The sequence below is a fragment of the Malus sylvestris genome, chromosome 11 (genome assembly GCF_916048215.2).
Source record: "Malus sylvestris chromosome 11, drMalSylv7.2, whole genome shotgun sequence".
Lineage (NCBI taxonomy): Eukaryota > Viridiplantae > Streptophyta > Magnoliopsida > Rosales > Rosaceae > Malus > Malus sylvestris.
The window spans coordinates 36102725-36171374 of NC_062270.1; the positions used below are offsets into that span (position 1 = coordinate 36102725).

A 68650-nucleotide genomic window follows, 5' to 3' on the forward strand; every position below is an offset into this window, starting at 1 on the left:
TTATATGGGTCTTGGCTTTTTTGACCTTGACGGGGTGGCTTCTGGCTGCCCTTACCATGCCTATGTTGGCATTTTGGGCGTTGTTTTGTGCTATAATGTGCTTCAGGCACAGCAGTCACCCTTATAGGTCGAGCTTGATGATTTTTCATCAATAGCTGATTTTTCTTTTCAACGAGAAGTAAAACAGAGATCAAATTTGAAAACTTAGTGAAATTCTGAGCCCTATATAGTTGCTGCATGATAATATTTTTAGTAGAGAAGCTCAACTAGGTCTTCTTCGGGAAATCCTTTTCGGTCAAAGTCTCGTTACAGAACTTAATAAGTGATCGAATTTAACAAACTTTAGAATTATATTCATTCACAGACTTAAAGTCTTGGAAGCGCAAATGTTGCCAGTCATGTCTTTCTTCAGGCAAGAAAATGTCTTTTTGGTGATCAAAACAATCAGCCAAAGTGACCCAAAGTGCTCATGGATCCTCCTCAGCAAGGTACTCGGTTTGCGGTGCATCATGAATATGTCTTCGGATGAAGATCATGGCATTAGCTTTTATAGCTTTACCAACTAGGTTGTCAATCTTATCTTCAATGGTAGGACGCAAATTCTTTGCAGTCCGGTGGAGTTTCATATCTTGGACCCACTTGAGGTAGTTCCTTCCAGAGACCTCTAAAGCGGTGAAGTCAAGTTTGCTCAAATTCGACATGTTCATATAGAAGTAGAACATTCAGATTCTAATAGACATGTATTGGTTTAAATTTACATGAAAAGGCTTCGGGTTTTCATGGGTGATTTTTTAAGGAAGACTTCAAGTTTTCAAACAAGGCATGTTTCTAGAAACTTCAGGTTTCGAAATAATTATGAACTTCAGGTTCATATGTTCCTGCAAACAAACACACATATATATACAAAAATATGCAACAACAAAAAATGCAAATAGATCTTCATGGTCTATTATAATAATTGAATTAATTATTTGGACTTCGGGCCAAAGATTAAAGTGTGGGTGAAAAATTATAAAACTCGTAGGGCTATAGTATCCCTGCACCTGTGGGCATGTGGAACACGGATGCACCAGCATGGGTCTGGCATCCAGTGCATCGTGGGTGCAAGGACAATATAGCCCTACGGGCTGGTGTCGCACTGGGTCGAGTAGTGAACTTGGATCGCATCAGGCGAGCCCAGTCTGAACAAATTTCCATTACAAGCTGAGAAAGCCAACCCAATTGGGCTTGGGTTTCAGCCAAAAGAACACCCCAGCATCGCTGGGTGTGGTCAGGGGTGGAAAAAAATACCAAAAATCCCAAACCGTACCGAAAAAATTTCAAAACCGAATCGAAAAATCCCAAACCGAAAATCTCAAAAATTTTGGTACTGATCCCGAACTATTTGGTACGAGAATCGGTCTCACAATTTGACTTTTTCGGTAATCCCAAACTGAACCGAAGTTAAAATATATATAGTTTTAGATATTATAGGTCGTTGGATTGGTTGAGAATTAATCTCAACCATTCATTCAAAATGAAACCTTCTCTTAGCGACCTCACCTTCACTTTCAGACTACTAAGTTTGAAACTCTCCGCCCAAACCCACTTTCACTCATTAACTCTCTCTCTCTCTCTCTCGGCCTCCACTCTTTCTCTCTCTCCCCCTTACCTTAACACTACATCCAATCTTCCATTCTCTTTTTGCATTTGACAACTTCCTCTACATTTGATAATCAATACAACCACCTCTGCTTCCTTCTACTTCTCTCTTGATTAAGGTAATTTTCTTGTCTTCATTTGAATTCTAGGGTTTTGGATTTAGGGGTTTTCAATTTCGTGTTACATTTCGTTTGAAATATGGGGTTTTTAATCATATGGTTCTTTTATAATTCGTTTATTTCCTCCTTGAAGCTAACAGACCCGAGCTCATTCGCCTTCTTCTCAAACTCTCTTTGTGAAATCGGGACTTGCAGCCAAGCACAAAGAGGTGATACAACAATCAGAGGTTTCAAAACGACAATCCACGAAAAAGATTTGGGAAATACCGAAATCCCAAAATTCGAGAATACCGAATTTTCGGTTCGGTTTTGGTTTTTAGAATCTCGTCCCGAAAATTTTTTGTTTGGGATTTGAGATACCATTTTTGGTTTGGGATCTCATACCGAACCAACCCTAGGTGTGGTCATCAAGGACGCTTCAGGTGATCGTGTTATGGTCAAAAGAACTTGGTGCGAGTCAAGGGTTTGATACGGAATTCGATGGTGTGATGGGGAAAAAAAAGGAAATCTTGATGTCCATAAACCAAAAACCCTAGGATTCGAATTTAGGGTTTTCAAATCCATGGAGATTCATACAAATCTAGGCCAAAATCAAAATCGGCGACGACTGCAAGTCGTCGGGGATGGCAGGGCATGGCCCCGTGAAAGGTGTTGGAGTTTGGCAAGTGGACAACGTCGAAATGATATTGTGGGTCTGGGTTCCAAAGGCATGGAGCTTCTGGCTCCAGTGTAGGCTTAGGTCATTGGTTTGAAGAACCCTAAAAAAATTTCGATTTTTTTCAATTAATTCAATGCATATTTAATTAAATAATTTAATGAATGAACATATATAGGATTCAATTCATGACAATATCAATTCACATAATTCAACAATGATGGATATAATGCATACGCCATTTATGTAGAATCTAAAATTCGAAAAATTTAAAGTTGGGTCATGCATTATGGTGAATGTTCATGCTATCAAGACTGCAAAAAATATCGAGATAAAAACCATTGTTTTGAAAAAAAAACATGATTGAGTGATGATATTGGTGAACTAGTTTGATGCAGAAAACGTCCACGTCAGATTCCTAACCCCAGCGGTAGGAGCGTACTGATAACATGTTGTGGCCTATATTCAACAAACAAGGAGAGGGGGCCGGCGGCACAGAGAAAATATAGAGAGATATGTGTTTGTAGGGTTGTGTAGAGGATGTGTTATTCTCCTTACGCAGTGCCTTTATTAGGGAAAGAAGAAATCATTCTCCTCCAAGGAATACAAGTCCTAATAGGGTAGAATAACTAGAATCAAATCTAATATGGGATTTACATAATCACACTTAAATAAGAAGTTTATAATTGCCTTTCTGTAAAATGTGGCTAAGACTAAAATCCAGAATATTAGTCTCACACTCAAGGACCAAGTTTTAACCTTAAATATAAAGCTAGGTACAAGACGTAGCCCTTCTGCTTAATTTAGTCCAATCTTCTTCAACTTATAAAACCTATGTACATATGAAAACTTTTTCACCATTGTGAGATTGTGAGGCTGTTTAATATATATAACCTCATGCAGCAAACTTCTTCCAGATCTCCTGAACAAATTGTTCGTTTCCATTCAGGAGTATGGAATCCAACACAAACTAATTATAGTACTATTAAGAAAGAGATATTATCTATTGTATTATGCATTAGCAAGTTTCAAGATGATTTATTAAATCAAAAAATTTTAGTCCGAGCCGATTGCAAATCTGCAAAACATGTTTTACAAAAAGATGTTCAAAACATTACATCAAAACAAATTTTTACACGGTGGCAAGCCATATTAAGTATTTTTTTTATTTTGATATTGAGTATATTAAGGGTAGCCACAATTGCATTTCAGATTTTTTAAATAGAGAATTTCTGCAGGGGAAGAATGACAAGAAACAGCAGTAGCCAGAGAAGGCTTCCGGCCACTTTTCCACCTCTACCACCAGTAAAAAAGGAATCTATTCCGATTCCTCATCAGCCTTAGCCATCACCAACAGATTTACTCCCTTAGGATCCACTGTAGGACATATCCGACCAAATTACCAAAAGACTTTAGCCAACCCATATGATCCTTATTCTTCAATGCCATCACCATCAACACCCAGAACACCTAGCTTTGCTAAATCATCCCCCTATGTCAAGAAAAATCCAATGGAATACCTTTTTAGCATCCCTAACCACATTGACAAAAAACAAACCCCAGAAAAATTAGCCAAAACATTCTTACCTCCGAATTTCCATCATATACCAATTGAATCTTTCAAAACCCTCTAATACTATCAAGCAATTATCAGTGAGACCGAAAGCATTGCTATTAAACTCATTTACAGTACCACCCATGAAAACAAAATACTCTACCATTCCTTCCATATTGGAAAATTCCTTATCGAACAAGAATGGGGACTCCCCCTCTATCACACCAAATCACTTCATACCCAACATGTTCTCATTCCCAACAACCATTACAATTATTATGATTACATTCAAGCATGGACCAACATATTCTTACACCAAACATCTGACTTTAGTCACTCTTGGTTCATTATATTTGACAAAAGTTTCAGGTTAAACTTCCCAGCATGGTTTCCCAATTGGTGGTCAGCACACGACCAAACAGCCAACTTACTACCTGAAGATCTCATGCAAATTTTATCATCTGGTTTCCAAAAAAGGTTTTATCGAAGCCGGTTCGACGACAGAATCACCCTTCTACCGTTGTTCATGGCAAAATACAAGGTCCCTTGGATCATGAAATGGAACTACAAAGTTGAAACAGTACAAGTTTACCGTTCCCGGTGGGTTAAATGGTGGGACAAATTCGACTATGGAAAAATTATCAGTTTGGTCTCATCAGAATTTCCTATTATTCCTGTTCTAATGGTATCTCCAACACCAACAAAGGCATTGCCAGACATTCCAGAAAATACACAATCATTATCAGACATTAGTCCTTCATCCTCCATCAAAGGAAAAACTAAATCCTCCAAAACAACAAGTTCGAAGAAAAAAGAGAAATCCTCACAACTCATGGAATTAGCAGATAAGCTTATAACAGAAGTAGCCTTGCTGCACAAGGAAGAAGAAGATACAAAATCGCAAGACCCATTTGATATTTGAATTTTGAAAATGCACTAATTTGTAATCATTTCAGGGTTTTACCTATGTAAAATCGTACAGTAAAAGCCATGTGATTTATCACAGAAAGCCGCATCAGCAGTAGCATCAATCATTCCAAGAGGATACTACTTATAAATAGTAAAATCACTTTTTACTATTCATCCATCATATCAGTTAGCAGCAACGTGAATCCACAGTGAAAGCATCATCATTCGCTAGCCTTTACAGCCTTTAGCACATGCAAGCTACAGAAAGCAGCAGGATTCGCGGCCTTAATCATCTTACTTCTCTCTACAAAAGAATAATTCAATTCCAGAAGAAGAGGACTTTTAGTCGCGAATAGCTGACACTTCTGCGAATTCTCTCAAGAATAGAAAACATTATTCAGCTTCACCACACATCTAGCTAAAATTATCACACACTTGTATTTATTTTCAATCAAGGATGCCTGCGAGCACCACTGTTTTCTTTATCAATTTTCAGTAAAAGAAATTGTAAGTTGGTTTCCATGAAATAAAATTATTTTCAAATCCATACTTGCATCATTAATTTTAATTCATTATTTTCATTATGAAGAATATTTTCATAACCACTGATTTTGAATGGCACAAAATTCTTACTCAGAGTCAATTTATTGAGTATCTCAAATACAAGGTAAATACCGATCAAGCTTTCGTTCAATTGCTTCTAGTAATATACAGCCTTTCGTATGATATATGCATTCCCAATGATCATAATGAGTGTAGTCTTGATTGTTGTCCTCATAATTTATACCATCATCAGTAGATATACGCTCCGCCCCCATTTAGTATTAGAGTCAAGTGAGTGGTAATTGCATTAGCATCTTCTTAATCTACAAGTCAGGTTCATATTCAAACTTTCAATTTACAGTCTATCTTATCTGTCGGTTCTCATAGTCGTTTGTTCAATTCCCCAACCAAACAGTAAGGCGTGTTCCAAACAATAAGTCCCAGGAGAGGCATGAGCGGGAAAGGAGTTTAGCTAACGCACGAGGAAGGTGAATCAGTATAAGTTTTCTGTATTTTGCCTGTTTGTATTATGAATTTCATGAGTAGATTATTTAGATCTAATTCAATAGCCAGCACTAGTTCTAGATCCAGTTTAGGTGCTATTCCAGATATTGTTAATGAAGAACAAAAACTTGATTTCCAAACTAATGAAAGTGTTGACTTTGGAGATTGGAATATCCCCAAGGCTTCAAGTAAAAATATTTACAAAAAGAAATGGACAGTAGCCTCATTTAGAAGTTAACATCATGTTATGACACTTGAAAAAGCTTATGCTTTTAGTAAAGAACATGAAACTTGTCAATTGTTTTCACCTGAACAAATCAAATTGCATAGGAAAAATGGTCAAAATTATATTCATATTGGTTTAGTCCAAATAGCAGTAAAACCTTTAACACGTAGAGGCCTTAACACCTCTATTTTGTTATGTCTCCGAGATGTTAGATTCACTAATTTTAGTGATAGTATACTTGGAATGATTGAATCCAGTCTTTACAATAGACCTATCCATTTTGATTGTTTTCCAGACCTTACCATAAGCCTTTTAGATCCTCATACGCTGAAAGCACTCATATTAAACATCAAAACTTCAGGATATCAAGTCTTGGAAGGAACACAACATTTGGTTTTAATTTATAGAGTTTATTACAAAGTCACCGGCACAAATATGAATTTCCAAGTTTTAACCAAAAGTCCTAGAGATCATACACTCCTAATCCAAACTAACCAAGAAAATGCAAACATTAAAGTCCCTAGAACCATTAGGTGGTCAGATATCAGTCTACCCTCATATTGGTGTTTGATTAATGAAAGTCAGCCAGTAGCCATCCAAAACAGTCTAGTTAATATAGATAACATAGAACAATATTTTGATGGGATTGTCAAAATTAATTTTGATCGTCCAGCCAGAAGATCTTGTGAGTCTGTTCACTCACATAAATCTTTTACTCCTAGCAGAAATTCTTTTTCTGGATCCATACCAGCCCATAGGATGGGTCAAGATCAAGAGTTGATCAATTCATTAGCCAATAAAAAATTAAAAGCAATAGACACTAGCTCATCTGTTACTCAACAAGAATTAATCAATGATTTGATTAATATCAAATTAAAATCAGTAAAAACAACCTCTCAGGTTACACACCCAAGATACCAACCTCAAACCCAAGATCAAGGAGAACAAACTTCTCCTACTGAATCTGATTTTGACGCAGGTCAGGTTCACCATCAACTTTGAGTTTTAAACAAACCCTTCAAACCAAATAGAAAACGGCTCAATGCTGATATTGAAGCTGAATAAAACATTCCAAGAAGGAATATTTTCATAAATAAATATACTCAAGAAGAAAAATTAGAAATTTATAAAAAATGGAAAATTTTTATGGAAACATACAGATTTGAAGTATTTTTCTTCGATTATGTTGAAAAATACTATGAGTCTGAAAACAAACTAAAAGTAATAACTAAAGAAAATTGGCATAAAGAAGACAAGACTATTGTCTCTTCTAGTCATCCTCCACAAGAAACCATTCTTATCACCACTGCAAATACACAAGTTCCAACTACTCCTTTCAAGCTTCCTAAGGAAGAGGCAGGAGTCAAACCAGTCATTGAACAAAATAATTTCACTAATCAAAGTCTTCATTCCATCGGTAAACAACTTGATAAAATTGAAACTAAAATTGACAAACTCTCTCAGACAAAGTCATTAATTAGGGAAAAACCCCTGGTTAATTTCCCAGAGTCTTCTTCAACGGCAATAGCTTTAAAAACCATTTCCATAAGTCAAAAAATTGACCAAATGTTATTAGGATTAAAAAAGGAAAAAACAATTGAAACCATTTCGCAGTTCATGTTATATATATATATATATATATACAAGGAGGTGTTATTAGCACTCTAAAAATCTCATTCTACACTCCTCACAAGTGTATTTTTCTCTCCTAATATAGAAAGTTTAGAGTGTAGAATAAGATTTTTGGAGTGCTAATAACAATTCCACATATATATATCTCCACTTTAGGACAAGAATAAGGTATAAAAAGTTCTCATATAAAGACTTAAGTTTGGCAATACTCACAAGCACAAACGAAAACTAAAACCAAATAGATCCTTGAAATGTAAGTCGTGAATGAGTTCAAAGATCATAGAACCAATTAAGCCAAATCCTTAAAATATAGGGAATTAATCTTGGAGAACACACCTTGGGCCTCGTCTTTCAGTTACGTTTCACAGAACATTAAACCCATAATTGGTGAGAAACTCAAAGGGAATTTGAAAGGTTACTAGATTTAAAAAACAAATCCCCATACCAGTTTCTGATAAAAGCCGAAGGATCAGGAAGGATAAAGGAAATAACAAAAGCATCACTAACACTAGCTCATTATTCAGATATTATTTAGTATATTCATCACTAAGCAATATTATTGGCAGTGGTGAATGGTGACGGTATTCCTATTATAGTATTCTCATAATCCAAACTGTTTATTCTTCAGGTTCTCACTTATAGATCATTCTTGTAAAAATTCATTAAAATCAAAAATCATTTAACTATTAAACTTTTATTATTATTATTATGAACATTTCATTAGTTATCAACAACACAAAGTTTGTTCTTATTTTACTAGGATGCACTTAGATAATTAGACGGTTTGACTTAAGTAAACTTTTGTAGGAAAGATATTTTAGTATGACCTAAAACATCAGCGGTTCAAATAACGAGATAATGTATATATTATGGTTGAGTTGAGCATTTAGAATAGTTAAACCAAGTTGGGTAATGATAATTATTAGATGCTATATTATATGGTTTGAGGGTCAACCTGCTCATCTTAAATGCCGATTGTTATATGCCCCTCCCCCAAAAGAAGTCAAAAATGGAATTGTTGATCAAACTAGCTAGGAGACCCAGATAGGACTGAGTTCAATTTCAGTCATCGAGTTTTTGTTTCTGTAGCATTTGGAAAACTTACCAATGCATAGAAGAGTTAAATTTGGAGTCATTACAAAAATAAATACACACGCAAGCCGTATTGTCAAGAAATTGAACTGATGAAGTCCATGAAATTCTAGAACTTGTTCACAAGTTAAATGAACTCACCTTGACCAAAGCTTAAGCTAATGTTATTGCAATATTCCAAGGATTTCATGCTTCATTAATGGTACATTTTCATCATTCAGTTTGTGGCTTCCTAAATTGGTTACTACATGTTAATTAAACTAAACCCCAAGCTAACTAGGGTTACTCCTTAGTTACCAGGGTTTAAACCATAGTACTAATTACGCTAATAAAGTCGATAATCATTGCTTTGATGATGTAAGCACAATAATAAAAATTTAGAAAAAAAATAAAGTATTATTAACACTAGCTAATAGTACCATTAAAGCAAGAAAATAATGAAGAGAGGAAGAAAAAAGAGGAGCTAAAGCACTTTCATTGGTCCCATACCATGTCTCCTCACTAGCTAGCCCCTTTGATGTGATCTCTTGTTCAATAGTATTATTATTTTCTTTTTCTTCTCTCCCACTGTAAATTTGTTTTCTTCTCCTCCCAAATTCCTTTCTAGCTTCTCTCATACTCAAAGAAATACTAAAAAAACAAAACAAGGTTATCACTCGTCACGATGTTTACCAACAAAGGAAAAGATGTAGTGGAAGGATCGTCGTCTGCTTCTGCTACTGATCATCGGCAACAGAAGCAAGCTTCGCAGCCGGCTCCACTGAGCCGGTATGAATCGCAGAAGAGGCGAGATTGGAACACTTTTGGGCAGTACTTGAGAAACCAGAGGCCTCCAGTTGCTCTCTCACAGAGCAACTCCAACCATGTTCTTGATTTCCTCAGGTACTTGGACCAATTTGGAAAGACTAAGGTGCACTTACAAGGGTGTGTGTTTTTTGGGCAGCCTGAGCCTCCTGGCCCTTGCACCTGTCCGCTAAGACAAGCTTGGGGCAGCCTCGATGCACTGATCGGACGGCTGAGAGCTGCTTATGAAGAAAATGGTGGGTTGCCAGAAACAAACCCATTTGCAAGTGGAGCTATAAGAGTCTATCTGCGTGAAGTGAGGGACTCTCAAGCCAAAGCTCGGGGGATTCCGTACAAGAAGAAGAAAAAAAAGAGAAAACTAATGAAGGCAAATCTTGACAATAATCCCAACATCTCCCTGCAACAGTCTTGAATCTTGTTCGATCGCTCGCCTTTCTCCACAAAATGGTAAATCATATATGTTGCTATTTAATAGTAAAATCTATAGATGAATTACTTTTGATCTGACCATATATAACAACATAAAATTCAACTTCATGAATAATATTAAGGATAATTAAATATAACCAGCTAAAATTCTGGGTTTTTGTCAATTAATTTGAAGTTTTCAGTCCCTGATTGTTTGGATTGTAAAATTTCAGCCAATGTATAAGGTAAAGAGAAAATAAGTATGCTAAAGGACATATATATGCATCTTCAAATGGTAGCAATCTTAATTCAGTATTCGTTACAAAACCCTACGGCATGAATATTTTAAACCCTAATTTGCAGGGTAGCTAGCTAGTTGCTTTTATGTTAAGAGAAAAGACATAATAACAGTACCTTAGCAACTTTACCTTCCACATTTGAAACCCCACATATTGTTGAATACATTCCATATTTGTTTTTTTAATTTAAACATATCTTAATACACTCTGTTTACTTTCTTATAATATCCTCACATCCTACATTCTCATCATATAACTTTCATTTCTACGTACACCCCACACTTTTCAAATTTTAAGGGCAAATACATAGGGTCATCAAAAAGTACCTTCGGTGTAAAGCTGAAGCTGGTGTGGTTTCGAAATATTTTTAATTTTTTTATTGGAGTGGTGCCAACAATTGTTTGATTATTTGCATGTGTTTATCCCTTCATGTTTCTCTATCCCTTCCATGGAAAGAGGTGGAAGGCTGTGGGTATTCCGTATCAGTAAATGAGGAAGATGATTTTTGAAACATTGGATGATGAAGATAAAAATCCAAAAAAAATAAAAATATGGCAGCTATAGAAGTGTAGAGCTTTATATAGAGTAGAAGCAGTGGCATTGGGTAATGGGGATTAAATAAATATTAGGGTTGATGATGATGATTCCTCTTCTTTTCCTTTGATTGAATCATTGGAATGAATTTAGTTATTGAATCATTGAATTAGAGGAAGAGATTAGGTTGTTACTTTGCTTTTAAAATCAAGGGGTTTTTGTGATCTAATGTAGATGAGGTTTATTAGGTGTGTGATTCTCATCATCAATCATATTTGTTTTAACATGTTTGTAGGTTTTTTTGGTAAAAACATGTTTGTAGTTTCATTAATTCTACAATGGAGGATGAGAGTGGTTTCGAGAGTTGAAGAAGATAAATAAACTTAGGATATACATGTGAAAAGTAATTTGGATTTTTTTTTTTAATAAAAAAACCTTATAAGATCGAAATTGTCATTACATATTAGGTATGTAAGTTATTTAATATTAAATTTTAATGATGGTGTATTCAACATATTGTGGAGTGCTAATAAAAAAACATTTTTTTTTCTTTTAAAAACATTTGAAACAAACCTTAGTATCTCTCTCTCGTGCAAAATTATGAATTTTTTTGTGGGTTTCAGAAAACATATAATATTGCATAATATGTTTTTGCTTTTTTGTATTCATGGTCCTTTTGGGATTCTGCACGATCTTGTGCCCGCCATGAATGAACATAAACTGTATATATCACTGTTGACATTCATATTTTTATGTGTACATATAAATTAAATATGGAATCCCCATTATATATGAATATATATATATATATAATATGTGTTTTTGTCATAATCTTGATGCAATTTTAGGATGAGAGATCCCGATGGGGGCAGTGCGGAGGATAGACCAAATGCTTGCTTATCCATCTGCTGGCTGTTAATGACACATTAGCCATTAATTACTAAGATCTCATGTACCATTAGCACTAAATCTTTTCAAGCTGCACAAGATTTGTCTTGACCTGATTTAATAATTTATATTGCTTTTTCTTCCCTTCTTTATATTAACTATGATGGAATGTCCTTTTCTTGGTTAATTATTCAATAAACAATGAATTGACCTTTGCACTTAAATCAATTTGTCTTTTGTCGAAATCGGATCAAAGCTAGTGGTAACCTCTTAAGTTTTAACCTAAATGGCTTGATTAGTTTTCGGGAAAAAAAAACATATATAGTAGTCAGGGTTACAACTACTAGGTAGAACGGTAGATATGATTAAACATATTAATTCACAACATTCTTTTTGTCCAACACAAAATCAAAATTAATGTATTATATCATTTTATAAAGCATATCTAAATAATTATCAATACGCTAAGGAGATTTTCTCAAAAGTGGGACTTTTCATGTACTATTTGTAATCTCATGTTTATGTCACAATATTTTATAATGTTAACACGGAAATTAATGTTAAAATGTGAATTAGCAGAAAGTCCATAAAGAGTCATCCCTTGGGTACAATAGCTATTCAAATCAAAGAGAAAAAAATGGTGAGAAGATCAGGAATTTTTGCTTTCTTAGACTAGTATTCACTTTAAAGAGTCTCCTTAGCATTTCTCATAAATTTATCATAATGTAATGTCCTAATAAGAAGACATTTAGTTCCATCATACGAAAACAGGTTTAATTTCCCCACAAATATTTTGTTAAAATGCACTAATTCTTTGAATACTAATTTCAGAGGTGCCAACAAATGGACTTCCAGCCCAAATGCACCATGAAATAGCTTTGGATCTCCCCCTCTGGATACTGCAACATTCAACTTCCATGCCATCAAGTCCTTTTGTCTATTTTCTTTCGCACTTACTAATTATTTTATGAGAATTTGAAACATGAAGGCGGTGGTGCATGAAGCTGAATTGAGTTCAATTAGTAAGTTCCCTTTACACCTTCTTGGATTAATGAGTACAATTGTCTCAAAGATATATGCATGGTTAAGTACATTACCATGTAAAGTATGGGCTCTCTATTACTGCAAGAGTAGTATTATATCGTTCCTAATTTTGAATTATGTGCTACTTATGATCATCCACTGTCCACATTCGAATGCTAAATGAAAATTGAGCTTCTTGTTGGTTGAAAACATTGATTTCTTCTTCAAACTCTTATCAGATTGTGTGTCTCAATCATATTTTCTTTTTGTTTACCATTAAGCCAGCGTCCTTTGTTTTTCTCTAGACATGTAGGGTTTCTCTATGTCAATTATATATACGTCCTTGCTTAATGAAAATTGAGGTATAGATTCATCAAGAAGACGGAGTTCTCTTCTAACTCATACCCTTTCGATCGGTGGATTCAGATAGGTGAAGAGTGCTTCTCGCTCTCTACTATTCCCCTTTAGTGCATTCCAACTTGTTTATCTAGCTGTGTATCTGTGTGGCCTCCTCACATGATCTAGGGATAGCCATCGGGTACCCAAAATAGCAAATGGGTATCTTGATACTTGTATTGAGTACTTCACCACGAGCCAAAGGAAGGTGTACGGGTGAGTCTGGTTCCACAATTAGTATTGACAACTGCCAAATCGGATACCTAGTAGATTGATGATGACTGGTTCCATTAGAGCATTGGTCATTGATGGCTGGTTCTCATCCTTGTGTGCATAATCCGTAAGATTTCTCCATAATTAAGGTGAGTGAGTAAGATTAATCTATCACATACGGATATATATGCCGGCATATAAGTGAATCGATTGATTATTATTGGACTTAATAATGTTTAAACTAGTATTAAGCATTATGGAGGGAAAACTAAATAACTCAATTTCGAAATACGAGGAAGTTACAACCTCTTGGAAGGAGATAGAAACTGCTACCATGATAGGATGAGCAGTTTAGAATCTTATAAAGACATGTCTTGGCCTCTCTTCTCGGTTTAAAGTTGTTCGTTATGGGCTCGTTCTATTGAGAGCAGAACTTTGTCGAAACTAAGAGGAGAAGACCAAAGATCGAACTCAACCATCATGACTTTTTTCTACAAGTACGAAGTGATATCAATCTGGATAATTTATGATTAGATGTTCTAACTAATCGAGCGTGGTCTTATGAAGTTATTGATTTCGATAGTTATGCATATTATGCTTACATGATCATATTGAAGCAACATCAGTTCATGAAGACCTCGGAGATGTTGATAGTGAGATGAATGACTTAAAGATGGAGGAATGCATCAATTCCTGCAACATGATTTATCTCAAATGCTTTGAAATTTTAAAGCATATGGTTTTCTGCATCATTGATAATTATAAAGTACTGAAGGACACAAGAATCTATGGTCAAAATTCAGTTATTTATAAGTACGCATCAAGATATAATTAGTTGCTAGAATAATGCTATTTGGATTTGACAATATTATTGACCACCTCTCTAATAAATACCCGCCCTGCTTATGTATATGGAACCCACTAATATTATTAAGGTCGTCAGCCAGGTGATTAGTAAATGAAGTCCAAATATCAGCACCTTTGATGAGTGATGAAATTGTACGGATTCTCCAACATTCACGAGTGAGGGGATTACTTAATATATCCCACCTTAGTGAGTAAATGTTATTAGGCCACCACTATTCTTCGAGTAAGAAGTTCGTAACTCCCACAAGCTTAAATTCACAACTTTCTTTGAGATGGTTGTTTTACAAACGAAGGAATGAACTCCAAGAGACCACTTAAGGAAAATGGTAGTTGTTTGATTTTCTTTTTCTTTTTCTTTTTTTTTTTTTGACTAAATACTTAAAACCTCCAACCTGTACCGTTTGGTACGTGGGACGGGACGGAACGGAGTGAGACGAGGCATTCCGTTCCACGTTTGGTGCGTCTAAAACAGGTGGAACGCGCTGTTCCACAGGACTAGTTTTGGGTGATTTTCGTTTCGCCTCATCCCCTTGGAACGACTTGTTTCACATTCGTGAAACACAAAATTATAACATCTTCGTCTCCTTCCTCCTTATTTCCATCCGAGGGCATCTTTGCTCCTCCGTTCCGTCCCGTCCCGTCCCATTATGTTCCATCTCGTCCCATCTGCATACCAAACGATACCAAACCTTTTTAAATATTCCAAACAAGTACCAAACCTATTAAAAACGTCACATTTGTTAAGCCTCAATTAAAAATCTGGTAAATTAATTAGGCTTTACTTTGTCTTCAAAATTAATAGAAGGCCATGAAAGCATATCTTCCACCAACTAATAGTCATCACCACCCTCATCAGGCCATCACCTCCAAACCCAACGCAAAACCACCAACTCCATCCAACAAGTCAAGCCTCTAACATCGAGAAGAGGTCATGAAAGTTGGTGAAATTGGATAAACTGTCATGATGCGGCCACCGTCATCTTTACCACCTACAAAGGAGAACTAGAAACTTTACGAGCCGAGAATCTGAGAATGAGGGAATCACATGAGCAGAAACAAGCTCCTTGAGATCCTATATGAATTCTTAACCATCTTATTTGTTAGAAGATTGCTCTCCTGATGTAATTTTAATTTGGGTCCATTTTCGATTCAATTTAATACCCATTTTGACACACCCCGATCCCAGTATCCTCCAAACACCAGGATGGGCATGTGTTGGCCGACACCCAAGGGTGATGAAAGTCATTCTAACCTACTTTATGCTAAGAACCTTTAAAACATGCATGCAATTTATGCTGGAAAGAATGAACGTAAATAAAACATGTAACTTTAATTATTAAAAATATATGAGAATGCACGAACATGTTCAGAGCATACAACTAATCAAGATACAGCGGAAGGAATATTATAAAAGGCATGATTACAAAGAAATGGGCCCTACACCGAGAGGACTCGAAGATATCAATCCCGTAATGCCTCGACGCTAGGATCATATGTCTCGTTTCTAAGTCCTTAAGGTATCGTTTAGTATGCAGACGGGACGGGACGGGGACGGGACAGGACAGGAAGGGATGGAACGGAGAAGGAGCAAAGATGCCCTTGGATGGAAACAAGGAGGAAGAAGAAGGAGACGGAGAGGTTATAATTTTGTGTTCCACGGATGTGGAACGAGTTGTTCTAGGTGGTGAGGCGGAACGAAAATTCACCCAAAATTCGTCTCGTGAAACAGCGCGTTCCACCCTTTTTAGGCGCACCAAACGTGGGACGGAACGCTTCGTCCCACTCCATTCCGTCCCGTCTCGTCCCACGTACCAAACAGTACCTAAGGGGGCGCAAAACAAAGCATGAGTGGACCAAAGTTTAATATACATAATTTAAAAAAAAAAAAAAACCCAATCTTTTCCGAAAATATTAACCCCCTGTTTCGAAAACACCATATAATACTACATAATAGGTTTTTCTGAAAACTCTAGCATGCAATGAAAATGTTCTTAAATAATATAACCATGTATTTAAATAGTAGTATCGTAATTGCCCAAAGGCAAATCCATAGAATGCTCGTTAATCATAAAACAATGTTCTTAGATAGGGGTATCATAGTTGCCCGAAGGCAAATCCATCACCTGATGGTGAAGTTGTACGACATTGGGTTACGCCAGTGAAGAAATAAGTAGGTCCCATAACCCGAAGGTGAAGTTGTACGACACTGGGTTATGCCAGTGAAAAAGTACATAACACACCGACACTAGCCGTGACTAGTGAAGCTGTCCAACATTGGTTTTGCTAGTGAAACTAGGAGTATGTCATAAATATCTAATACGCGTAACATATCACACTGAATCCATCACCCGAAGGTGAAGCTGTACGACACTGGATTACGCCAGTGAAGAAATAGGTAGGCCTCATCACATTAAGGTGAAACTATATGACATTGGGTTATGCCAATGAAGAAAACATAGTACATATCACACCGACACGAGCCTGATACCGGGATCGAGGCATGTCACATTTGGTCATTGGATTCCATATTATATAGTCCATGTTTGAAATTTAGGTTTTGAGGCAACTAATATTAATGTTAACCATGACATATCTACTTGGTAGGTTTTGAATATAATATATGTTTGAAAATTTAATTGGGGCTTAATGGATGTGGCATCAATAGATTGGCTACTTGTTTAGAATGTTTAAAAAGGTTGAGACTGATTTGGAATGACACTAAATAGTTGTGGGGTTTTAGGTACTTAATCCTTTTTTTCATTAGGATTTTTTCCTAAATAATGACATGGCACATTGATGTGTCGATAATTTGAACAAATCCTAGCTCAAATTATGATCACATATATAATTAATAGTTCAAATATGATTCACAATCTAATAACACAATACGTCAAATTATACTAAAAGATATTTTTTTAAGTATCATCTAAATATTATGCTCCTCGCAAATATTCCTTTTGATTGGTGGTGATAAAATTTGATATGCATAAATAGGCCTTAGATATGGCATCTAATTAACCTGCTAATGGGATTTAGAACTAGCTAGGGAAACTCTAACAAATAGATCACCCAAACCTAAGTATTACATACCATGCATATTTGGACTTTGGATATGCAGTGTCTTGTCTTTCCAATGCGGGTTTACGTGGGAGTGTCTTTGCATGCAGTCACGGACTCAATAGTATGTAAACAGGCAGACTACAGGGTTGATTGCAGAACCTGTCAGCTCATCTCACATCACCACTTAGGTTGTAACCTAAAGTGAGAGTGGAAAATCTTTGCAGATCGCAACCTCACCATAATGTGCGTCGATCCAACGGGGAAATGGAAAGAGATCCCCTCCGGATCTTTTCCACAAAGACTACCGAAATGATTCAGACCTTTAAAATTTGATCTAACGATTAAAGTTATTATAACTTTTAAAAGGATTTCTGTTTTTAATCGTTGGATCAAATTTTAAAAGTCCAAATTACTTGATCTGATAATCTTGGTGGAAGAAATCCGAAGAGGATTTATTTCTTGGAGAAATAATTTGGACCACAAAACCATCACACAACACATAGCTAGCTAGGGTTTTTGTAAATTAAAAAATAGTTTTGTACGTATAAAACAATATTATTGACTTGGTGATCCCTATATCAAGTTCAAAAGATCAACTCAATTATTTGTAAATCCACTGTCATTCATCCTAATGCACGAATAAGATAATCAGGGCTCCCCAAGTGGGAACATAATTAATCGAGAATGTTTCCATTCACACACCACTCACCTATCCAAAGTTCACTCATCAACTTTTTTAACACTTTAAGCCCTAACTTTGTCCTTTGCATTGACCTTTGTTGTTCGTAATTAAATTTTAGATATTAAAAAATGGAAAATTTTGAAATAGATCTAATTTTATAGGCCTACTTTTGAAATAGGTTCAATTTTTTGTGACTTTTGACTTTGAAATAAGTCTAATTTTTAGTTACTTTAGATCCATATCAAAATACCCCTAAAAAAAATTAATATATATACTCTTTTTACATACACCCAGTAAATTCCATTTTTTTTTCATATTTGGAGAATTTATGTACATTGTCATCACGGTATTATGTTACAATCATACAAAGACATGAGTAAGGGTTTTGTTCTTATTACGTTGTATCATTGGGACAAAATGCCATGTTGGCGTTTTACTCCTGTCATATAAGTTGTTTTTCCAAGTTTTTCAATTAATGCATAAAAATGATCTGGTTGGTTTATTAATATTAGGGTGTTACTATAAAAAATTCTTATTTAATATAACAAACTGCTAACAGAAAATAGTAATAACAGACTTCGAATGAGATGATTACGACGAACGCATGTAGACCACTCATATTCAACAAGGAGAACATTTACAGCATACTGATTTTGTATTATGAAAGAGAATGGACAACAATTACTTGTTCAAAACGCTAGAACTGATCGATCAACGATCTGTCAATATATGCAGATGTAGATAGTAGGAGAAATGAGAGGTAAAACTAACAACTTCCTACAAGAAGAAATTCATTTGTTCATACTCGATATCTTTGTTACAAGAAGAATTGAATCTGAAACACAATCTCGCCTTTCAAAACGTCCAGAAACTTCGAGCTCCAATGAACCCTCAACTACATGCGGTAAAGAGAGACAAGCATGATGCTGCAAGAATATGCTGTGAACTCGCTATCGAAAGCCAACTTGCGAAATAAAATTTGATGAGTCTACACTACCAATTCCCTCAGTGTTTGTGTTTCAAGAAATGTGTCATAATTCAAGCTTCTTGCAACTTCGAAGAAATGTTTAACAGATTCTTCAGGTGTCCGTACAAGAACACCATGCCCTAGATTGAGGATGTGTCCCCTTGGCCCTGCAGACCTCACCACCCTGAATATATTGCGTTAATTTTATAATTATACACAATTCAGAACTGAAAGAAAGAAAGAAAACCACAAAAGATCAAAACCTTAAATTCCCTTTGACTATCCATATAGAATAAAATAGAAGCTAACAATCGTTTGAACAAATTTTTTATTTAACTGAACATCTGAGCCAGTAAATATTGGGGCAAGGACTTTATTCCAACCAGTTTCCAAGTGCTAAGCTGGTTTTTCATTTTTTATAAGTTTTAGGTGAAGCCAAGTTAATCTGGGAAAAGTTTGATACTACCCAAATATTAGTTTTTAGACAAAGAAGTCGGACAATCCAATCTGTTACAAATTCAGGCAAGTGCCTACAAGTGATTTCACTACCCATTCGTTATCTAGCATCATACAAACCAGTGGTCCCAAATCCAAGTTCGTATTGCAGGTAAGTTTTGAATAATATTAGTTGTAAGTTTAGAGATGTTCCTGTAACAAACCTTTGAATTTCTTCGGTCAAGGAAGGAAGAGGAGAAAATAGGTAAGCAGGGTCCACATTTCCCTGTACACTGATCTCACTACCCAGTCGTTTTCTACCATCAGCTATGTCTACCGTCCAGTCAAGCCCAATCACATCTACGCCAGTTCCTTTCATACGCTCAAGAAGGCCACCATTCCCATTAATGTAGAGAACAAGTGGTGTTTTAGGGCATCTTTTCCTAACTGAAGTCACGATCTGAAATTTAAGAAAAGTATCGTGTGAGCAGAAGGAAAAGGAAGCAACTTATACCTATAAAGAAAAACATGAGTAATTTCCATATGCACCTGTGTGAGAAGAATCCCATTTAGAGAAATATATTATGTAAAACCTAATAATGACTGTCCCTACACATATGTCTCCTCCCTCACCTCTTGGATATAAGGCTTCGACCAGCTATCCCACATGGCTGGTGGTAGTTGCCCACCCCATGAATCAAATATTTGTATGCAATGTGCCCCTGCTTCTACTTGGAAAACAATGTAGTCTGATATTGCTTGAGTCAAATGAGAAAGAAGAGCCCTCAATACATGTGGTGCTGTATGGCACATGCTCTTTATTTTTGTATACGTGGAAGTTGAACCCCCTTCTACTATGTATGTAGCAATCGTCCAGGGTGCCCCTACAAAACCCAAAACAGCAGCATGCCCACCAACCTGAATGAAAGAATAAGTGAGAGAAGCATGTGTACAAAGATTGAAAATTATAACCAGACATCTAATAATCATTCTCAATCTAATACAGTTGATCTTCTTTTTCAAGCATGTAATAAGTGTCTAATAACTACCTCCCGCCGCAGTATCTTTAAGGATTCCCCCACAAAGTGCAGTTTGTCCAAGTCAATCGGATGCAAGGTCTTCAATCCCTCTTCAGAAACAATGGGTGTCTGAATAACAGGACCCTTGACGTCTTCTATGTCAAAGGGAACACCAAATGCAGGTAGAGGCGTAAGTATGTCAGAGAAAATAATCACTCCATCAGGACGGAAAGCTTCCCAAGGCTGCAAAGAAATTTCCACAATGAGATCAGTTGTCTCTGACCTCTCTCTGAATGATGGATACTTCTCTGCAAGCTTTCTGTAAACAGCCATATACCTTCCTGCTTGGCGCATCATCCATGCTGGAGGCCGACTTACAGGATCTCCTCTCGCAGCCTTAACCAAGAGTGGATCTGGGAGCAGGAAGTGGGGAGTTTAAAATGAATATGAAAAATGAAAACTTTTATATAACAATGAAACCACAATTTCAAAGAAGAGTTCTTAAAATTAAACATCAAACAAGAGAAAATATTAGAAGAAAGGGCTCAACATTATTTGTTGTAAGTATTAGTAGGCACCAGCATTTACAAGAAGTGACGAACAAAGAAATGCCACCTATTAGCACACTATATGTATATACATCTTTAATGGGTTAAACTTCAATTCAAAGATCAACCTCAAGATCACCTAATCCTGTTACTACCTAAGCCAAGACAGACGGTCGACATATACTGTGCATAACAGAAATGCAAACTCAACCTTATCACATACCACTACAGCACAGTTGCTCTCTATAGTTCATGGAACATAAAGTAAAAACAGACTTCATTGATGTATTATACTTCCCAACTATGTTTTTTCCGGAAAACTATCTACAATTCATCCATTTGAGTATAGTTCGATATCAAATGTAGCAATGTATACTCAGACAACAAAAAAGCACCGAAGCCCTCAAGTGCTATAACAGCACTTCTAGGACAGCTTCGATATCCATTGACTTTTCCTTTCTCCATGTTACGGTGACACTCTTAGAGCTCTCACAACATCACAGATGCATGACCAAGAGTGTCTTCAACAACCTTTTCTCTAATCTTTTTCACCAGTTGGTCCTAAATCAACCAACTAGAGTTTTATTCTTTTTAAATTCAGCTTCATTTTCAGTATCAACACACATTTATCACTATGTTGAACACCGAACATTTTCGATGAAAAATTAGAAGCAACTAATCAGAACCTGGATACTGAGAGTTAAATTACGTTCTTTTTCTATTAGTCCCACTGGGAATTACTCATTGATTCAATATAATCAAGCTAAAATGCAAGAAATTAAAAACGAACAATAACCCATATCAAATTAATATAAAATAAATATCCCAAGAAACCAACCAAACGATTAAACTTCAAAAAAAAAAAAAAGAACAAATATTTGCAAAGTTGGGAGGGAAGGAAGCATACCAGAAGATGAAGAGGAGGAAGAAGAGCATGTTACAGAAACCTTTCTGTGGGGGCATTTTCTTTTGGAAGAAACCGAGAATCCAGTGAGAGAAGTAGAAGTAGAAGCTGCTCCCGACTGCACGAATAAGCTCGAAGATTTCCATCTCAGAGAGCTGTTCACACTGCAAATACCAAATTTCAGTTTTATAGACCCCCCAAGTGGCCCAGATGCCAAATTCAAAGTCAGAACTGAAGTTGAAGAAACAATGGAGAGAGAGAGAGAGAGAGAGAGAGAGAGAGAGAGAGAACTTGCCTGGCCGGAGCAGATAAACCCATTTCGGTTCGGATAGATGGAGAGAGAGAGAGAGAGGAGAGAGAGAGAGAGGAGAGAGTGAAAACGGTAGAGTGGATGAGTAATATTATATTGGGCTCTGATATGGAGGCCCTGTTTGACCAGAAAAAAAAAAAAAAAAACAAGACCCAAGATAAAAGTAAAACTCGAACGAAGACGAGTCCAATACTCTTTGGGAATGGAAATAATTAGAATTCTCTCCCACACATTATTTTTTACAAGTGAGCGACTGAGATTAGTCCAATGAGATTTGGTTAAATCTTAACCTTCGCTTTTTGTGTTTTGATGCACAGGAGAGCATCACTCTGGAAATAATTGGGGTTATTTTCTCAAATGTGAAAACATTTTGAATAGAGACAATTTTGAAACTATGATCCAAATGGTTAATTGAGTGTTTATATATATATGAAGCTTTTCCAAAGCTAAGGACTTACATGAAACGTATTCAATCCTAGTACATAAAAATGCATCTTTGAATCGTGATATCACAATGACGGTCCATTTCATTTAAGTCCTCTCATACATTTTTTTTTTTTTTTGAGGAAAAAGTCCTCTCATACTTTACATGAATGGTCAATTAATTTTAGTATGATTTTCAGAAATTTGCAATTACAAAACTAACCCTTATTAAGGGTCTGAAGCATTATACTATTAGTTTCTTTTTCGGTCTAATAGTCAAGTTAGCTTTTGTTTTTCGTTGTAGAAACATTAACGTCAAATCAACCATACGTGGATTAACAATTCAAAAACATCTTATAATTCTTAATTAGATAGTTGTAAATAGCCCTAGACTCGTAGAACTAATTAAGTTAGTCCACTGTTTCATGTAGCTTGGGAAGGAAATTTTGAGGCATGTGTACATGATCCTTTACATGCAAGACCTATTGCTCATTGGTGGGCTGGTTTACAATAGATTGTGACCAATTAAAATAGATTTTACAGTTGTGTCAAACTGTGAGATTGACACAACTAGACATGATGAGTTATAAATCAACAATAAAGTGGGCTATTTAACATATCTTTATGCATGAGTTAGGCCATCTCCAACCGATGGCTGGCCAGAGGGCTCGTTTTAGCCCTCTAGCCCTCCAAGATTCTCCAAGATATTAATATTTTAATGAACAGTACAAAGCCATATTTGCCTTCGTCTCCAACCGAGGGCCAGAGGGCTCGTTTTAGCCCTTTCACAAAAAACCGTCTCAACCGAGGGCCAAAGGGTCATATGGCCAAACATAATTTATTATTTAAAAACTACAACTTAAACGTTTTTAAAAATGTTGTTTAAGTTTCATGTTGTATAATTTTTATGTTGGTTAATGTTGTTTCATATTGTTTAATGTTGTTTCATGTTACTTAATTTAATTTAATGTTGTATAATGGCTTAGGAAGTTATAGGAAAAAAAATCGAACTTAAAAAAAATATAAAACAAATTTTGTGAAATAGAAGTTATAGGAAAAAAATGGAATTTAAAAAAAATATGAAATAAATTTTGTGAAATAGAAGTTATAGGAAAAAATAGAAGTTATATGAAAAATTTTGTAAATAAAAAATAATAATAAAACTGTAAAAAAAAAACAAATTTTTTCTTAAGAAATCCTATCAGTTATAACCGACAGGAATACATGCTATTATTTAGTATAAATGTTATTTCTGTCGATTATAACCGACAGTAATACATTTATATTAAATAATAACATGTATTCATGTCGGTTATAATCGACAGAAATAACAAAACATTAAAAAAAAAAAATAGCCAGCCTCAGGCTGGCTAGCTGGCTGCATGTAGCTAGCCCTCCAGCCCTCTCCGATTTCGTGGGGCCCTCTCAGATTCCAAAGCCCTCTGGCCTAGCCCTCGGTTGGAGACGGTTTTCGGGCTATTTTTAGCCATCTGGCCCTCTGAACCCTTCGGTTGGAGATGGCCTTACAAGTCTTGTTTTACATGTCTTTGCCGATCCAATTGTATCACTAAGGCTCAATCCCATCTAGCTCAGCAAACAGGCTCTTAGAGTAATGAACTCTAATGGTGAACACAAGGTCGATTTTTTTATACATTTGAATGCATAAATGATTTCCGATTCGAATAACTTTTTTTTTAAAGATAATCTTCAAATAAACATTAAGAAATTCAAAATTTTTAATTATAAAATTTATACAAAAAAAAATACATTATTCGCATAAATTGGGATATAAGCATTCCCCATGAGCGAATGCAATTATTATCCTTTAAAAAATTTAGATATCAGCATTAATAAGGCATGTACGAGGGATTAGAAAGTGACTCCTTTCAAGTAGGGATTTGAATATCCTCTCACATGCTTTTGTAATGTATAGATTGGTATTTTCTAATCTCTCCTATCAACATCTTTCGATCCATTCTTGACTAACTTGATCTCAATCCCTTTAAACTTAAAAATTTATCGTCCAAACATAGCTTAAAGATATATGTGAGTAATAATTTGGTGACGGTTACTACAAGAAGTTAATCACGTGAATTAGCCACTTAGTATTATGGTGGTATTCCTCTTCACTCGTAAGTAAGAAGTATTAGGTTTGATTTTCGTCAAAAACAAATTTAAACTACATTATTATGGACAGTCAATTGTGAGGCTTAATCCACTTCTCACTCCTTAATATAGATAATATCGTTTGTGAAAAAAAAATAAAAAAAATAAAATAACGTGAATTAACATAGGTAACTTTTGGAGGTCAGCAAGCTCTCCGCGAACATAGTTCCTTACAAAAAGCAAAAACATACGTTCTTGTGTGAATACTGAATAGTAGGAGCCAAATTTAAGCAAAAATAACACCTAAAATTGGATGAAATTGAAACCACAAGGAAATAATTATTTTTTAACAAATGATATTATTCACACTAAGGGAATATTGGTAGGCTTAGCCTCACAATGGATTAGCAATAATATAGTTCAAATTTGCCTTTGACGAAAATCGAATTTAAAATCTTACTTACAAGTGAAGAGGAATAACACTAGACCTGCCCTACTAAGTGGCACCACTAGAAATAAATTGGAATACATAAATAAAAGAAAGCCGGCACCAAAATAGGACCTAAGAAATTAGGGTTCACAATTTAATTTGTGGTTTTCAGCTTCCTTCACAATATAGAAAAGCACCCCAGCGGGCCCAGCCCTTAAGACTGATCATCTTCATTTCAACAGTACTGAGATTATCGGAGGCAAAAAGTTTTACTAATACGATTTAGACATGGGTTCAAAATTTAGTCATGGAATTACGTGCTTTTTGTTTTTGGTAACAATATTTGCCATCAAAGCCAAAGTGGATGATATCGATTTTGCTGTAAAAAAATTTGAGGCCAAGGGTGACCGCAAGACAGATGATACTGCGGTATGAACAACTTTTGTTTATGAGATTGTAAATCACGATTATTTTTTATCAAAATAGAGACTAATTGTTATTAAATGATGTTTAGCAATAGGAATACAGAAAAAAAAAATATATTTACAATGAAAATTTCGGAATAGCAATAACAATTTTCTAAACTAATATATGCTTCTGGGATTGATTGTAGGCTTTTTCAAATGCATGGCAAGAAGCATGCAGATCCGAGAAAGAGAGCGTCCTTATAATACCAAAAGGAACATATATAGTCGGTAAACTTGAATTTATGGGACCCTGCGAATAATCGGTGGAAATTGAGGTTGAAGGAACAGTGCAGTCTTCAGATACGAAGTGTAACTGGAGGTGCCCATCCAAATGCGTGGATTACTTTCCAAAATATCAAGAACTTGTCAATCTATGGAGAAGGCACTTTTGATGGCAAGGGAGTTATAAGGATTGTCCTTCAACTAAAACTGCAACTGGAAACAAATGCACCAGTAAACCTATGGTACGTACGTAAGTCCCATGCAAGCATGCATGTTCGCATTCGTACGTCATTTCAGTTTTTTTTTTTTTTTTGGTTAACTGTTGATCTTCGGCCTTTTCAATCATTGCACTTGTTTTTCGGTTAGATGTTATATGAATTTTAGACAAAAATATAAAATAAAATTGAATACTGAAGGGCACTAAATTAAATGGTCAACTTAACAAAAAGCTAAATTGTTTGATTAATTAATAGTTTCCTTGATTGAATGCAGAATTTGCTTTTCTTTCGGGTCACTAATGCAGAAATCGGAGATATAACCTCGACCAATAGCGACTACGTCCACATTGGCATTTTTGAAAGCACCAACGTGTTAATCGAAGATGTTAACATCTACGAAATGGGTTCGGATGGAATTCTAATCAAGTCATCAACAAAAGTTAACATCACCATGTAGATATCATAATATACAACAGCAACTGCATTACCATTAGCAACGATAACTCCGATATCCATGTCGAAAAAATGCATTGCGAGGCCGGACTTGGTATCGGACCCCTGGGTACCGATCAGTTTGAAAAATCCATGAAGTGCGTGACCGTTAAGAACTGCACCTTTGGGCACACTGAGGGAGGCACACTACAACAAAAATGACCACTGTGCACAATAAATTATATGTGCCATTTGAGGCCAAAAAGCACCAACAATTGTGCTCATAGATCAATAGCAACAGTGCAGCAACTATTTTTTTATATGTGCCCTCTATGGCCGTCACCATTGCTTATAGCACACAATACTGCTATTTGTGCTCAAAGAGTTCAGCACAAATAACAGCCTATTTGTGTCTTAATTCTAACAATCATGTCAGATTGTCAGGTGACAGAATCATATGTGCATAATTTTCAAATTGTGCCCAATAGGTTCTATTTAAAAAAAAAAAAAAATTAATGTATAAAATTTTGAATTTTTTTTTTAAATCAACAAATCCCACAATATACATGTATTTCAGTTATTTACAACAAATCCCACGTAATTTACAACCAAGCCCTTCTTCAGAATCCTATCCTCCCTCACTGCACTGCAGCTGTTGGACCCAAGTTCTTCGTGCAATGAAGCTCACTTAACCACATTCCCTTCTTGCTTAAACTTAGATAGTCCCACAACTTTTTCTGAATTGAAAATAAATCGTAGCTGAATAAGAATCTTAGTAAAAAGCATAGACTAAGAAATATTTATACCTTACAAATAGCATCCATTTCATCAAAGATTATCGCATGCAAACCACTTTGGTCTCCAGGGGAATTAAGGACATAATGAGATTAGAAATTATTGAAAAACCAGCCTAAGTGCACTTGACATGTATATATTTCCCTTACCGCGAACCCTTTGATCATTCTCAGCATCAGCAGATAGATTCCTAACATTTTTCTCAGTTTCACCAACATGCTCAAAACTTCACGGCCATTAACAATCTAGCACAGTTCACAAAAACCGAAATCTCATCAATCACCAATGCAGATAATAACTAACTTATCTAAGGATAAGTTGCATATCCAAAATCATTCAGACATGCTCAAATAGCTTTGTTACAATAATGTTCTAGCATCAAAATGCTGTGTTAAATCATGATTCGACATGGTTCAATGTTTACAGCTGGCAGAATTTAATCGATTCATTACCTAGCCTGTTATGAAAAATAAGAATACAAGATTGTGACAGTGAGTATCTAGTTCTTAATTTTATCTTAGTTTCATGTGTCATCAATTGGTAAGTCTTATTTGAAATTACAGCTGAAACATAGAAAATTAATCATTCAAATGAATAGAACAAATCTTAGTCCTAAGAGATTTGGAACTCTCAGAAATTTAATAATTAAAGAAAAAGGTGGATCAAACTCCAAATCTTTGGTTCTTTCTTGTTCAACATCTTTCCAATTTGATGAGCCATGAGAGTTTTTAAAGTACCAGGTGGCCCAACATACCCTTTACATGCTTGATCCCTTATCTGGAGGATCAAAGTCTTTCCAGTAAGGAGTGTGGTATAAAGTTATACCAAAAAGATATCAGCGCAACTAGAAGAATCAGTTATCTTACTTATTTGTCACATGAGGAGGGAAAACATGGGATGCAAAAGCTCTTCGAAATATATCTGCAAACTCATCACCTAAGCCACCAATTCCAAGTGTTTGAAGATTAAACTCCTTGTGCCTGACAATGTTGCTACCTGTAGCTTCATGCTGATTTACAATCTGACGAATACAGTTCAGAATATCAAATTTCAATACATTATTTGGTATTGTATACTATCTAAAATAATACTGAAAATGGCCATCATATCATGACTCTGACATATGTAGCTAAATAATTGATCAAAGGAGCAAGTGCAAAAAATAAATTAAGAAACAATTGAAGAGATATGATATCTACACCCTTAGCAAGAGCAAGGCCAATCCTTTCCAAGAGAGAGAGAGATATTACCTAACACCGACATCATTTAATCTGCCGATAGCCATACCGGTAGAAAGACCAGCAAGGCCACAAGCTAGATAGCCATACAGGTACTGATGATCACGACAATGATAAGTCCATAAATACCAAACACTATAAAGTTGTGTTAATAACTGATTAGCAGCTCCTGATCAAAGAATGTAAACAAACAACTTTAGAGGTTAGATTATGTCTTTGTTGCACTGTAATACAAAAGAAAGAAAAAATCACAACCAATTTTAATACAATCAATTCAAACATTACACACAAACTAAAAATTCTAGAACATTAGAAATATGGAAAGGAAACTAATGCAGATGCTATTTGATTAAAAAGAATTAATTAACAAAAACTTTAAAGTCATATATAAGATAATATTTTAAAATTGCAGAAGTATAGAGATAGGGTTACATCCCACGTGAAAAACCACAGGGGTATGAACTCTGTTTCTCTCAGATTTTCAACACTTAAAACATCAGAGGACATAATTAAGTATAAATTTAACTGAGATCAGCTCAAATACCTCCAAGCTTATCATACAACTCTACAGCTAGCTAACAAAAATACAGACTATCCAATTTTGAAATTCTAGTTGATCGATCACAAGGCATCAAAGGTAAAAAACAAACCCCTTAACCATCTAAACCCCTTTGCCTCCAAATACTGTGAAATCCCCAAAAAAATACGATAAATTTGAGAAATTAAACAAAAACAAAAGGAAAACTTGATTGCGAATTAGGAAAAATATAAAACAACTACCTCCTTATGGCATTGATCTGAGGAACAGTGAAGACGATGGTGCTTCCTCAGAATCTTAGATCCGATCTCAAACTTCACCGACTCGACGAGTTTGAACTCCTGCAGCTTCTTCAACTTCATCTGAAGCTTGTCTTGCTCTTGGCCCTTTGTTTGGAGCTCTTCCTTCTTGATCTTCAAGATCTCCTCCTTCTTAAGGAGCTTCTCGGTTTCTCCTTCTAAAGCCTCGTTGCCTGAAGCTTCTCTTGCATTTCTTCAGGTTCTTTCTCAAACGACAGACAGTTGGGATCTGAGCGTGAGATGCAACGAGAGGGAGAGACAGATCGATTAAGATAGAGAGAGATACGGAGGCGTTGGTGTTTCTCAAATCTGATGCACGAGTGTTTTTCCAAGAAAAAAACGAAAGAAAATCTCAGATCTGAGAGAAGTGAGAGGTAGAGAGAGATGCATAGATTTTGTTTGGTTGATAAAGAGGGAATTTGGATAGAGAGAGAGAGAGGGAGGGGTTAAAGGGAGAGAGAGGGAAGCGGCGTGTGGCATCTGGGTGGATTAAGGAGGAAAGTGGGGTGTGGATGGGTTAACTGAGAGAGAGACAGAGAAAATGGGGAATGTGTAGGCCATAAGTATTTGAAAATTAATAAAAAATAAATAATTGTGTCTTTAGAAGTAAAATGTTGGCACAAATGATAATTTGAGTCCATTATTTTTATAATGATGTCTTGAAAAAATATTTGTGCCAAATTTGTAGAAGAATGGGCACATTAATTAGTGCCTTTATACAAAGGAAACAAATACAATTTTTTTGTGTGTAAAATTGGTTAGTTACCCACAAAATGATTAATTGTGTCCTCAATTTTGTATCCATAGGCCATTTTTGTTGTAGTGGCATTCGAATCGAGAGTTATCATGGTTCTCAAAAACCTTTAGAGATTTCCAATTTGGTTTTTGAGGACATTATCATGGACTACACCCAGAACACTCCTATAATCTTGACCCAAGAGTTATGCATTCCCCCGGAAGGCAAAGGGCATTGTGAAAAGATGGTGCCCTCGAATGTTAAGATATCAAACGTGAGCTTCAAGAACGTCAAGGGCACGACCGTGCACCCTACCGTTGTCAAACTTTCGTGCGGGGAGGGGGGCATGCAATGATGTGAAGTTTAGTGACATGAGCGTAAATGTGATAGGGGGCGAAGGTCCCGCAGCTTATTTTGACTGTAAGAACGTGAAGCCAATTGTGTCCGGCACAGTTCAGCCTTCAGCTTGTAACAAAGACCAAGGCGAACAATCCGAGTGATGACATGAATTGGTAGACATACGTCTACAGCATTGTTAGGGTTTGGATGGAAAATAATGTCCAAGTCAGACGCCCCTTCATACACATAACTGAATGATGAGTGGCGATTTATGGATAAATATTTACTCAACAAAAGCATAAAATAGACATGTTTTCTACAAATAATTAGTTTTTGTTATAAATATGTCAAAGTTAGAGAGATAACCTTTTTAGTAAATGATGGAGCAAAGCGGGTGTAAAATGTCACACTGAAATTATAGTACTAGGGGATGACAAATAAAAGATGGAGGAAGAGATTTCTTTCTTTCTGTTTTCTTCTGTATGTACATTGATGGCAGTAGGAGTGCTCTATTTATAGAGCAAATCCATACGAACAAATTCTTAAAGTTTGAAATTTCCAACATTTTGTTTCCGAAGTCTTCATCATATTTGTGTGGGTATTGACAAAGAACTTATGTGGGCATTCATCAGATAGCCGATGGTTTCATCAGCTAATGTTTTCAACTGCCAATGGTTTCAACACTCCCCCTTGAATGCCCACATATCAACATCAGTTGCCTCGTTAAAACTTTGCTTGGAAAAACCTAGTGGAAAAAAACCATAGCGAAGGAAAAAAAGTACAACTTTACCTGAATTGTTGATATTATGTTAAGTATGCTTATGTTGCCTCGTTAAAGCCTTGATAGGAAAAACCCAGTGGGAAAAATCCTAATCGAAGGAAAAAGAGTACAACAGGCATGTATCATGGATGCTCCCCTTGATATATATCTCCCTGTGATTCTGCATTCTCCAAATTGAGCTGTTTGATAAGTCAACGTAATCTGATACTTTGCCCTGACTTCTGAAACGTGCACTTTGGTAGAGATTTGGTGAACAAATATGTCAAATTTTCATTAGAACGGATTTGTCTAACTTCAATAATTTTAGCCTTCTGAAGCTCATGTGCACTGAAAAACTTTAAAGATATGTGTTTAGTTTTATCGCCCTTGATGAATCCTTCCTTCATTTGGGCAACACAGGCTGCATTATCTTCATGAATGACAGTTGAAGTGTCTATCTTTAAAGTTAGACCACATGAATTCCTGATACGATGGATCATTGATTTTAACCAAGAACATTCACTACTTGCTCATGTAAAACAAGTATTTCTGAATGGTTTGAAGATATAGCAACTAATGTTTTCTTTGTTGAGCCCCATGAGATTGTTGTATCTCCATTCTTGAACACATATCCAGTTTATGAGTGGGCTTTATGCGGATCAGAGAGGAAACCAGCATCTGCATATCCAACAAGGACCTGGTCATTTGTGGAGTTCTTTGAGTAGAAGAGACCCATATCTGTTGTCCCACGAAGGTATCACAATACATCTTTGACACCCTTCCAATGACGGATTGTTGGAGCAGAGCTATACCTGGCTAACAAGTTGACTGAAAAAGCTATATCTGGTCTAGTACATTATGCTAAATACAACAAAGCACCTACTGCACTCAGATATGGTACTTCTGGACCAATGACCATTTCATCATTTTCTTTTGGATGGAATGGATCTTTCTTAATGTCCAGAGAATGAACGAACATTGGTGTGCTGAGTGGATCTTTCTTTTTCGAGGGGCTGAATCTTTTGAACCTAGTGGTTTACCACGCTTCAGGCGTGCACCAGATGAATCATTCGCTGCCATTTTATTTTGTTCAACAGGGACATCAATTCTGGCAGGTGCATTTGCAGCTGGTATATGTGATTTTGTCGCTTTCATAGCATCATTAAATGCATCTGGCATTTGATTGGCAATGCTTTGAAGATGAACAATCATTTTTACTTCATTTTCACATTGAATGCTTCGATGATCAAAATGAGACAAGGTGGGAACAACCTATGCTAGCTCTTTCCATTCTTCTGGAACGGTCTTTTCTCCCCCTAATACGGGAATACTGTCTCATGAAAGTGACAATCAGCAAAACAAGTTGTAAACATATCACCTGTTAAGGGTTCCAAATATCTAATGATAGATGGTGAATCAAAACCCACATAAATTCCCAGTCTACGCTGAGGTCCCATTTTAGTGCGTTGCGGAGGTGCAACAGGCACATAAACAGCACAACCAAAAACTCGTAAATATGAAATGTTTGGCTGATGTCCAAACACGAATTGTATTGAGGAGTATTGGTGGTTGGCTATAGGTCTCAATCGAACCAATGATGCAGCATGTAGGATGGCATGTCCTAATGCAGAAACTGGCAATTTGGTTTTCATAAGCAAAGTGCGGGCTATTAACTGAAGCCGCTTGATCAATTTTTCTGCTAAACCATTTTGAGTATAGACATGAAGAACGGAGTGTTCAACATCAATGCCCAATGTCATGCAATAATCATCAAAGGTTTGAGACGTAAATTCACCAGTGTTATCAAGTCGGATTGACTTAATAGGATAATCTGGGAACTGTGCTCGTAACTTAGTTATCTGAGCAAGAAGTCTCGCAAAAGCTACATTTCGAGTAGACAAGAGACAAACATGTGACCATCTGGTAGATACATCAACCAAAACCATAAAATATCGAAATGGTCCACAAGATGGTTGAATAGGCCCACAAATATCCCCTTGAATTCTTTGAAAAAATGATGGGGATTCGGCATCAACCTTTAGTTGTAATAGTCTAATTACCAACTTCCCTTGAGAACAAGCTTTGCAAGGGTTATCATTTGAGATAACAATGTCTCTGCTCAATAATGGATGTCCATTAGAGTTGGTAATGATCCTATGCATCATGGTAGATCCTGGGTGACCTAGACGGTCATGCCAAAGCATGTAAACTTTTGAATCAATGAACTTCTAGTTCATGATAGTATGTGATTCAACTGTCTTTATGTATGTATAATACAATCCACTTGACAAACCACGTAACTTCTCCAATATACACTTCTGGGTATCATTGGAGGTAATGCATAGATACTCCACATTTTCTGAACTTTTCGTTTCAATGTGGTATCCATTTAAACGTATGTCTTTGAAACTCAACAAATTTCGAGTGGATCGAGTAGCATACAACGCATTCTGTATGGACAATATTGTTCCATTTGGTAACATAATCTGGGCTTTCCCTGAGCCTTCAATTACATCTGAATGTCCTGATATTGTTGTTACCTCTACTCTTGTAAGCATTAAGCTTGAGAAATACTTTCGATCACGAAGTATTGTATGCGTAGTTGCGCAATATGCAAGACAGATATCTCCGTTATTTCTCATGTTCTGAGAATAACCATAGTCTTTATCCATGCTCTCTGAGTAAGGGAATCAGAGTTAAAAGCAAGTTATAGCAGGAAATTTACATGCCACTTTTATTGAATCTGAAATGTCACTACAAGTTCAGCATAATAAAAATACATCAAACATAAACAATTCAGTCGGACCGATACATTTCATTCCCCTTTTCCATAATGAAGTCTGAAACATCTAGGTGAGTTGTGTTCAACTGTCCTGATAAGTCACACACTTGATTAGGTATATCCATTGGTTTAGCTTGGTCGAGAAAATTGGTCTCGACACCCTTCTCCTTGAAGGAGGCTTGATACAGATCCACCAGATGTTTTAGGGTACGACAAGTACGCGCCCAATGCCCATTGCCACCACACCTATGATAGACTCCTTTAGAGTTCCTGGGAGCATTGTTCATGTGAGCTTTACCTTTGTGGCGATTCACATTTTTAAAGTCTGAATTATGCATCGGAACCTGGTTGTGAAACTGACCGCCATGATTCTTGCCTTTCTTGTTCCACCGACCTCGCTTGTGGCCACATCCTCGTTTATGATTATCGCCACTAGAGGATGTGGCATTCACTTCGAGGGAAGCAACATTCACTTCTACGAATGGTGCAGATCCAGTAGGTCGAGAATTATGGTTTTTCATCAAGAGCTCATTGTTCTGTTCAACTACCAAGAGTACAGATATCAGCTGGTTGTATTCAGTGAAGCCTCGTGTTCTATACTGCTGCTGCAGGAACACGTTAAAAGCATGAAATGTGCTAAAAGTCTTTTCCAGCAAATTTTCCTCAGTAATAGTATCCACACAGAGCTTTAGCTGAGAGGTAATTCTGAACAACGCATAATTGTACTCTGCCATTGACTTGAAATCCTGGATCCTTAGGTGAGTCCATTCATAGGGAGCTATTGGAAGAATCACCGTTGTCTGGATGCATTCTAAAGAGTTAACGGATCTTCAACCGTTAAGTACTCGCTCTTTAGTGCCTCATCAAGATGGCGACGAATAAAAATCATAGCATTCGCCCGCTCTTGAGATGATGAACTGCTCTCTTCCCTGATGGTATCTCCAAGATTCCCTGCTTCCAGATGAATTTTGGTATCCAGCACCCAGGTAAAGTAATTCTTCCCGGTAATGTCTAGGGCAGCATAATCAAGTTTCGCCAAGTTCGCCATTTTCTTTTCTAAAAGAAAATGAGATGTGTAAGAACTTGCAATAATATGTATTCCTGAATGAATATAATGTTAGAACTTCTAGTTCTTACAAATTTTTCATTTTGATCTTCAGGCCAAAATGATAAGCACACGAAACTTCTAGCTCGAGATTTTCAAGGTGAATGAGGAGGGCGATTGTACCGCACCATTCTCATTGAAATAATGGAACATAGAATGGACGATTATTCCGCACCACTCAAGTAGCAGGAAAATTTAAATACGCATAACAGTGTGGACGATTATACCGCACCACTGAAAATTGCAATGAAATTAAACAGTAGGCAAATTAAATATGCAAGGTAGGGTGGGTGATTGTACTGCTCCACCTAAAATTTGTAGTAAAATTAAATATACAGTCCAAGATAGGAGATGATACTGCACCATCTTTGGATCGCAGTAAGATTAAATTTGCAGTTCAAGATGGGTGATTGTACCGCACCATCTTGGATTGCAATAAAATCATCATAAATAAATACTGAGTTAGTAATCAATATCTATACCAAACAAGAAATAAAAAATGTATGTAACCGTTAGGTTGAGAACTAGAAAATACTGAGTTAGTAATCAATATCTATACCAAACAAGAAATAAAAAATGTATGTAACCGTTAGGTTGAGAACTAGAAGCAGGCATGGAGCAAACAGTTCGTCGCGAGAGTATACCGCGCAGTTGAGGCAGAGGAAGAAGATGAACAGTAAAAACCTTAGAGGAAACATTTTTTCTTTCGGCGAAGAGAAATAATTTTCATTCGGCGAAGAGGAATGAGAAATAGTTATATTTAGAGACTCGTGCTGATAACGTGGTATAAATATGTCAAAGTTAGAGAGATAACCTTTCTAGTAAATGATGGAGATAACACAAGTTGAAAATATTGAGATAACACAAGTTGACATGATCCAGTTTTTAGAAATCATTCAATTCCAAGGAAAACCAGAATCATTTTAGTGCAGATACCTTAACTAGATTCTAGAAGAATATCCACAAATATAAATTTTAAGTACAAAAAACCTACATTTTTATTTGAGGTGCCAACAACCAGGAACTCGCGTAAAATTTACCAAAAAAAGTCCATTCCTGTAGCACATGAAAATGCATCGATATGAATAAGCTAGTCACCGTCATTGTTCTCAAGTAAATCGGGGACCAGGAAAGTTCCTTTGAGCACCAAAAGGCCACAGTCTGCTTAAGCCAAAATCCAAATTAGACTCTGGCTTTTGGCCGCACGTACTCCTCACCTTATCATAGAGTACGGTATAGTTTGAGCTGCTTATGTTTCTGAAGTAACAGGATTTGCCACCATCGTACCTATACACTTGCTGGGTACTCCCCAATCCACTAGCTACCAAATTATTTTTTACCACCATATTACCCTCGGCATTCTGCAGATTTCTGACGGAGCTACCTGATAATTGTGAACCAGCACTTGCAGACTTCTTCTCAATAAATCCCAATTCAACATTTGTAACCAACTTATAAGTTTCATTTGCTTGATCCAAGTAGTCAGTGTACAAGTAAAGAGGAAATTTTTTGTTTGATGACATTGAGTATGCACTGGAGGATGGCGGCCTGATATGAAGTGTATCGTTGAAATGGATCTTCTGATTCACTATCTGTGTATTAGCATCATTCCTCATGACCATTGTATTACTGTAATGGAAATCTTGAATCGCATCGGTTGTGATGTTCCCATAGGAGGACTTCATCCATCCAGTCGATGACACAGACCTGCCAACCCTTGTCAAAAATGTGCCGTTTAAACCCTTGAAATCTGAAACCAGTGAAACAACAAGGGGCAAGCTACTATGCTTCAAAAGCCCTCCTTCAGTTTTCGTGCTCTGCCTGTCCAACCAAAGATGCAAATTCGCGTCAACATACCAAACATTCAAGGCACTTGTAACATTAAAACCAAACTTGTGGCTCTTCCCATCCAATATCTTCCCTAAAAAGGGCGTAATCTCAATATCATAAGAAGGAAGATCATAGGATCCAATCGCAGTAATGGGTCTCCACAGCAGAGGATTGACCCCTCCAGTGAAAATCACAGTAAAAGGCCAGACTGCACCAACAACCTCACCGTCTAAACTCACCACAACCTCCCTAAAAGGCCCATTTCCAGGTGTGCCGCTAAGATTGTTTGCAGCAATGTACTCATTAGGAGCATTTGAATACCAAAACTCATCATTCTCATGAAATGAAACATACACCTCCAACACAGCCCTATAAACATTTTGTGGGATCTCAAATTCCTTCAACTGCGTATCGGTCGAATTCTGGATTTTAAACCACAACCCATCATTCAAAGGCAGATTTCTAGAAATGGGCAAGATCAAATCAGCCCAAGAATGGTACCCAGAAGCCAAATTTCCCAACTTTTTCTCGTAATTGTAGTTCAAATTCTTCTCAGCAGGGTAAAAATGAATGCTTATGTTCACATGGTAAATTCCAGTGTAGGTTTTATCAATCAAATTCCCAAGATAAACAGCTAGTGTTTGATCGTTCTGAAGCAAAGAATAATACCTTGTGATGTCCTTCTCGACACTCCAAACAATCCCATTCGGCCGCGGCTCCGCCGTGCAACTCCTGAGAAGCTCAACGCCGCCTAGCCAAACTCCAAAAATCCGATCAAATTGCCTCCCTTTGCAGGTGGATTTCCACTCGAGGACAATTTTAGAAAATGTTTGAGATGGGCAGTGCGAGGGAGGGGTGTATTTAGCAAAGACTGGAGCTTTGCCGTATGTATACCCAAAGTCGTGCTGGAGAACGAGCTGGGTGCAGGGCTTGGTTTTGGGGAGTTCTATGGGTTTGGTTACTTCGAAGAAGAGAGTTGGTGCGGGGTCGTTTTGAGGGGTGGGCTCGGAGAGGAGCTCCGATCGGAGGAGGTTGAGTTTGTGGACATTGGCAGTGGAAAAGAGTGGTTGGTGGAGGAGGAGGAGGAGGAAGAAGAGGGCCAATGGAGAGGCCATGAGTGACTTGCTGGTGGTTGAGCTTGTCTGTTGCTTTGGTGCTGTTCTTGGAGTAGAAAACAATCCTACAATAGTGAGTTTCTTTTGCTTTTTCGTTTTTGTCGAAGAGTTTCTTTTGTTGGAGAAGAAAACAATGGTGACTTGGTGATTGATTCTATAAACTGATTTAAATAATTTTTTTAAACGTACATTTTTACTTTCATTCCAGAAAAAAAAAAAATTGGACAAAAATTGGAATTCTTGATTCTCGTTTGATTCGTTCGAAAATTAGGTTTGCCGTTTTTATTTGAAAAATCAAATTTAATTTTTCATTTGCAAATAACTTTTTTTTAATTAGTGAGTACTTAATTAAAATATTACTTAAATTTTTAAGAGCTTGTTTGAAAAATACTTTTAAATGGATAAAAATGTTTTTAAAGAAAATATTTTTGAATTTAATCTTTAAAAATGCAAGTTAATTTTGAAAAAATACTTAAGTGATTTTGAATTCAAAAATATTTTTTCAAAAATCGTTTCGATCTTTTAAAAGCATTTCCCAAATAACCCTTAATTCCAATAAGAAATACCATAAACAATTCTGCTAATAAAGTGCTAATGGCGTAGGCAAATTTAGTAGATAATCTATTTAACTTACCAATTTTAGTCCAAAGAAATATTTAGTAATTTTGTATTTTCTACAAATAGCAATTGGAATGTGTTGGAAAACAATGTCTCATGTATTTGGGAAAGTGAACTGTCGTTTTTCAAGGGAATCCAGAAGAAATCAGTGATAAATTTAGTGGACAGAATATCAGTTCCTCCTTATATTTTATTGCTCTTTCTCTCTTCTTTGTTGCAAAGGAATTGGATCCTCTCCTAAGCACAAGCTCAGGAGCCTGTTAACTATCGCATGTGGACCGTTGGATCAAAATCCAACAGTTATAATTATTGTAACTTTTAGAGGGACCCATGTTTGTAGCCGTTGGATCAAAATCTAATGGCTCACGTGCGCTGGTCAGGAGGCTCCTAAGCTTGTGCTCAGGAGAGGATCCAATTCCGTTGCAAAATACATTTGGAAAATTAGCTATTTTTCATATGGGGTAAAAATCAAATTTTATGTAAAGGAACAAATATGTAGCATCATATTTTTTTTACACACGTTTTTGTGAGACTCACTAGTGTATTTTAACAATTCAAATCGTTTATCTTTTAGGTCATAATATGTAGATTAGACAATCCAAAACTATTATGATATTCATTTGTTGTGAAGAAAATAGACAAATACAGTTCTGCAACGAAACCCTATACCCTTAGTCTAACGATCATATGGTTGTGGATTTGTGTGCTTTTTGGTACATATAATCTTTAAATGAAGACTTAAAAAATAGACAATTCGAATAACTGAAATATATTACGAAATTGATTCCAAAAAATGCATGCCAAATGTTGCGTAAAGAAGATAGTGCCGCTAAATCCGTCCCAGAAACAAGTATGTAAAACAAATGAAGGCGATTCGATTGAGGAGATGGTCCACCAGAAGCAAGTACCCAACCCAAAAAACAACCCAAAGCAAACCAAACTGCATTGCTCTCAACGTTGTAATTGTTGTACTTGCAGCCTAGCGGTTTGGCCGGTTTCAAGATCGGGTGGTCTCAGGGTTTAGTCGTTAAGTAAGGAGCAGATGAAGAATAATCCAATAAAGACCACTAAATTACTCTGGTAAAGGATTTCATCGTTTCATTTGCATAAAAAGATTTACAAATGTTTGATATTTACATTCGATTAGAGAGTGCGGTTCAAAACTGATATTTGACGTGAGTCGCCGTTCAACAAGAAAACCTCCAAAGGAACATAAGGAGAGGCTATTGACGAACCAAATCTATACGTAGGTTGCAGTATTTTGCTACCCTTCGCACACTGAAATGCTCGAAGCCTTGGTCCGGTTCTCATCTGCCAAATCTGCACGATATTGCCACGAGAGAAAACATATTATTAGAAATTATGCGTGAGTCAGATGTTAATCACTTGAAGTACCATTGCAGTTCTTTTAATAAATACAAGAAAGAAGTTCCCATCAGTCCAAAACTAAAACAATTTCTTGACCTTACTTAATGATATCCATTCATTCGATTTCTAGGCTGCCATCCAGCACATATTCCCTTATACTCATCTGCTTCATTTGAGTTAAAATGGAAGAGCGGTGCACGGTTCCAATAAAACCCAAAACAAGCATGTATAGAATGACTCTTACCTTTGCGTTCTGTTTTTTTGAAATAAGTAACAATGTACTAAAGAATGCCAGGTATGGATAGTTTCTTTGAAGATAAGAGGAAATGGAGTCTATGCTATTTTAATTTTGCAGTCTCATTATTGTAAATATATAAACTACAAAAAATGCAACTAAGAGAATGAAAAAGATCTTTGATTGCTTGCATGTCCGAAAAAGGAGAGAGTTCCTTAAAGGAAACGGTAAAAGAAACTACCTCAATAATTCCTTTTCGAGGGGCATGAATAACCAAACACAGGCAGTAATCACTCTTCGTGGGTTCATAGTGACTTGAATTTGAAGCTGCAGTATCTTTTTTGACCAGCATCTCCATGAATAGGCAACTAGCATCCCGATATCCCTGCAAATCGACTCATACCACCATCAGGGAAAAACTACAACATCAAAACGAAGGAGAAAGAAAAACTTTTAAGTAATTTAAGGTTTCTGGGAGAAAACCTTCCAAAGCCGCACTATCACAAGTGCTTGAGTATCTAAAAGCAATATACGACCAAGTGAATCTGTAATCGCAGTCAATGTGCCACTAGGTGATAAGGTAAGCTTCTCACCCTTTCTTGGGAAATCCTTCAAACATGTCAATGGAGAAGCTGTCACAAATAAAATCACATGTGAGCAAAAAACAAGAGTTAACTAATGATTGGTAACTAGACTCCCAAATCCATGAAGAAAAAATCAATTATAATAGTAGTGTTTAAAACTTAGGCCTCGTTTGTTGTTTACTTGAAGGTAGAAGATGGATTACTCATTAAGAAAACTTATTAATTACACTCCTCTCCAAAATGGTAGGATTAGAAGGGATAAGTTTTCTTCATGTCTAATACCCTTCTAATCTCCTCAAATATTAAAATCACCCACCACATACCATGCATTTTATGATCCAATCCATTCCAATCCTAGGCACCATACGAGCCCTTATAGTTTAATTCCCTTTGAGCTGACAAAAAGCCAGGTCAAATCACTTACCTCCTTAGACTTGAATGAATGTTGCACACACAGAGGAACTGAGGTACCTACTTTAGTTCCATTACCAGTCCAAATGCATGTTCGTGCATATTTCTTCTTATTTTTTAACCAAAAAAAAAAGGTTACTGTTATTTCTTTCTATACAAACAATATTAGCAAAGTTCCAAGAGCCAACAAAGTATGGAAAACACAAATAGTGATGCAAGTAGGGGGCATGACCACCAAATACATGGATGCAAGGGAAGTAGATACTTTCGAGATGAGTTGCCATTTCTCTCTTCTTTGTGCTTATAACCCTGTTCTTCTTTCATTTATACATTCTAGTGGAAAGACTACACAAATGTACTTAGGCAACAACATTATGAACTTTAAATAAATAACTACAGTAAATTAATCTCACCTTGTGCAAATGGTTGAGGTTTCTCCTCTGATTTTTTAGATGAAGTCTGATCGCTCCCCCAAATCATTTTTGATAATGAAGCTATTGTTGAAAATGTTGCAGGCACAACTTTAGACAAGATTGCCCCCACCAAAGACCTATTATTGTCTTCCGATAGTCTTTATATGGAGAAACCAAATGTCGTCAATAAATATGGGCACTTTTAAGTGAAACAGATATAAGACTGCATTTAACACTCAGTAGAAAACCTGTAAGTTGCATCATCCCACCACACTAACCTGAAGGCCGAAATCACTGCATCCTCTCCAACAGTGATTCCACATAAATAATGTTCAGTTGACTGCCCAACAATAAAAGCAGCTGAATTCAAACCCAGAATAACTTCAGAAGGTTTTCCATGATTTATGGGGAAAAGACCGAAGCATTACTATCAGAAGAAGGGGAATAGAGAGAACAAAAAACAACTACGAAAAAATTGACCAAAATGGCAACAAAACAAAATTGTAAACATTACCGAAAGAAATTTGCATAAATCTAAGAATGAAGTTCCTTTGATTATTTCATTATTTACAAGATGACAAACAAAATCAGTGTGGTATAAATGTTAAGATTTTGAGATTTGTCAATGGGGGAAAATAGTTCTTCAAGAACTTTCAAGCTTCCAATTGACTTTGATGCAAGGTATCTTGTCATATATATCCCCCACCTATTAACTTCTTTTTAACTTGTCAACTCAACAGAACCTTGTTCCATCAAGATGGAAGCTGATAAACCTTGCAAATGTCACAGGACAGGGTGACATGAACATACATTATTTGATTGAAATGGAGAAACACTGGAAAAAGGATCTGGAGGAAGCTCAAGAACATAGGCGAAGGTGTGAAAGTGAAGAATAAATGCTCTGATAGATTATAATGTACATGGAGTTTGCTCTCCATCCAATGAACCGAATAATTCAGCAGATGAAGATGAAGAGAGATTTTCATTTGAAAATGAATCTGTCAACCTAATAACATAGACGATGGAGACAAGTAAAAGGAAATACAACAACAACAACAACAACAACAACAAAGCCTTTTCCCATTAAGTGGGGTCGGCTATATGAATCCTAGAACGCCATTGCGCTCGGTTTTGTGTCATGTCCTCCGTTAGATCCAAGTACTCTAAGTCTTTTCTTAGAGTCTCTTCCAAAGTTTTCCTAGGTCTTCCTCTACCCATTCGGCCCTGAACCTCTGTCCCGTAGTCACATCTTTGAACCGGAGCGTCAGTCGGCCTTCTTTGCACATGTCCAAATCACCGGAGCCGATTTTCTCTCATCTTTCCTACAATTTCGGCTACTCCTACTTTACCTCGGATATCCTCATTCCCAATCTTATCCTTTCTCGTGTGCCCACACATCCCACGAGGCATCCTCATCTCCGCTACACCCATTTTGTGTACGTGTTGATGCTTCACCGCCCAACATTCTGTGCCATACAACATCGCTGGCCTTATTGCCGTCCTATAAAATTTTCCCTTGAGCTTCAGTGGCCTACGACGGTCACACAACACGCCGGATGCACTCTTACACTTCATCCATCCAGCTCGTATTCTATGGTTGAGATCTCCATCTAATTCTCCGTTCTCTTGCAAGATAGATCCTAGGTAGCGAAAACGGTCACTTTTTGTGATCTTCGCTAGATTGCTCCGGTCATTAGTGTGGATAAGTATATAAATGGATAGAGATAGGAAAACAAACACAAGATGTACGTGGTTCACCCAGATTGGCTACGTCCACGGAATAGAAGAGTTCTCATTAATTGTGAAGGGTTTACACAAGTACATAGGTTCAAGCTCTCCTTTAGTGAGTACAAGTGAATGATTTAGTACAAATGACATTAGGAAATATTGTGGGAGAATTATCTCGTAATCACGAAACTTCTAAGTATCGGAGTGTGGTGTCGTCTTGACTTGCCTTATCTGTCTCATAGGTAGATGTGGCATCTTCTCTGGAAGTACTCTTCCTCCATCCAGGGGTGGTATCTTTAACTGGTGGAGATGCACAAGGTAATGTATCAATTTCACTTGAAGCTTACTTGTAGTTTCAGGCTTGGTCAAGCGCGATACAAACCATGTAGTAGGAGTCCCCCAAGTCGCCGAGCTAGGGGGTCTGCTGAAAGAGGTGACAGACAAGGTAAGCAATCACAGCTCCGACTGATTGTTCACCTTCTCCCCATCTTGCAGCAGCATGAAGGATAAAGAGAAGAAAAATGAGAAGAGATGATATGAGATACTTTTGCTTTTGAAGAAGTAACTTTCCACAGGCTTATTCTTGAACTGAGCTGGAGGGTTTTCTGGTTTCCTCCAGAGTATAAGGCCGACTGAAGAATTTGAGGGTCAAAACAAGTCCATCAAATCTAGAGTACGTTCCACCCTGCTGATATGGGATACTTTTGCTTTTGACAGAGTAATGGATGTATCGGCACGTGTGCTGTTACGCTTGTCTCCACATGCTTCCTTGTATCCTTCGTACTTGCCCTATCTGTTCCTCAAGCAGATGCGGAATCTTCCCTGGAAACATAAGATGTTGAAGATGAGTACTCGAGAGCAATGCCAGGTAAGTAATCAGGTAAGGGGTTCCAGGCAGTCATTTCCTGGCTGGAAGCTTGATTCCAAGTGCTGACTGATTGCTCTCTTTCTCCTTGTCTTGCAGGTAAAAACAAGGCCAAAGGAAAAGACAGGAAAAAAGCATGATATGGGATACTCTTGCTTTTAACCCTGATGATATGAGATATTCTTGCTCTAGTATAGCTTGTTTGCAGAGGTATTATCGGGGGGAAAGAAAGCTGAATATTTCGAAAGGCTTCGTTGGGAGTGCCCTCTCAGATATGATGAAGGGTTGAGCATTTTTGCAGGTCTGCCTGTCCGTTGGGGATGGAGGTCGACATATATAGGAGTCTCCCTAACAACAAGTAGTAATGCTATTCCTTTACCCTGCTTGGTCATAGCACGGTAGTGGGAGCTGCCAGTTTCACATGTTTTAACTCTGTCAGAGCACTTTGAAAAAGTGGTCTGTGGTATCTGGCTCTCGAGATTCGGAGAACGATGCCTCTTCGATTTTTGAGAAAGCAATCATGCTGGGGGTCTGGCTCTCGAGATTCGGAGAGCAGTGTCTCTTCGATTTTTTAGGAAGTAATCATGTTGGGAGTCTGGCTCTCGAGATTCGGAGGGCGGTGCCTCTTCGATTTTGGAGCAAGCAATCCTGTTGGGAGTGTTGTCTCGAATGTGAGTAAAGGTTGGGCATGTTTGCTAGTCTACCTTGCCACGAAGCACAAAGGTTGACACACAGGGACTTTCCAATTATCCAGCAATGGTACTGTTCCTTTACCCTCTCTTCGCTTTTGAGAAAGTAGTCATGTTGGGAGTCTGGCTCTCGAGATTCGGAGAACGGTGCCTCTTCGATTTTGGAGCAAGCAATCTTGTTGGGAGTGTTTTCTCGAATGTGAGTAAAGGTTGGGCATGTTTGCTAGTCTACCTTGCCACGAAGCACAGAGGTTGACACACAGGGACTTTCCAATTATCCAGCAGTGGTACTGTTCCTTTACCCTTGTGGGTAATAATATGGTAGCTAGACCTTCAAAATTTATGGGTCTAAACTTTGTTAGTGCTGTTTCTTTGCTATTCTTTTACCCTTCTTGGTCAGAGCGATGTAGTGGGAGCTGCAAGCTTCACGTGCTCAACTTTGGCAGAGAACTTTGGCAAAGTTATCTGTGGTACCCATGAGCTATTGTTGCGTGTGGGAAGTGGGTGATTGAACGGTAAGATTCATGTGTTTTCTACTTCCCCAGAAGTCTTCGACAGAATGCCCATAATTTCCGCAAAGCTGAGTGTGCGTGTGACAGGTGCTGACAAAACTGGAAAAGTAGGTGCCTCTTCGATTTCTGAGATCGGCCCTCGTGGTCTCTGAGCAGCCCAGCTTTTGAGAAAGCGAACGCCTCTTCGATTGATTCGAAGAACGATGCCTCATCGATTTTTTAGAAAGCAATCATGCTGGGGGTCTGGCTCTCGAAGATTCGGGGAGCAGTGTCTCTTCGATTTTTGAGAAAGTAATCATGTTGGGAGTCTGGCTCTCGAGATTCGGAGGGCGGTGCCTCTTCGATTTTGTAACAAGCAATCTTGTTGGGAGTGTTTTCTCGAATGTGAGTAAAGGTTGGGCATGTTTGCTAGTCTACCTTGCCACGAAGCACAGAGGTTGACACACAGGGACTTTCCAATTATCCAGCAATGGTACTGTTCCTTTACCCTCTCTTCGATTTTTAAGAAAGTAGTCATGTTGGGAGTTTGGCTCTCGAGATTCGGAGGACGGTGCCTCGTCGATTTTGGAGCAAGCAATCTTATTGGGAGTGTTTTCTTGAATGTGAGTAAAGGTTGGGCATGTTTGCTAGTCTACCTTGCCACGAAGCACAGAGGTTGACACACAGGGACTTTCCAATTATCCAGCAGTGGTACTGTTCCTTTACCCTTGTGGGTAATAATATGGTAGCTAGACCTTCAAAATTTATGGGTCTAAACTTTGTTAGTGCTGTTTCTTTGCTATTCTTTTACCCTTCTTGGTCAGAGCGATGTAGTGGGAGCTGCAAGCTTCACGTGCTCAACTTTGGCAGAGAACTTTGGCAAAGTTATCTGTGGTACCCATGAGCTATTGTTGCGTGTGGGAAGTGGGTGATTGAACGGTAAGATTCATGTGTTTTCTACTTCCCCAGAAGTCTTCGACAGAATGCCCATAATTTCCGCAAAGCTGAGTGTGCGTGTGACAGGTGCTGACAAAACTGGAAAAGTAGGTGCTTCTTCGATTTCTGAGATCGGCCTTCGTGGTCTTTGAGCAGCCCAACTTTTGAGAAAGCAAACGCCTCTTCGATTTCTGAGATCAACCCTCGTGATCTCTAAGCAGCCCAGCTTTTGAGAAAGCAAACGCCTCTTCGATTTCTGAGCAGGCGCCTCTTCGATTTCTGAAGCTCCGTCGAGTGCAGATTTTTATAGAGGCTGTCATTAAGTTCCAAAGCACACTTGAATCTCCACCAGTAGAAGCTTCATTCTTGCACTTCTAAGATCTTGATTTGTCCGACCTCTTCTCTCTTCAACACCTTTGAAAATGTCTGGCCCCTCCGACCGTCGTTTTGACTTGAACCTTGTTGAAGAGGCAGCCCCGCCTTCTCCAGACAACATATGGCGCCCATCCTTCGTCTCCCCTACTGGTCCTCTTACCGTTGGGGATTCCGTGATGAAGAATGATATGACCGCTGCGGTGGTGGCCAGGAACCTTCTCACTCCCAAAGATAACAGACTACTTTCCAAACGGTCTGATGAGTTAGCTGTTAAGGATTCGCTGGCTCTCAGTGTTCAGTGTGCAGGTTCTGTGTCTAATATGGCCCAACGCCTATTTGCTCGAACCCGCCAAGTTGAATCATTGGCGGCTGAAGTGATGAGTCTTAAACAGGAGATTAGAGGGCTCAAGCATGAGAATAAACAGTTGCACCGGCTCGCACATGACTATGCTACAAACATGAAGAGGAAGCTTGACCAGATGAAGGAAACTGATGGTCAAGTTTTACTTGATCATCAGAGATTTGTGGGTTTGTTCCAAAGGCATTTATTGCCTTCGTCTTCTGGGGCTGTACCGCGTAATGAAGCTCCGAATGATCAACCTCTGATGCCTCCTCCTTCTAGGGTTCTGTCCAGTACTGAGGCTCCAAATGATCCCCCTCCGGTGCCTTCTCTTTCTGGAGCTCTACCGACTGCTGAGACTTCTCCTAAGCAACCTTTGTGAAGGCTTCCTCTTGTGTGTTTATTTTGACTCATGTATATGTACATATTTGTAGCTTATCGGGGATATCAATAAATAAGCTTTCCTTCATTTCAACGTATTGTGTTAAATACACCAAAGCCTTCTTCGCTAAGTTCTTTGAATTTTCTTTTGTTGAAGCTTGTATGTTGAAGCTTTCTGAGTGAAGCATGTAGGTATAAAATAGAAAATGTCTATCAATAGCTCCCAGGATCCTGTGCTTCTCAAGAGAATCAACAATTTCATCATGAAGATAACTTCCTTTTTGAGCTGGTCTCCTATATCCGGGGCAGACTAAAGTCCTTTTATTGAACAGTTGGTGTTATTCTCAATGGAATTGATTATTTCTGACTTTTGACTACACTAATTGCAGTTTAACATTACATGGTATGTGTGCTTTTAATTTCTTGAACTTGACAAATGACCATCTTGTTTTATTATGTTTTGGGTACAATGTGTGTTTTTATAATCTTGATCCTTTTCATGCAATTAAAATGGAAAGCATCAGCATATTTAAATACGCAGGGCGAATATACCTGGATTTCCATCAGTGGCGGAGGCATAATGCCAGTAATGGCTGCATCAGCACAAGTACCATACTTGCTGACACTCCATAACTGGTAAGGTAATTTACCATAGGAATGTTCAAAATCATCTGAGCCTCGCTTTTTGAGTGTTTGATCCCAGAACTGAGACTGTGTATCTTCAAACCACTGGAGCAGCATATTCTGTATTCCAAGCATATTATTAGAACCCACACCAACTGAGCTTCTAAACGCTAGAAACAACTCCAAATTTTAACCCACAAAATAAGGGGACCTAAATTTTTCGAAGTCTCTGCCTATAGACATCACATACAATCTTGTTAATTTAAACTAGAAATACTTTATCATTACATTACATTAAGTGAAAGTATGGGAACTTAAAGATTCAAGACACATGCTTCATGCTCAAAGATGACTTTACAGGTACAACTCTTCATAGCAAGGAATGAAAAAACAAAAGGTTTTCCCTACCTGAATATCCGAGCCATCAAAACGAGCAACTATGCCAGGCATAACAACACAAACCTCCTCTGAGGATGTTTCATGGGTAAAATCTCTCTTCGTTCCACGGACTCTCAACCTTATAATCCGCTCGGGATATACCATCTGTTAATACATAAAAGGGTTAAACTCTGTTTACTACATGAAGTTTCGTGATTTTCAACATTTAGTACATAAAGTTTTTTTCGTCCTAGAGTCATACCTAAAGTGTTAATTTTGGGACAGTTTCATACATCCATTAGTCAAACTATTAATTCTCCCGTTAAGTGATGACGTAGCGCCATGTGGACAATGATTGGAAGCCACGTGTCATTAAAAAAATATTAAAATAATTAATTAAAAAAAAAAACCCATAACCCTATTGTCTTCCCCACCCCGACCCCCCTCCCTTCTCTTCTCTGCACCTACCCAACCTCTGCACATCCATCCTAAACCCCACCCTCCTCTTCCTCCTCCTTATCCTGCACCCTAACCTAAATCCAGACCGAAACCCCACCTTCATCCTCCTTATCGTGCACGGAAACCCCATTTCTCCATTTCCCTTTCTACCTCCTCCGACGAAAACCAACTGGAACTGGGAACGTGCACCCTCGCGGCCTCACCCACCTCCAAATCACTCCCACACTCCCGCAAGATCCCCACTCTCCTTCCCACTTTGACCTTCCTCTCTCACCACTGGAGGAAGAATAGCAACAAAAAGCTGCAGATTTTTAAGCTCTGCGGCGACGTTGAGGGTTTCAGTTTTGGGTTGAAATGTGAGGAGAGAGGAAGAGACTTGGAATTGGGGAATTACCTAGAAAGAAGCTCGAGACTTTCGTCATAGACAACCATCCTCTTAAGGTGGAGCTTTTCGATCTTTTATGGGGCTTCGATGGAGGCCAAGAGGCGTATGAGGGTGGTGCGGTGGTGAGGGTGAGGGTACGGTTTGGGGTTGAAGGGGAATTAAATGGTGGGTTTGGGGGAGTGATAGGGGAAGGAGGAGGCAGACGGGGTAGGAGGGAGGGTGTGGCGTGTGAGCGACGGTGTTCGACGGCGCTCTGCTAGTGTTTGGAAGCTTTTCCTTCTGGGGTTCTAAGGTGGGTTATGTGGGTTTGGTTGGATGAATTTATGGGGGAAGGAGGGTGAGGCTGGATTGGGGTCGAAAATGGTGTGGTTAGTATAGCTTGCAGTTTGGGGGCGGGGGTTTGGGTTGGGGTGCAGGATAAGGAGGAGGAAGAGGGGGGTGGGGTTAGGAGAGGAATGGTGGATGAGGTGATGGTTGTGGAGAAGGGGGGATAAAAATGGGGGAGAGAAAAGGGGGAGCCGAAGAGGGTGTTGCAGAGGGAAGAAGGAAGGGAGGTGGAAGACGGGTGAGTGGGCACGGGTGTGGAGTTGGATTTTTTTTTTTTTTTTTTTATTTACTTTTATTTAATTTATTTTAATATTTTTTAATGACACGTGGCGCCCAGTCATTGTCCACATAAGCGCCATGTCATCACTTAACAGAATTTCTAACAGAAAACTTAACGGATATATGAAACTATCCCAAAATTAAGACTTGAGGTATGACTCTGGGATGAAAAAAACTTCATGTACTAAATGTTGAAAACTACAAAACTTCAGGGTAGTAAACAGAGTTTAACCCTACATAAAATCATTAAAGTTGCATGACCAAGACCAGTAGACCATAACTCAATTTTCCAACAGAACCAATACCAAAAGTAATCACAATGGCATACAAAACTATCATATATGCAGAATCTAAACGAATTAAATTCAATAACTCAACATTTCAATAATCACCACCAGATATAATCGCAATGCCATACGAAACTGTTGTACTTAAAAACCCCGTACGCAAAAATCTAACAAACCCATACGCGAAATCAAAAAGGTTGCTGTGCAAGAAGTGCTTGGAACTGATTGCGCCCAGGCTCTGAGGCTGGGGTTGGTCAGCAGAGACCCTAAAGGTTTCTATGTGACCAAGTGGTGTCATTTTGGATTGCTTTGACTTTGGGTCTGAGTCAGTTGCTTCGGTAGAAAAGGTTAAAGGATTTCTGTCTTTGAAGGTTTGTTCAAATTTTAATTTTAGGTTTTACTTTGTTTGGTTAATGGGAATTCATTAAAGCTTCTGTTTTTAAGAAAAATGAAATTCAAAGGATGAATGATCTGAAGTAATGTCGATTTTTTTCTTGATTGGAAGCTGAGTTTAAAAGTGTACAGCATTGTAGATTTGTTTCTAAGAACATGAATAAAAATTTTGAACTTCATTTTCCCTATCAGTTTCTGAAGTTTCCTTGCAAGCAAACAGGAACTGAATGATAAGAGTGCAAATTTTTCTACCAGACATGGGTTTCTAGTTTCTACTCCATTTGATCCCTCTCTCAATTGGTTATGGGTTCCAATACCAAAAGTAATCACAATGGCATACAAAACTATCATATTTACATACCCAACATGCAAAATCTAAACAAATTAAACTCAATAATTCAAATTTTCAATGACCACTACAAGAAAAAATCACAATGCCATACATAATTATTGCATTTACAAACCCCATATGCAAAAATCTACCAAACACAATAAAATTCACATCATTCAAAGACAAATTTTCATCTAATCAAACCCAGATTACCAATGCAGCAGCTTTACCTGCTTATGAATCAAATCTCCATCCAAAGAGAAAAATAGGAGATACCCAGACGAAGTCCCGGCCACAACCACCCTTACCTCGTCAAACACCAACCACTCCACCGCCGTGACGAACTCCGCCTCGATCGGGGACAATTCGGGTCGAATTTTGAGGGGGGTCCCGTCGGAGTCGGCCCACCCGAGAAACACAATAACGGAGCGGTTGGCGAGAGCGAGCGACTGGGTGTCCAGGGCGCAGAGGAGGTTGGGGTTGTCGAACCAGCCTTCCTTTCCCGCGCCGAGCTCGCCGAGCTCCTCGCAGGCGATGCTGCCCAGCTCCGTCGTATGAGTTCGCTTCGCCATGGTTGATTGGGTCGGAGTTAGAAAAGGAGGAGGAGGTTGAAGCAAGAGGTGGAAATTTACAGGCAGTACTTTTTGTTTAATTTAAGTGCCCGAAGCCCGCATCGTTTAGCCGTTAAAAGTAGCAGAAGGGAGAAATTTTTCAGTGAAACCGTACGGATGGCACACGTGTTACTGTATAAATGATAGTATGATTATGATATATGTGTTAAAAAATTAATAATTTAACAAATAAAATTTCTTACAATTTGTATAAAAATACGTGATATACCATTCATTCATGTTCCGATCATAATGAAAAATTTCTTGAAATGAAGGTGATGTACCAACGATCAACTAACCCAACTATTTTTTTTTTTTTGGTATGAACTAACCCAACTATTTTTTCTTTTGTGAAATCTACCTAAAATAATTGTAAATCAAATTTAATTTCTAAATTTATTAAATTTAAAACGAGATGTTACTCACCCTAAGAAAGTTACAGTGTAACCAACTTTTTTTTTTTGGTTAAATTTTTTTCGTGATTTTTAAGATGACATGGTACTTTTAATGTGACTTTAAAACCTACTTGTGATGAATCACGATAGCAATTCAGGTAAATTGCACAATAGATAATCTAATTTAGTATCAAATTCGTTATTTAAGAGATTCAAATATAAAATCTCTTACTTACGAGTAAAAAGAAATATCATCATATCGTATGTAGAGATAAAATCATCTATTTAATCTCTAATTAAAGACTGCACTGGTCTAATCGTCTAAGAAATCGAAAATGCTGAGTCAAGACCCTTCCCTCTCTAAACCCCTCTCTCTTCCTCCTCACGCCATTCTTCAATCTCCTCCACAAAACCCTAACCTTAAAACCCCTCACCGCGGCCCCCAAAAACACTCTCCATCAACTCTTTCTTCCAATTCCCATAAAATTCGGACCCCAATTTCACATTTTCCTGCCAAATTTCCCAACTCTGGCGGAACCTCCGCTTATACGCCGAGCAGAGCAAAAAGAAGGCTTGAAACTGGCCATCCCCAAGCAGAATCGAGGGTAACGCAAAGTTTTACCGGGAAGTGAAGGAGATTGCTCGGCGGAAAAGCAAAAGGCTTGTCGAATTTTCTACCGACTCAAGAACCATGGCCGAAAGTACACCGATAACTTCACTGACGATGAGCTCCAGCAAATTGGGCTCGGGTACGACTGGATGGTCCGGTTTATGGAGAAAGACAACCCCAATTTGCGTCACCCACATGATTGGTACAAGCACGGGGAATACGGGGCCGTGCATGTGATGTGAGGTTGTTGTTGGCCAACTGATCCGGGGGAGGTTCACCGACAAGAGGGTGATGATGATTAGGGAAGTGAAGGACCAAGAGGAGTGGGAAAAGATTGAGCAATTTGAGATGAGCCAAGATTTTGGTAAGAGATCAGAGCAATTGGATAGAAGCAAGGGGATGAAGTACTTTTGGGTGTTTGTGAGGCACCCGAGGTGGCGGTTTTTGGATTTGCCGTGGCAGCAGTGGACTTTGGTGTGTGAGGTAGTGGTGGAAGGCGAAAAACAGAGGTTGGACAAGTGGAGTTTGATGGGCAGGCTTGGGAATTTGACTAGATCGTTGATGAGGTCCAAAAAAATGGGGTCTTCATCCCGAGGTGGTGGCGACTGGCCTTACTCAGCCGCAAGATCGCCATGATACACCTGTTTTGGAACTACCGTGGTCTAGGGTCGGACACGATGGTTCGTGCCTTACATGGGCAAATAAGGGAACACAGACCTTTGATGATTTTTCTTTCAAAAACCAAAATGAAAGATCATCGAATAGCTGGAGTAAGAAGGCGGATGGGGTACTCAAATGGTTTTGATGTAGCTCCGATCGGGAGAGCTGGAGGGCTTAGCTTATGGTGGGAGGACTCTGTCCAAGTGGAGGTGATGGAATTTTCTAAGCATTTTATTGATGCTGGATGTGGGTTGGTTGACTCGCAGGTTAAATTTCAGTTTACCGGAGTTTACGCGACATCGTACAGGATGGAGAATGAGGAATTTTGGAGGGGTATGATTCAGAATTTCAGCCCGGATAATATGTCATGGATTTGTGGAGGGGATTTTAACGAAGTCTTATGGGATCATGAAAAATCTGGGCGAGCGAAAGTGAGATACAACCGTCCCAGATACCTGGAGGAGTTTATGTGCAAGGTGGAGGTTATGGATTTGGGATTTAATGGACCCAAATTTACTTGGAGGGGGACTCGAAATGGACAGCTGGTGGAGGCTAGGCTGGATAGGGGATTGGTGAATGCTACTTGGCCAAATACGTCGATTAAAATCGGAACGTCTCTAGGGTCTGACCATAGTCCTGTGGTGGTAATTTGTGAGCCTAAGAGTAATAAATCGAAAAAGATGTTTCGCTTTGAGGCCTTTGGGCTAAGGACGGGGAGTGCAGGGACATCGTGAGAAATGCTTGGAATCATTCCAGGGAGGGGAGTCCTATTGAGAGATGGAATCATAAAATCAATATTTGTCGTGCCAAATTAATCAACTGGAGCAGGGGAAAATTCAGTAACCTTGGAAGGCAAATTAAAGAGATGTTGGAATGTCTGGGTCGGCTCTAACATAATTGGAAGGAGAATAAGAAGGAAATTGTGGCTCTTTCCAACAATGTTGATCAATTATGAAGGCAGGAGGAGTGTTACTAGCAGCAAAGATCCCGGGTGCAGTGGCTAAACGAGGGAGACGCCAACACCAAATTCTTTCATCAGTCTACCCTTCAAAGAAGACGAAGAAATAAGGTGGTGACTTTAAAAAATAGCAACGGAGAGTGGATTGAAAGCCCAAGTCTGATTAGGAGTTTGGTGGATGATCATTTCATGGAGTTATTCAAATCATCTGGGAACCGGGAGTGGGGAGAAATCCTCAATTGTATGCTTCCAAAGGTTACCAATGAAATGAATGCTACCCTTACTGGTACGGTCTCGGTTGATGAAGTGAAAGATGTTACTTTACAGATGGGTGGGATGAAGGCCCCTGGTCCCGATAGCTTCCCGGGGATTTTCTGTCAGGCTCATTGGGACATTCTTGTTGCGGATGTGAATGAAATTATTGGAGAATTGATGCATGGTTTAGAAAATCCCATGAGAATCAATGCTACTCATTTGGTTCTGATACCGAAAGTTCAAAACCCGAAATCCGTTTCTCAATTTCGGCCCATCAGTTTATGCAACTATCCTTATAAGGTTTTTTCGAAGATTTTGGTGAATCATCTCAAGCCGTTTCTTCCGGAGTTAATTTCCCCTACCCAAAACGCCTTTGTGGCAGGAAGGCAAATCCAAGACAATATTGGAATTGCGCATGAATTATTCCATTTTCTTAAATTGAGGAAAGCGAAATGCAAATTCGAGTTGGGCATTAAACTGGATATGCATAAGGCCTACGATTGGGTGGAATGGGATTTTTTAATGGCAGTGATGGAGAAATTGGGGTTTGACAGTAAGTGGATAAGCTTGATCCTGGGATGCATTTCTTCTGTGAATTTTGCAATCATTCTGAATGGTCTTCCTGGAACTAAGTTTGCACCTTCTAGGGGGCTCAGACAAGGAGATCCGCTTTCCCCCTACCTATTCTTGTTGGTTAGTGAAGTGTTATCACTTCGTATCCAGCAGGCTAGTGATAGAGGTTGGATCAGAGGAGTCCAAATGTACAAGCTTGGCCCGACAATATCCCATATTTTCTTTGCTGACGATACTCTGATTTTCCTGAGAGTTGAGGAGGAGAATTGTCGAAAATTATCCCAAGTCATTGATGATTATTGCTTGGCGTCGGGTCAAAAAGTTAATAAGTCAAAGTCAAGCGTATTTTTTAGAAACAATGTGCCTGAGTCTTTATCATTTCATTTGGCGAACATCCTGGGTATGGAGAGGGTTGGAGATCCAGGTGTCTACCTGGGGGTTCCCGCTATTTGGGGTCGTTCGAAAAAAAGTGGGCTAGCCTATGTTAAAGAAAGATTATTAGGTAAGCTCAGGGGATGGAAGAAAGCCGTTCTCTCTCAAGCGGGGCGGGAGGTCCTCATAAAAGCGGTGGTGTAAGCAATCCCTGCATATCCTATGAACTTATTCAAGTTTCCTACTTCTCTATGCAATGAGTTGGATGCCATGATGTCGAAGTTCTAGTGGGGGCAAAAAGATGGTGAACAACGTATTCATTAGGTTTCTAGAGAGAAGTTGGGATGGGCAAATGATATGGGCGGGTTAGGTCTTAGGAGTTTCGAGGTGTTCAACGATGCCCTGTTGGCTAAGCAGTGTTGGAGATTAATTGAGGAGCCGAATTCTCTGTGGGGTTTGGTGCTTAAGGCACAGTACTTCCCTAATTGTTCATTCATGGATGCTAAAAGGGGTGGGAGAGCCTCTTGGGCCTGGTCTAGCCTCCTCACTGGAAGGGACATTTTATGTAATGGAGCTCATTGACAGATTATGAGTGGAAATGAGGTTAGGGTGTGGGTTAATACATGGATCCCGTCTATTCCAATGGGAAGACCTTCTCCATCGGGGACGGTATAGATTTCTAATAATTTGGTGGTTAATTCGCTTATTTGCTCTGAGAATAGAATGTGGGATATTGATTTTCTAAAGCCATTCTTGGAAAGGTCCGAGTTTGATGCTATCCTTGAGACCCATATTTGAGACCCTTTGTTACGTGATCGTTTGGTTTGACCCCTGGATAAAAAGGGGGTATATTTAGTTAAATCCGGATATAAATGGGTGGTTGGTCAGAATCTGCCCCATGGGGGTATTAATATTGGATCATCGGTCACCATTCCTGCCCATCTGTGGAAATGTGTGTGGAAACTTGAGGCTTATCCAAAAATCAGATGATTTTTATGGAAGACCCTTCAGGAAGCTGTGGCTACTATGGCAAACCTCTTCCGAATAAGATCTTCCCCATCTCCGTTATGCCCGATTTGTAAGAATCAGGATGAAACAATTATACATATATTTTTGCAATGCCCGTGGGTGGAGGCTGTTTGGTTCGGGGGAAGCTTGAGTATGAGGATTAATCAAACGGATACTTCTTCTTGGGTGGGCTGGTTGCTCCAGAGGTTTGATTCAGCGAAGGGATCAATTGAGGTGAGAAACAATATGCTCTCATATATCGCCTTCACTTGTTGGCATATATGGAAAGCCCGATGTAATATGCAGTTCAACCAGCAACCACTTCATCCTAGGCAGGTTATTTTGGCCATTTCTTTATCGGTCTCTACATTCAAAGAAGCTCGGGGTGGTCCTCGGACTACGCCTCCACCTCGTGGCCTGGATCAATTAGTTGATGTTTGTTGGTCTCCTCCGTGTCCGGGTTTCGTTAAGATAAATGTGGATGCTAGCTGGGGATCATATGATGGACGGGGATTCACGGGTATTGTTGCACGGGATGAGGAAGGGAGGTTTCTTGCTGCTAGTAGATCATGTGTGAAGGCTACTAGTGTGGCTATGGGAGAGGCTATGGCAATCTTGCACGAGTGTATGCTTGGCAAGAGGATGGGTTGGAATTGATTTCTTGCCTTAGGGATATGGCTAAGAAAGGCAGTTGGGATGCCTTCCCCTCTCTTCTGAATTGTGTTAGATTGGGAAATGAGTTTCTTGATTGTCGCTGGTCTTGGGTTCCAAGACCGACCAATTCGGCAGCGGACCATTTGGCATCGCGAAGTAGTAGGGAAGTATGTGATCATGTGTGGGTTGATAGACCCCCATCTTCCTTGGTTCATGTTTTGTGTAACGACGGTTTACCTTGTCCGCCTTAATGGTTTGTGGTATTGCGTAGAGGGACGCTCTAGCATTTGTTGCGGCGTCATGTTTTCTCTGTAACCTCCTCGCTCTACCCTTTCCAAGTAGTTATTGGCTGTTTGCTTCGGTGTAGGCTCTCTTTGTACTGTTTGGCATCTTTGCCCGGTTATTGGATCCTTTGTTTTCCAAAAAAAAAAAAAAAAAAAAAAAAAAAAAAGTGTGCATCTTAGATGAGACTCAATATCATATACGTGAAGAGGCCGATTTATTAGTGTAGGTTCGAGCCGCAGAGGAAGAATTGAGTGAAGAAAAAGATAAGAAGTATTGGGGTAAGGAGCTTGAAAATGCGGTAAGTAGCTCAGATGCAGATGCAATGGAAAAGCTAGTAAAACAGAGTGTAAAGGCAACTACTGAGTACTATAAGAAGCAATTGAGGACAATGGAAACGAACAAAAATCGAAACTTGGAAGACAAAGAAGAAAGTGATGGTGATGAAACAATCATGAGGGGAAAACGACCGACAATGAGTGCTGAATAATAGAAGATTGCTGGGTGTGGTCCATGGAGGAAAATGATCAAGAATAGTAAGATTCCTCCGTAGTTGTTTTTGCAAGCAGCGGTTCGACCCTTCACTTACATAAATCTTGTGAAAGAGATACTTTTTTTTAGTGCTGCTGTGGTGGAAATAGAAGACCTATATAAGTTCCAGTCTTCTACTCTTGGACTGTCACCTATGTGACTCTTTCTTTTCACAACAAGGTTTTGGGCTTTTGCCATTTTTGCAGTCTTTATCCTATATTTTTGAAGTGTCACTCATGAGAAGCGTTTTGGTAAATTTACTCACATTTTTATAAGAAAATAAAACATTAAATTGATTGACCACAGTCATAACCAGTTCTAATATAGTCGAACAGAAAAATATATCTTGCCACAGATGACAGAGTCCTATACTAAACATGGAAATTATTAAAAATAAAACTCGTTATAGGGATCTGCCAAGAATTTGCCTCTTTGTAGACATGACTCTATGAAATGGTACCAAACATAGATGCCAACCACCTGATATATTCAATAAAGTTCCTTAACTGCCAATGAGTCACTTAGAACCCTTTGATTGAATCAATAACAAGTTTAGAATCTCCTTCCACACAGACTTTCTTGAATCCCCCAATATTTTTAGAATCGGTCATTTAAACATTCTGTTAAGTTGTCCGTTTGGTTAATCTATTGGACCTACTCCTAATATGAATATGGCCTCAGTGAGTTCAAAAGCGGTTCTTTTACAATCAGGTCAACATATAATAGTTGACCACTCGATTAATGTAATAAAAACGTATAAATTATTGAATGTCAAAACATCGAAAGAAGCGATTTTCTTACAAGGAAAGGGATCATGTTTGTTCTGTCTGGTTTTATTCCTTCTAATCCATCAAGTTCGGAAATTTGAGACCATTGAAATTTGATCAAATGATTACAAATAGAAGTATACTTTAAAGTTATAATAGTTTTAGATGTTGGATTAAATTTTAATAATCCAGATTTCCGAACTTGATGGGTTAGAAAAAAAGGATCCGGAGCTTACAATCATGTACTAATTTAACAAAAAAATGTAAATTAATAGAATGTCATACCGGAAGGTGACAAAATTTATTTTTCTTTGGAATCTATAGCTTTTCTCTTGTTCTTGCACTTAAAGATGGCGGGAAATCCCTAAAACCCCAGTTACCCAACTTCCAATGCTAACCATACCCACCCGCAACTCTATCTTCACCCACCTGATTCCCTTCCTCCCCAAAAACCCTAATTCCCCGAAACCCTCTCCGACACGTTTCGTCAATTTCCACACCCCGAAACGTTTCGCTTGTATCGGCCTCGACACACCACCAATGTCGGCTTCTTCTTCGACCAAATTGGCGGCGGAGTACGCGAAGTCGAAGAGGTCATCGTGCAAAAAGTGCTCGGAACCGATCGCCGCCCAGGCTCTGCGGCTGGGGTTGGTCAGCAGAGACCCTAAAGGTTTCGATGTGACCAAATGGCACCATTTGGATTGCTTCAATTTTAGGTCCGACTTGGTTGCTTCGGTTGAGAAGATTAAAGGGTTTCAGTCTTTGAAGGTTTGATCGATTGGCAGTTTTGGGATTTTCTTTGTTTGGTTAATGGGAATTACTTAATTAATTAAAGCTTCTGTTTTTTTAAGGAAAAAAGAAATTGAGAGGATGAATATTTTGAAGTAAGGCTTTGTTTGATCTTCAATTAAAAACCTTCGGAGATGATGAATGTAGCTAAATCACTTAGTACTCGTTACTTTCAAAAACAAAAAATTGCTTCTAATAACGATACCAAACAGACCCTTTAAGTTTTTTATTTTATTTTTTTGTTTGAATTCGAAGCTGAGTTTAAAAGTGCAAAGCATTGAAATTTGTTTTTATAAACGTGAATCAAATTTTTGAACTTCATTTTCCTTTTCTTTTTCGTAATTTTCTCTGCAAGCAAACATGAACTCGGAGTGGAAGGGTGCAAATTGGTTTAGCAGAAATGGGTTTCTACTCCATTTGATTGTTTCTCTCACTTTGTTATGTTTTCAGTGCAGTGATCAGGAGGCTTTGAAGAAGTTAGTGGGTGCGTCACATGAATCTCGAGAGGAGGTACAAGTTGATTTTCTGTCATTTCACGCTTTCGATTGTGAATTTGGGGAAAAGAGAGACTAATATTAATGTACATTAGACATTGGCCTTTGTAACAAGTAAAACATTCAATAAGTTCGGAAAATCAATATGTACACAGTTTCTGCTGATTTTGGGTTCATTTGAATGATTTATATCAGTCTATGGAATCATCAATAGATGTAAGGACTGAAGCCCGACCAGGATTCTCTCAGTAGGGGAACAAACTGTTGCAAAATTGTGAACACTTTTGTGCTACACTAATGCGATTCAAGATTATTTCTCGATGTTATTTGGGTTTCCTGCATCATTGAGGCTAAAACTGAGTTTGGATAAAGTGAACGATTGGTGGAGAACAAAAGATAGAACAGCCTAGGTACCTAAGGTTATCGAGCATCACATATACAAAAAGCCAAAAATTTCAAATGGTCCCTGTGATTTATCATATTTGTCACTTTTTGTTCAATTTTGGTAACTTTACCCCTGTGATTTACTTCTGTTAACAATTTTGGTCAAATGCTCAATTCTCGTGAATTAGTATAACTTTGTGTCCAAAGCCCATCATGTGCAGTGGCATTATATTCTTTCCGTGTCTAAACTCAATAAGTTGGAAGAATGTTGCTCAAGCCTTAGAACACAATTTCTTGGGGCGAAGGGTATTGCAACCCAAGTTTCTGGGTTTACTTGGAGTGAAATTGGTGTTATTTCAATTGTCAAGTGAGATTGAACACTAAAAGACTGCACACCAAGTTATACCAATTTACGGAACTAAGAGTAGTAACATAAGTAGATCCCAGTGATTAAATTAACAAACTTGAAACCACTGTACTTAAAAGGAAAATTAGAGTAAACCACAAGGACCAATTATGTACCTAACTTGCAATGAAGAACCAAAACCAACAGATAATGCCCTAAATTAAATGGCATTATGGCACACATATTCTAGCCTAGCAATTAACTGAAAAAACTATACAGAAAAGACAAATATTTTCTCTTACTCAAATGCATTACATTTGTTTTATTGTATATTAAAGGGAACTTGTCGGATGAATTCCAACCTTTTAAGTGTGCACAATTCATGCTGAAATGAACCTCTTTGGTCTCTTTGTTTGATTTTGGTTTTTCATTTTCTTGGTGAATCTGACAGATCATAATGTCCTGTTTACAAAACCGTTTTTCTTTTCTTTTTTGAAAATAAAATTGAATCTTTCAGGATACAAATGAAAGTAAATATGCAATTGAAGGAAAGCAAGGTTCTCATGGAAAAAGGGTAAACATACTATGTTTTTGTCTTCCTAATTAGCTTTGATTTGCAAAGGAAAGTTCCTATGGTGATTTGTTATGTTTTGCTTACATAGGTTTGTGAAGTTGATGAAAATGAAAATGAAATAGAGGAAAGGAGTCCGAAGAAAGCAAAGGTATGCAGATGCTCTTTTGAAATGCGTAAACATATCTTTATTTGTATATCTCTTGGATTTCTTCTACATGATGCTAGGTGGGCTCTGAGATACTTCTGTTTAATTTGCAATCGCACTACTTCTGTTGAACATCTCTTATGGAAATCATGCTTCCTTAAATATTCCATCATAAAATGTCAAGGAATTGCATAACACCATAGATTGGTTTTGCCTATGTACTACTGCCTTATTCAAGCTTTTTATTCAGTTTTTGTATACTTTGATTGGGTTTTCTGGTTGGTTCGAAACTGTTGTCCTACACTGTTTTTTTCCATTTGTTTCCAGATTGCTCTTCCTTGTTCCTTGAGGTTTTCCGTGTCTATCCCTTTTTGTTCCCAAGTAGATTCGTGCGGTTGCAAACATTGTACATGTGAATTTTGATCCTCAATTTTCCTTTAATTAGTTTACAAGTATCACATGGACTGAATACATGTTACTTGTAGTACTCGTAGTTTTCCTGGATCAACAGATAGGTACAATAATTGGACATATGATTGCTGCTTTGTAGTGGTGAACTATTTTAAATAAGAAGTTAAGCTAGATGTTGTTTCTCCTCTTGACATAGCTTAATTATTATTTGTTTCTCTTTGCAGTCCTCTAAATTTGATGGACAAGCTAAGCTGGAAATATCCCTTTCAATTTCTGATGTGAAAGACAAGTACAAGGTCTGATTCATGTACTCTCTTTCTTTTTCACCAGGACTAATCCTTCCTCATATTTATTATTTATTTAGGCCTGGGTATTTTCTTTTGGTGGGTACATTGGAGGGAACTGAACCTTGGAATTTTTTAATCTTAATATATTGCACCACCCTCCCTCCCTCGCCACTTGGGCTAAACCCAAAGGCTTGGCCTCAATATATGTTGATTGTCCTTTAAATTTGCATCTGCAAACTCTGGCATTTGGGAAATCCCTTTGTGCTTGCATAAATGTACGCTTTCCTTTGTTTTCTTTCATTGGAAATGTTTACTGGTTCAGGATGCAACTCTTTCACCTAAATGGAAAGCATTTCAAACAATCATATTTCTTGAACGGGTAAGAGATATTATCCTTCTTTGTAATAGTGATTTTGAAAAGCTTCTTAATTCTTACTTGAGTGTGTTTATCTATATATTTTATTTAGCTTAATGAACAAAGTATTTGCTGGATTTCCCTTTTGCTTTTCTGTGGCACACATGCAGTTATAAATTATAAATTAGACCTACAAAACATCTCATGATAATTCCGTGCAGAGGTAGTTCAATGCTCTTGACATTTTGTTGTGTGTGTTTATTAATACAGGATGAAGGTCTACATGATTCGAGTAAAATTGCTGCTTTTGATTTTGATGGATGTCTTGCCAACACTAATGTAAAGAGGTAAAGCCAATCTGATGTTTCAGGCATTATCTTGGGTGGAATATATCTTATTGAAATGTGTATGGAACTATTTTATTTTTGAACAAGGTATTGGCCAATAATGAATGATGCACAAAGCATTTTCAACAGACAAGCCATCTCAATTATTGGCGACACCTTAATGTATGATGTAGATCCATGTATGCAGACAGCAGAATGTATTTCTATGCTCATCCATGTCTAGGTGACAAAATACAGAATTTTGTAATTAACATATATCATCTCTGTCAATCAGGTGTAATATTAAAGAAAAGGAGTTGAAATATTTCTTGTAAAATGGAACAAATTTTAAGAATGTGTAACTTAATATGCCATATAAGTTATGGACTAAGAAACTTTGAAGATTGCAAGGGTAGTGGATGTTACTACTTGTACATGTTTTTGTTCATTCAAGTATAATGCTAAATTGTGACATATATTGGATGCATTAATTCAAGTCCGAGTCTGTGAAGTGGATTTGGGGAATGCTTTGTGAATTATAAGTATATAGTATTAGTAAATATGTTCATGATGACAGTCTGATATGTATCTTTTTTAATGGTTCCAGCAATGTAAATGTTATAAGCAAGTTTCATTTGTACTCTCATTTGGCCTGACATGCTGGTCTGATCTCAGAGTAGGTCCTGATGCTTGGTCTCTTATGTATCCTTCAATACCTGATAAGCTGCAGAGCCTGTACAAAGATGGCTACAAGCTGGTTTGTGTTTTTTTATTTTTTAATTTATTTTTTATTTTTTATTTTAAGTCTAAGCTAATGAGGTTATATGCAAAAGTCTTGAGATTCACATTTGTTTAGTTGTCTGGGCTTGAATTGATTGGAAATTTGACTACATCAGGTAATCTTTACGAATGAATCCAACATAGAGCGCTGGAAGAATAAGAGACAAGTAGCTGTGGACTCAAAAATTGGGCGCCTCAACAATTTTATTGGGCAAGTAAGGGTCCCAATTCAGGTAAATTCTCTCCGACTAACCTACATTATTTCTTATGTGGTCACAACATCCAATCGTGCAATGGCCATTTCTGATGCAACTAATATATTCATCATTTCATCTTTAATTATTACCTCCAAAACTCTATTGAGAGAACCATTATCTAGACAAACTATGAAATGAGTTTTATTTTCTTTTTTCAAGAAAAATACGCAAGGAATATTGAAGTTATCTGTGTCCAGGTTTTCATAGCTTGTGGCCTAGGCAAAGTTGGTAAAGCAGAAGACCCCTTTCGCAAGCCCAAACCTGGGATGTGGCATATTTTGGAACAACACTTCAACTCTGGCATTTCCATCGACATGGATCAGTAAACTATTTTTATCTCTTGTTTTGTTTCTATATCACTGTTCTCCACATGAAAGACTTAGAATAGCTACCTTAATGATCGGGTAATGCTAGGGAGATCAAATTTTTAAACCAAATTGTGTAAACCAAATAATGTGGTTGGTGATGATTGGATTATTAATTAAGTGTCGTTTAACTTGCTTATTTCCTATTGGTGATACATCATTTGGTTTAAAAATTTGGTCTCCTCAGCGTTATCCTTAATGATCAGTTAGTTTAGTTTGTTTCAATGGCATTTATTATCAAAAGAACAGGATCAGTGATCGTATAAAAGCCCTTTCTGTCTGCATTGCAGATCCTTTTATGTTGGTGATGCAGCCGGGAGACAAAAGGATCATAGTGATGCTGATATTAAATTTGCGGAGGTACAAACATACAATACTACATCACACGCATGTAGAAATTTAAGCTGGCGTATTATTTTCTATGCTACAGTTGTACTTACTGGTGTACAAGGACTTTCTATTTCCCATCATCCATTTATTAAATCCTTTGAGCATTGTCGTAGTCCCGCCTCTGTCAATCTACTAAAAGGGAACATCAATCTGAAAAAGAATATGTAAGTTCATGCAGTTTCTGAATAACATCTCTATATATGTTAGTAAATAGTAAGTGCTAAAATTGTGCCGCAGTTCCACTGTATCAGAGCAGTATGACTTTTTCTCTGGTAAGAACAGTAAAAATTACTTACACAGAACAGGATTAGTGAACAAAGCTTGATAATAAACGGTTCTTGGAAGGATTTATACATGAATTCGTGAGTTAGGATTGTTTAATCTTGGTTCATAGTCTTAGTCCACATGAGCCTTTCATGACTTTCTTCTTGTTGTTAGTAAACGTGTAAACATGCAAATGAGTAAATGATTGCCAGTCACCGAGGTTTCTTTGGTTTATCTAGTATAGTCGAACAATGGTTCTAGTGCTTGGACATTATCCTTGCTGGTTTGAGATTACTCTCCCTTTCAAAATAAATCTAAAGGAGGATCGGTGCTTATAGTTTTTCTGTCTTTGCAGGCCGTTGGTGTTAAGTTTTACGTCCCAGAGGAATACTTTGGTGTTTGAGGAATTTTTCGGTCACCAGCTCCAGCCTCCAACTGCAAAATTCAGCGTCACGTTGGCTGTCAATGTTGTAGGGGATGTTTAAAATTAGATTTTATTTTTCTTTTCTTGCTATGCTCCTCTCTGTTGCAATGAATTAAGCACCGGATGAAACCCTACTTGTAAATTCTTGGATTAGGATAAGTTACTTTCCACTGTGTAGTGTCGCAAAGATTCTGTTTTCTTTTGAAAGGAGAATGGATTTGATGAATTCACTTCTATACATTCTTCCCACGTTAACTCAATATTCTTGTATCTGCGCATAGAGAAATTTTTGGGTGCGGCCGTCTAGACTTTGTGGCTGTCACACACAAAACACCCCGCTCCTGTATAATGGCCTCGCACAGCCCATTGTGTTTGCTGCTGGGTAGTTCGGACTAATGGGTTTGGAGGGCATGTTCTTTTGCAACGGGGCAGTCTTATGAGGGGCACACATAAACCAGAGCAGCAAAACTATTGTTTAAAAGTAACTTTTCTGGTTTGGGGGGCAAGAAAAAAGGTAACTTCTCTAGTTTATGAGTGTCTTTTTGGAGTTAGTATTTAGTGGTCCGGATTATCGTCTAGTCTTGCTATATATTCATTAAATTGGCAAGTAACAAAAATATTATTTTCTCAATTCAATCATGATCGTTTATTTCTCATACTACTGAGTAATCCAGATTATTAAAAAAAAAAAAATTTGGTAATTTGGTAATTTCTGTTTTTGCACTCGTTACCTAGGTGACGCACAACATAAGCATTTTAGTGTCCGGTAAGTGTAAACTCAAAGCTTGTGACTCGGAGAAAATTTCCAATGTGCTGAGAACACGGTTTGGTACACAAAAATATTGTCTAGTCCTGCTTTATATTCATTAAATTGGCAAGTAAACAAAAATATTATTTTCTCGATTCAATTATGACCGTTCATTTCTCGTGCTATTGAGTAGTCCGGATTACTAAAAAAATTGGTCTTTTTGATAATTTGGTAATTTCCTTTTCTACCGTCGTTACTTAGGTGACGCACGTTATAAGTATTTGAGTGTTCGGTAAGTGTAAAACTCAAAGTGTGCAACTTGGAGAAAATTTTCAATGTGATAAGAACATAGTTCAGTACACCAAGTATCATAATGTAATTGGTTAAATTTTTCTTTTTCAGGTTTCCAACCAATTCTATTACAACACTTTGTGGATCGTATTTCAGAAAAATGCCTCCGTGAAACGTGGCAACATCCCATGCAATAGTACGATCCAACAGCAAGAAGAAGAAGCAGGTTCCTAGTTCCTAGTTCCTAGTTGTATAAAATGAATTGAATTGGATTGGTCACAGAAGGAATTGGCTAACAAAAGCAATCAGGATTCAGGAATAATCAGCAGCAAAAGCAAAAGCAAAAGCCATGGATCCCTACTTCCAGCAGAGACTAAGAGATGAAGTCATCTACCTCCACTCTCTCTGGTACCAGGGTCCCCCTTCCTCCTCCTCTAATCCTAACCCTAGACTCCACCAACCCAATCCCTATCCCAATCGCAATCCCAATTTCAATCCCAATCCCAATCCCAATCCCAATCCCAATCCCAATCCGTATAACAGACCCAGACCCAGAAGAAATGTTACAAACCCCTCGCAACCCGACCCCCTTCCCCAATCGGGTCATCAAGGCCCCTCCTCCTCCTCCTCTAAGAGGAAGAGAAATAGAAATTCAAGGCACGAAAGAGAAAGACCGGCCAAGAAGAACCCCTCCCAACCCGACCCGCTTCCTCCGCATTCCGGGCCTCCTTGGCCCTGCCCCAGCCCCGCCCGTGACTCTGCCCCGGGCTCATCCACCCAGTGGCCTGCAATGCCCGCCAAGCCCAATTCGGCTGCGGTGGCCCAACCCCCTTCCCCTGAAGAACAAGCAAGGCTCGCTGCACTGAAACTGCAGCACGGCGCCCTAGACTTTTGCCGGGGGTTGTTTTCCGGCAATGATGGGTCGGACGGGGAGGAGTCCGAGGCGGAAGAGAGTGAAGATGGAGAGGACTACTGTGTTGAGAACGGCGAAACAGAGGAGTACAAGGTGCTGTTGAATTTGTTTGTTGAGAGGACTGAGCTGAGGAGGTACTATGAGGTGAATTATGAGAATGGGGAGTTCTGTTGCTTGGTGTGCGACGTGTTGGGAAAGAAGAAGAGGGTCAGGAGCTGTGTTGGGCTTGTTCAGCACTCGATTTCCATTACCAACACGAAGAAGAAGCGGGTTCATAGGGCTTTTGCACAGGTGGTGTGTAAGGTTTTGGGTTGGGATTTTGACAGGCTGCCGACGATTGTGCTCAAAGGCGAAAGGCTCGGTCTTTCGTTGGAGAACCAGGGCCAGGAACAAGTAAGTGGGGTTTTTTTCATTGTTTAATATTGCTTTGTGGTGGTGGTTGTTTTGGTGTATATGAATTGGGTTGAGTTGCGAATGCTGCAGGGTGAGGCTGCCGTGAATGCTGGTTCATCTGAGGGAGTTTTGGTTTCTGTTGAAGACAATGTGGCACTTGAAAATGCTATGGAAGCTGAAATTGCTTTGGAAGACAATGTGGCATCCGAAAATGCTGTGGAAGACAATGTGGCACCCAAAGACGCTATGGAGGACGATGTAGCACCTGGAGACGCTATGGAAGACAATGTTGTAACTGAAAATGCTAGGGAAGATAATCTGGCAGCCAAAAATGCTGTGGAAGACAATCTGGTAACTAAAAATGCTATGGAAGACAATTTGCCAGCCGAAAAGGCTATGGAAATAAAAAATGCTGTGGAAAACAATGTGGTAGCAGAAAATGCCGTCGAAGGCAATGTGGCAACTGAAAATTCTGTTGAAGAGATAGTGACAGCTGAAAATGCTGACGAAGATATTTGGTTTGCTGAAGCCAATGCTTTGTGTAATGAAGTAATGGATTGCCAGGTTAGTTATGTCTTTCGCTGTTTAACGTAATTTTTGGTGCATGAGTTGTACATGAGTTTCAGACATAACAAAATGTGAATTTTTTTTGTAATGTGATTTCTGATATGGGATATGTTTTTTCAGAAATCTTTCGAAGGTGATTATACAAATGAAAGCACAGAAAGCATGGATAGAGGAATATCAGAAATGGAAGCAAACAAAGAAACAGTGGATACTTGGGTAAGATGATTGCTCTTACAACAACAACAACAACAACAACAACAACAACAAAGCCTTTTCCCACTAAGTGGGGAAGATGATTGCTCTTAAATTGAACTAAATTGATAATCCACTTTTCAAATGAACTAGTTTTCGTTTTTTTTTTTTTTTTTTTTTTTTTCCCTTTTTTCTTTTTAAATTTTATATTTGATTTTAGCACCCTGCCCAGGGCTTTGTTGGTTAAAAGAATTTAATGGCATACGTGCCTACTGCATTTTTTGTTAAAATCATGTGTTATCCAAAAATTTGTA

The 68650-nt window shown here is 38.0% G+C and overlaps 9 protein-coding genes and 1 pseudogene across 20 annotated transcripts in view; 5 read left to right on the forward strand and 5 right to left on the reverse strand.

Moving 5' to 3' along the window:
• The first annotated feature begins 9365 nt into the window (after window positions 1-9365).
• On the forward strand, window positions 9366-13042 carry LOC126589941 (protein LIGHT-DEPENDENT SHORT HYPOCOTYLS 10-like). 2 transcript variants are annotated; one of them, XM_050255386.1, is made up of 2 exons: window positions 9366-10127; window positions 11770-11953. In XM_050255386.1, the coding sequence occupies exon 1, from the start codon at window positions 9541-9543 to the stop codon at window positions 10090-10092; it is 552 nt and encodes a 183-aa protein (XP_050111343.1). In that variant the 5' UTR covers window positions 9366-9540; the 3' UTR covers window positions 10093-10127; window positions 11770-11953. The 2 variants fall into 2 exon arrangements, with proteins under 2 accessions (XP_050111343.1, XP_050111342.1); XM_050255385.1 differs by lacking the exon at window positions 11770-11953 and adding an exon at window positions 12641-13042 and having other exon boundaries at window positions 9375-10127.
• Window positions 13043-18692: 5650 nt separating this feature from the next.
• LOC126589942 (uroporphyrinogen decarboxylase 1, chloroplastic-like) lies at window positions 18693-22350 on the reverse strand. Its single transcript, XM_050255387.1, has 6 exons — window positions 22219-22350; window positions 21927-22087; window positions 20502-20884; window positions 20086-20370; window positions 19677-19912; window positions 18693-19201 (listed from the first exon to the last, which is right to left on the reverse strand). Exons 1-6 carry the CDS (start codon window positions 22239-22241, stop codon window positions 19039-19041), a joined length of 1251 nt encoding a protein of 416 aa, XP_050111344.1. The 5' UTR covers window positions 22242-22350; the 3' UTR covers window positions 18693-19038.
• Window positions 22351-25437: 3087 nt separating this feature from the next.
• LOC126589943 (polygalacturonase-like) lies at window positions 25438-26236 on the forward strand. The gene is made up of 2 exons (XM_050255388.1): window positions 25438-25621; window positions 25806-26236. The coding sequence occupies exons 1-2, from the start codon at window positions 25481-25483 to the stop codon at window positions 25917-25919; spliced, it is 255 nt and encodes an 84-aa protein (XP_050111345.1). The 5' UTR covers window positions 25438-25480; the 3' UTR covers window positions 25920-26236.
• An 854-nt stretch (window positions 26237-27090) lies between these two features.
• Window positions 27091-29893, reverse strand: LOC126589944 (vesicle-fusing ATPase-like). 7 transcript variants are annotated; one of them, XR_007612006.1, is made up of 4 exons: window positions 29345-29893; window positions 28577-28733; window positions 28193-28335; window positions 27091-27571 (listed from the first exon to the last, which is right to left on the reverse strand). XR_007612006.1 is itself a non-coding variant. In XM_050255390.1 (3 exons), the coding sequence occupies exons 1-3, from the start codon at window positions 29462-29464 to the stop codon at window positions 27547-27549; spliced, it is 288 nt and encodes a 95-aa protein (XP_050111347.1). In that variant the 5' UTR covers window positions 29465-29893; the 3' UTR covers window positions 27091-27546. The 7 variants fall into 7 exon arrangements, 3 of the variants coding, with proteins under 3 accessions (XP_050111347.1, XP_050111346.1, XP_050111349.1); XR_007612004.1 differs by having other exon boundaries at window positions 28193-28347; XR_007612005.1 differs by having other exon boundaries at window positions 27091-27268; window positions 27476-27571; window positions 28193-28733.
• Window positions 29894-34032: 4139 nt separating this feature from the next.
• On the reverse strand, window positions 34033-35066 carry LOC126590457 (uncharacterized). The gene is made up of 2 exons (XM_050255913.1): window positions 34878-35066; window positions 34033-34764 (listed from the first exon to the last, which is right to left on the reverse strand). Exons 1-2 carry the CDS (start codon window positions 35064-35066, stop codon window positions 34033-34035), a joined length of 921 nt encoding a protein of 306 aa, XP_050111870.1.
• A 925-nt stretch (window positions 35067-35991) lies between these two features.
• Window positions 35992-38205, reverse strand: LOC126589945 (peptide-N4-(N-acetyl-beta-glucosaminyl)asparagine amidase A). Its single transcript, XM_050255393.1, has one exon. The coding sequence runs from the start codon at window positions 38066-38068 to the stop codon at window positions 36233-36235; it is 1836 nt and encodes a 611-aa protein (XP_050111350.1). The 5' UTR covers window positions 38069-38205; the 3' UTR covers window positions 35992-36232.
• A 1553-nt stretch (window positions 38206-39758) lies between these two features.
• LOC126589947 (uncharacterized) lies at window positions 39759-51627 on the reverse strand. Its single transcript, XM_050255399.1, has 8 exons — window positions 51196-51627; window positions 48535-48669; window positions 48055-48246; window positions 41976-42037; window positions 41698-41855; window positions 40773-40921; window positions 40531-40674; window positions 39759-40006 (listed from the first exon to the last, which is right to left on the reverse strand). Exons 1-8 carry the CDS (start codon window positions 51535-51537, stop codon window positions 39830-39832), a joined length of 1359 nt encoding a protein of 452 aa, XP_050111356.1. The 5' UTR covers window positions 51538-51627; the 3' UTR covers window positions 39759-39829.
• A 679-nt stretch (window positions 51628-52306) lies between these two features.
• Window positions 52307-53278, forward strand: LOC126589951 (uncharacterized; annotated as a pseudogene).
• A 5674-nt stretch (window positions 53279-58952) lies between these two features.
• LOC126589949 (polynucleotide 3'-phosphatase ZDP) lies at window positions 58953-65468 on the forward strand. 2 transcript variants are annotated; one of them, XM_050255400.1, is made up of 12 exons: window positions 58953-59409; window positions 59881-59940; window positions 61172-61228; window positions 61317-61376; window positions 62009-62080; window positions 62394-62450; window positions 62697-62773; window positions 63428-63509; window positions 63649-63765; window positions 63987-64111; window positions 64445-64514; window positions 65164-65468. In XM_050255400.1, exons 1-12 carry the CDS (start codon window positions 59032-59034, stop codon window positions 65209-65211), a joined length of 1203 nt encoding a protein of 400 aa, XP_050111357.1. In that variant the 5' UTR covers window positions 58953-59031; the 3' UTR covers window positions 65212-65468. The 2 variants fall into 2 exon arrangements, with proteins under 2 accessions (XP_050111357.1, XP_050111358.1); XM_050255401.1 differs by lacking the exon at window positions 62394-62450.
• Window positions 65469-66513: 1045 nt separating this feature from the next.
• LOC126589946 (uncharacterized) overlaps window positions 66514-68650 on the forward strand; it is a 3750-nt gene continuing 1613 nt past the window's right edge. For 2 of the 4 annotated variants that reach the window (XM_050255396.1, XM_050255395.1), the window contains exons 1-3: window positions 66516-67577; window positions 67668-68141; window positions 68265-68360. In XM_050255396.1, coding sequence (XP_050111353.1) covers window positions 66621-67577; window positions 67668-68141; window positions 68265-68360 — 1527 coding nt within the window. In that variant the 5' untranslated portion in view covers window positions 66516-66620. Of the gene's footprint in view, window positions 67578-67667; window positions 68142-68264; window positions 68361-68650 lie in introns of all 4 variants that reach the window. The other 2 variants (XM_050255397.1, XM_050255394.1) reach the window with 2 other exon arrangements.

Coding starts and splice junctions, on each gene's coding strand:
- LOC126589944 (XM_050255389.1), bottom strand. CDS start 29,464: ATGAAGTTGAAGAAGCTGCAGGAGTTCAAACTCGTCGAGTCGGTGAAG. Junction 28,348..29,344: donor CAGATCAATGCCATAAGGAG/GTAGTTGTTTTA, acceptor TGTATTCGTCAG/ATTGTAAATCAGCATGAAGC. Junction 27,572..28,192: donor CCTCCTCATGTGACAAATAA/GTAAGATAACTG, acceptor GAACTGTGCTAG/ATTGTTAATGGCCGTGAAGT.
- LOC126589942 (XM_050255387.1), bottom strand. CDS start 22,241: ATGGGTTTATCTGCTCCGGCCAG. Junction 20,371..20,501: donor TAAAGATACTGCGGCGGGAG/GTAGTTATTAGA, acceptor TCTTTCATTCAG/GTTGGTGGGCATGCTGCTGT. Junction 19,913..20,085: donor CGAAGCCTTATATCCAAGAG/GTGAGGGAGGAG, acceptor CTTAAATTTCAG/ATCGTGACTTCAGTTAGGAA.
- LOC126589943 (XM_050255388.1), top strand. CDS start 25,481: ATGGGTTCAAAATTTAGTCATGGAATTACGTGCTTTTTGTTTTTGGTA. Junction 25,622..25,805: donor GCAAGACAGATGATACTGCG/GTATGAACAACT, acceptor GATTGATTGTAG/GCTTTTTCAAATGCATGGCA.
- LOC126589941 (XM_050255386.1), top strand. CDS start 9,541: ATGTTTACCAACAAAGGAAAAGATGTAGTGGAAGGATCGTCGTCTGCT.
- LOC126589947 (XM_050255399.1), bottom strand. CDS start 51,537: ATGGCGAAGCGAACTCATACGACGGAGCTGGGCAGCATCGCCTGCGAG. Junction 48,670..51,195: donor GAGATTTGATTCATAAGCAG/GTAAAGCTGCTG, acceptor ATGTATTAACAG/ATGGTATATCCCGAGCGGAT. Junction 48,247..48,534: donor TTGATGGCTCGGATATTCAG/GTAGGGAAAACC, acceptor CTTGGAATACAG/AATATGCTGCTCCAGTGGTT.
- LOC126589945 (XM_050255393.1), bottom strand. CDS start 38,068: ATGGCCTCTCCATTGGCCCTCTTCTTCCTCCTCCTCCTCCTCCACCAA.
- LOC126590457 (XM_050255913.1), bottom strand. CDS start 35,066: ATGGCGAACTTGGCGAAACTTGATTATGCTGCCCTAGACATTACCGGG. Junction 34,765..34,877: donor TTCGTCGCCATCTTGATGAG/GCACTAAAGAGC, acceptor CTAAGGATCCAG/GATTTCAAGTCAATGGCAGA.
- LOC126589949 (XM_050255400.1), top strand. CDS start 59,032: ATGCTAACCATACCCACCCGCAACTCTATCTTCACCCACCTGATTCCC. Junction 62,774..63,427: donor GCCAACACTAATGTAAAGAG/GTAAAGCCAATC, acceptor GTCTGATCTCAG/AGTAGGTCCTGATGCTTGGT. Junction 63,766..63,986: donor AAGTAAGGGTCCCAATTCAG/GTAAATTCTCTC, acceptor ATCTGTGTCCAG/GTTTTCATAGCTTGTGGCCT.